At 40.7% G+C, this 72,089-nt stretch overlaps 2 protein-coding genes across 2 annotated transcripts; one reads left to right on the top strand and one right to left on the bottom strand.

The window, feature by feature from the left end:
- Nucleotides 1-29,637: 29,637 nt before the first annotated feature.
- On the top strand, nt 29,638-34,940 carry LOC148800613 (uncharacterized). The gene is made up of 6 exons (XM_088903802.1): nt 29,638-29,802; nt 29,896-30,076; nt 30,377-30,460; nt 30,946-31,890; nt 32,140-32,352; nt 33,520-34,940. The coding sequence occupies exons 1-6, from the start codon at nt 29,638-29,640 to the stop codon at nt 34,938-34,940; spliced, it is 3,009 nt and encodes a 1,002-aa protein (XP_088759928.1).
- A 5,194-nt stretch (nt 34,941-40,134) lies between these two features.
- On the bottom strand, nt 40,135-61,904 carry LOC148800612 (uncharacterized). The gene is made up of 3 exons (XM_088903801.1): nt 61,770-61,904; nt 61,134-61,349; nt 40,135-40,596 (listed from the first exon to the last, which is right to left on the bottom strand). The coding sequence occupies exons 1-3, from the start codon at nt 61,902-61,904 to the stop codon at nt 40,135-40,137; spliced, it is 813 nt and encodes a 270-aa protein (XP_088759927.1).
- Nucleotides 61,905-72,089: the final 10,185 nt, after the last annotated feature.

Genomic DNA, 72,089 nt, shown 5'->3' with positions numbered 1-72,089 from the left:
TGGTCTGTAAAATAATTTTTTTTCTAGACTGAATGTATAGGATTCATTCAAGGATGTAATTAATTAATAAATAGCCCAATTCGAATTGGACTTTAGGCCCATTAAGCTTATGTGCTCACTTAACCCTCTTAACTGCTGCCCAGTTGGGCCTCCTTGTACGGCGTGGGACCCAAGCATTGATCTACACATCAGCCACATGGGTTCGGCCCAGCCTTTGTTACAAGGCCTGGCCGAATACAGTGTTAAAAACAGTGCACCCCCTGAAACCCATCAAATGGGCTCTACGGGCCCAACACTTACCCTAAGAGGTCCCTGGGCCAAGCCACCTTGTAACACCCAGGGACTGCGGGCAGATGCAAGATTAGCCCATCAGGTATTATCCTCAATGGTCTTACAGTTAACCTCTCAGCCCATAATGATCATACACTGCCCGACAAGAGAGAACCTCTCCCTCGACTGCAAGGAACAGTGTTGCACTCTCCACTCATATGGATCCCGGGAATTAAAACCTTCTTGCAAACACTTTAGAAACCATAATATATATACTTTTATATCTTATATAAAATATATTTTGCAAAACAAATCTCAACGGTTGAAATCGACTGCCGGCAGTCTTGGTTTCCATCAGTGAGAGTGCATCCCCGATCATTACCTTTGTCCGACAAAGGGGCTAATCTTGTCACTATGATCACCCACTCAGATGAATTCTCGGACTGTCCCAACATACCCAGGTTTTGACCCTGGCTAAGGATCTCACTGATTGGTACATCATAGATAGCCCAATCCGACACCTAGTGTAGTATCATAATCGAGTCTAGGGGTCGGGTGTAACTTTCCAGTTTTGCCCATCAATCTCCAAGGTCCAGGGCAATACTGGAAATCTGGTCCAGTTCAAAAATTCAATTAATCCTACACTGTATGTGCCTAGGGTCTCACCCTGGCAGCTGAGACAAGTCCCCCCAACCGACTTGGTGGCACCACAGTGTCAGCCTTGTCAGGATAGGTCTCCCCAGACCGACCCACTGGCTGTGAACATTCTAAACTAACACGAGTCTCATTAAGTGTCCAGTTTAAGGGTATTACACAGAAATATACCAAGGGAACATGAATCAAATATGCACCTTTATTCATTTACAATAAACTCATAAAATACATCATTCTGATTGAAGCTAAGGGCATACAAAATTGTCTAACAGAATTAACTCTTGAAATGAAAATTAGTTTCAGACAATTTCGGACTAGATTGGACCAAAACCGTTTGGACCGAATCTAGGGTTCGAAGGGGACTATTTTCAGTCCAATTTTCTCACACTTGCAGTTCCAAATCTGATGTTCAATTGCTGGGATTAATTTGGCCCACCTGTAAAGCCCAGTTTTAAAGGGTTAAAACTGCAAAAGCCCACTCTTGTGAGAAAGGCTATATGGGCCGAACTGCCAACTATGATTCAGCCCATATACCTAGACGACATTAACTGTTAATGTTATGGATTTTAGTTGGGCTGATTGATGAGCTTTACAGTAGTTATTTTGAATGGATCAATTCTTCCATTACATGTGATGTGTATGATGTGCTGCGACCATGATTCATAAGCACTTGGCCCATGATGAATCGTTAGTGGCTCTTACGCACACCATGGTGTCCCCTAAGGTCATTGGATGACCTCTTCCTTGCATGGTGGGCCCCATAACCCTGAAAAGGGACGCGTGCAGAAACCCTAGCCGATTAAGGCCCACCAGAAATCTGACTTTATGAAAGTCAGTGGGAGCCACTCTGGTTTGACTTAAAATTAACTAGGGCGTAATTTTGTTCTCTCCAGCAAATATGGGTGCATGTGATAGAGAGATCCATGTGATAGACTCTCTAAAGGCCTTCCGTCATTAGCACAATGATTGGTCCTTCAGTAATGAGGAAACACACCATAAAATTGGGCTATCCATTTGCTGTTGGATCTGTCAGAGTGTTTCATAAGATGATAGGGGCGTCATAGACCGATGTGGGAGAGGATTCACCAGAAAATGGGAATTCTCTCACGGTACCTTGGCGTGACCTGAATATGATGGGTGAGCACTCACTGGATAGAAAGGTTTTCCTAAAAACAGCTCTGAGCCTTGTCTGGCAGAGGCCAAAGGGAAACTCATACGATGAGTGGATATGATCCGTCATAGAAAGGTGGTGGGGTTTTGCAGCTGAAACAGTTGGCTTCACGCACCCTATGTGATTTCTCACATTTCCAGAGACATTTCACCGTCTCCATCACTGAGATAGGTGGGAAATCTCAGAGATGAACAAATGGGAATGGAACATAGATTAAAAGCCATATCTATGTAGGTAACATGAATCAAACTAAGGTTGTGGACTAACGTTTTGCTGTTTACCAGAAAATGGCAAACGGTCAATTCACAAAGCTTCTAGACAATAACAAGCTTAAGGGCCCAAACTATAAAGACTGGTACAGAAACCTTATGCTGGTCATAACTTCTGAAAAGTTAGATAAGGTAGTGAAAAATCCTACCCCGGAGCGTCCGGGTGATAGGGCTTCTGAGGCCCGAAGGAGGGAGTACCAAGATTGGGAGGATAAGAACGCCCTAGCCCGCTACTTTGTCATTGCCTCACTAGACAACTTGTGAGCCTTTGGATTTTCTAACCGTAGAAAATCTTCCCACTTGTGAGCCTTGCCTCCAATGTAAGACGACTAAGCGGCCATTTAACGGTAAGCCTGAAAGATGTACATGCACACTTGACCTAATACATAGTGATGTATGTGGCCCCCTAAGTCTTAGGACTCGTAACCAACACGTGTATTCCGTTACATTTACCGATGATTATTCTCGGTATGGTTACATGTACCTAATGAGACATAAGTTTGAATCCTTTGAAAGGCTCAAAGAGTTCAGACAGGAAGTTGAGAAACAGTTAGGAGAGAAATTAAGGCCCTTCGATCGGATCGAGGTGGCGAGTATCTCTCTGACGAATTCAGGGACTACCTGAAGGTCAACGGGATAGTGTCACAATTATCTCCTCCTGCTACACAAACCTCAACTTAACGGTGTTTCAGAGAGGAGGAATAGGACCTTATTGGACATGGTCCGATCACTTCTCATATGTTCGAAATTACCCACATCCTTTTGGGGATATGCATTAGAGACAGCTATCTACGTGCTGAATCGGGTTCCAACCAAATCGGTTCCAAAAACTCCATATAAACTCTGGACCGGAAGGAAGCCAAGTGTTAGACATTTGAAGATTTGGGGTTGTCCTACGCACGTTAAAAGAATGATTGTGGACAAGTTGGAATTCAAGACCAGTCGTTGCCTATTTATAGGCTACCCAAAAGATTCGATGGTTATCTATTCTATGACCCAAATGAGCAGAAAGTGTTGTGCAGTCGAAACGCCCAGTTTTTAGAGACCAATTACATCCTGGACACCCATCGTTAGGAAATAGTTCTTGATGAGGAGAGCTCAGGAGCAGTGGGAGATGTCCCACAAGTTCTAGGTAGTAACCAACCTAGAAGATCCACTCGGGTATCTAGGCCACCGGTCCGATATGGTTATGACCAGGATAGTTATTTGGTGGAAGCCTTGACTAGTGAGGAGGATCCCGTGACTTATGGGGAAGCTATGTTGGACATAGATTCCCGAAAGTGGGTGGAGGCCATGAGAGCTGAGATTGACTCAATGGAGGCCGATGGAGTCTGGACTCTAGTAGATTTGCCCTCCGGGGTAAAAGCAATTGGTTGCAAGTGGATCTATAAGAGAAAGAAGGGCCACGATGGAAGAATTGAGACCTACAAAGCTCGTCTGGTGGTGAAAGGGTATACTCAGAAAGAAGGCATCGACGATGTGGAAACTTTTTCGCCCGTGGCCATGCTTAAATCCATTAGGATTCTGCTAGTTGTAGCAGCATACCATGACTACGAGATTTTGCAGATGGATGTCAAAACCGCGTTCCTGAATGGAGATCTTAGTGAAGATTTCTACATCCAACAGCCGCAAGGCTTCATTGCTACTGGTAAGGAACACATGGTATGTAAACTTAAAAGATCCATATATGGACTTAAGCAGGTTTCTAGGAGTTGGAACATCCATTTTGACTTTGAGCAGAACCCGGATGAACATTGTGTGCACAGGAAGACCAGTGGGGATAAGGTCACCTTTTTGGTGTTGTACGTGGACGATATCCTACTCATAGAGAATGATGTAGGAATGTTGACTTCGGTCAAAGTATGGCTTTCACAGCAATTCTCCATGAAAGATCTTGGAGAAGCTTCCTATATACTAGGTCTTCGACTCTATAGAGATAGATCAAAGCGGATAATTGGATTATCCTAGGCTGCTTACATTGACAAAATTGCCAAAAGATACAGCATGGAGAACTCCAAGAAAGGAAATGTTCCTTTCAGGCACGGAGACCCTCTCTCCAAGAAGATGTCTCCCAAGACGTCTGAGGAGATTGAGGGCATGAAAGACGTTCCCTATGCCTCAGTCGTAGGGTGCATCATATATGCCATGCTGTGCACTCACCCTGACATTTCTCAGGCGGTGAGTGTGGTAAGCAGATTCCAGGCCAACCCAGGGCAGGAACATTGGACTGCTGTGAAAAACATACTCAAATACCTTCGAAGGACTAAAGAGTTTTGTCTGGTATTCGATGGTAGTTCACTACAAGTTATAGGGTATACTGATGTCAATTTCCAAATGGATCCAGATGATAGAAAGTCTACACCTAGGTATGTTTTCACGATAGGATCGTGTGTTGTTTGCTGGAAAAGCAACAAACAGGGGTCCACTGCAGATTCCACAACCGAGGCCGAGTACATTGCCGCAAGTGATGAAGGGATGGGATATCCATCACATGGACGCCCAAGTCTTGCGGAATGGACTGGGCGAATTTCAAAAAAAATTCTCCTATCTTTGTAGGGAATCGAATTCCCTATTTTAGAAAAACATATTTTTCAAGGATCAATCTTGAACCATGAACCAAACCAGATCAAAACCAAAAGGAGTAGGAGGGAGGATGTACTTGATACAGAGAATTATTATCTCCCAATGGAGGTGTTCACGCCCAAGGAAGGATCCAAAGACTGCTCCCACTGAAGATGGCGCAGTGGAGGATGGAGCAGAATCATCTGGATGGCTTGTGAGTACAGCTTCAATCAATCTTTTCTCAAAAGATTGGTATCAACATCAGATCTTGATATCTCCCAAGAACTGGAGATCGAACTGAAAGTAATGGCGGCGGCAGGAAGGAGGCGGCAAGAGAAATTTTGCAGCGTTTGCTGAAATCTCTCTTCTGTGATTTCAGCTCTGAAGACAAGAGTCTTAGGTTGCATCTTTAACATATATATATATATATATATATATATATATATATATATATTTTGCAAAACAAAATCTCAACAATTGAAATTGGTTGTCGGCAGTCTTGGTTTCCATCAGAGAGAGTGCATCCCTGATCATTACCTTTGTCCGACAAAGGGGCTGATCCTGTCACTATGATCACCCACTCAGATGAATTCTCGGACTGTCCCAACATACCTAGGTTTTGACCATCGCTAAGGATCTCACTGATTAGTACATCAAAGATAGCCCAATCCGACACCTAGTGTAGTATCATAATCGAGTCTAGGGGCCGGGTGTAACTTTGCAGGTGTAGTATCATAATCAAATGTGTACTTTATTCGTTTACAATAAATTCATAATGTACATATTTCTGATTGAAGCTATGGGCATACAACTGTCTAACAGCTCCCACTTGCACTTAGGTCCAACTTGGTATAAGCCGGAGTCCCATACTTTCCACATGTTTCTCAAACACTTTCAATGTCAGTGGCTTAGTCAATGAGTCTGCTACATTCTCTGCTGATGCTACCTTCTGAATCAAGATGTCCCCTCTACCAACAATCTCCCGGAGTACGTGGTACTTCCTCTCGATGTGCTTCAATTTCGAGTGGGCTCGTGGCTCCTTAGCCTGAGAAATCGCTCCATTGTTGTCACACAACAATGGGATGGGTGATGTGCTAGACGGAACTTCTCCCAATTCGTGAACGAACTTCTTCATCCACACGGCTTCCTTGGCAGCTTCACTTGCAGCAATGTATTCGGCCTTGGTTGTGGAGTCTGCTATGGACCCTTGTTTGATGCTTTTCCCGCAAATAGCACACGATCCTATCATGAAAACATATCCAGATGTAGACTTTCTATCATCCGGATCCGACTGGAAATCCGCATCTATATACCATTGGATCTGTAGTGAACTACCATCGAACACCAGACAAAACTCTTTTGTCCTTCGAAGGTACTTAAGTATGCATTTCACAGCAGTCCAATGCTCCTGCCCTGGGTTGGCCTGGAATCTGCTTACTACACTCACTGCCAGGGCGATGTCAGGACGAGTGCACAGTATGGCATACATGATGCTCCCTACGGCTAAGGCATAGGGAATGTCCTTCATGCTCTCGATCTCTTCAGAGGTCTTTGGAGACATCTTCTTGGAGAGATTGCTATGATAGCCATACTTTTATCGTAGTTAACATTCCTACATCATTCCCAATGAGTAGAATGTCATCTATATACAGAACCAGAAATGTAACCTTGTCACCACTGGTCTTCCTGTAAACATAGGGTTCATTCGGATTCTGCTCAAAATCAAAGTTTTTGACCGTAGAGTCAAATCGGATGTTCCAACTTCTAGAAGCTTGCTTGAGTCCATATGTGGATTTATTCAATTTACAGACCATGTGTTGCTGACCTGCAGCTACAAAACCTTGCGGTTGCTGCATATAGATATCTTCAGTAAGATCTCCATTCAGGAACGCAGTTTTGACATCCATCTGCCAAATCTCATAGTCATAGTAAGCTGCTACAGCTAGCAGGATCGTAATGGATTTAAGCATGGCCATGGGCAAAAAGGTTTCCTCATAATCGATGCATTTTTTCTGAGTGTATCCTTTTGCCACAAGACGAGCTTTGTAGGTCTCAACCCTGCCATCGGGACCCTTCTTCCTCTTGTAGATCCATTTGCAACCAATTGCTTTCATCCCGGAGGGCGGATCCACTAGAGTCCAGACTCCATTGGTCTCCATTGAGTCCATCTCAGCTCTCATGGCATCTACCCATTTAAGGGAGTCTATGTCCAACATAGCTTCCGTATAAGTCACGGGATCCTCTTCACTAGTCAAAGTTTCGACCAGGTAACTATATTGATCGTAACTAAAACGGACCGGTGGACTGGACACCCGGGTAGATCTTCTAGGTTGGTCACTACCTGGAACTTGTGGGACACCTCCCACTGCATTTGAGCTCTCCTCATCAAGAACAATTTCCAGACGAAGATTGTCCAAGATGTAGTCATTTTCCAAGAATTGTGCATTCCGACTGTAGAATACCTTCTGCTCACTTGGATCATAGAATAGGTAGCCCACTGAGCCCTTTGGGTAGCCTACGAATATGCAACGGCTGGTCTTGGTTTCCAATTTGTCCAGATTCGTTCTTTTAACGTGAGCCAGACAACCCCAAATCTTCAAGTGTCGTACACTTGGTTTCTTTCCAGTCCAAAGCTCATAGGGAGTCTTAGGAACCGATTTGGTTGGAACCCGGTTCAGCACGTATATTGTAGTCTCTAATGCGTATCCCCAAAAAGATGTGGGTAACTCTGAATGGATGAGAAGTGATCGGATCATATCTAATAGGGTACTATTCCTCCTCTCTGAAACACCGTTAAGTTGTGGTGTAGTAGGAGGAGCTAACTGTGATACTATCCCGTTTACCTTTAAGTAGTCCCTGAATTCGTCAGAGAGATATTCGCCGCCTCGATCTGATCGAAGGGACTTAATTTATCTCCCTAACTGTTTCTCGACCTCTTGTCTGAACTCTTAAAACTTTTCAAAGGATTCAGACTTATGTCTCATTAGGTACATGTAACCATATCGAGAATAGTCATCGGTGAATGTAATGAAATACACGTGTTGGTTACGGGTCCTAACACTCAGGGAACCACATACATCAGTATGTATAAGGTCAAGCGTGCCTGTACATCTTTCAGGTTTACCGTTAAATGACCTCTTTGTCATCTTACCCTGAAGGCAAGGCTCACAAGTGGGAAGATCTTCTACAATTAGAAAATCCAAAGGACCATTCTTTACCAGTCTTGTGATTCGGTCAATACCGATATGGCCAAGTCGGTAATGCCACAGGCACGTGGGATTAACTGTATCACGTGCTCTTTTCTTGGGGATTTCAGCCAATGTAGTTTCGGCTATGTTAGTTTTTATAGAAGGATGTAGAACATTGAAACCGTTCTCCAATTCCCCATATGCGATGAATTTATTGTTTCTTTTAATAGTAATCATATTACTAAAAAAGACAGAATATCCTTCCGCACACAGTTTTGAGACAGAAATCAAATTTCTTCTTAGATTTTGCACAAAAAGACAATCTTTAAGTTCAATATTTCAATCTCTATTTTTTAATTCTACGGTGCCTATTGCCGTAGCTGCAACGCTTGCAGAAGTCCCCAAGTAGAGCATCACTTCTCCATCATTCAGCCTTCTGCTAACCTTGAACCCCTGCAGTGAGTTACACGCATGAGTTGAAGCCCCTGAGTCAATACACTAGGACGCAGAAGCCACCAATAAGTTGGTTTCTATGACACAAGATTCGAAAATATCTTTCTTGGATTCAAGGTATTGAGAACAGTTCCTCTTCCAGTGGCCGGTTTGTTTGCAGAAGTGGCATACATCTACTGTCCTGTCCTTCTTCTCCTTCTTGGGCTTGGTAGTCTTCTTTGAGGCTTCTTTGCCTTCCTCTTTTTCTTGCCCGTTTTGTTAGCTTCAACAAGCATCACCACAGGCTCATCCTTCTTAAGTAAATCCTCGGCCCTTTGCAACATATTGCTGAGCTCTTGGACGCTAACATTCAGTTTGTTCATATTGTACTTTAATATGAACCCATTGAAGGAAGAGGGCAAGGAGTTCAGAATAGCATCCACTTGAGTGCCAAGATCTAGCCCGGATCCAAGGGCTTCCAGCTCGTTAATGTATCCCATCATCCGAAGACAATTGTCGTGAACTTTCTGCCCCTTGGACATCTGAGCGATCATGAACATTTTCAAGACCTTCTGCCGAGTAGAACGGTTCTGCTCTTCGTACATTATTTTCAGACTGTCCAATATGTCCTTAGCGAGTTCGATCTAATCAAATTGCCTCTGTATTGAGTTGTCCAAAGAAGCAACGACATAGCAGCAAGCTAGGGAGTTTTTATCCTCCCAATCTTGGAATTCTCTCCTATGGGCTATAGAAGCCCTATCACCCAAACGCTCTGGGGCAGGAGACTTGACTACCTTGTCCAATTTTTTAGATGTTAAAACCAGCATTAGGTTATGGTACAAATCGGCATAGTTTGGGCCCTTAAGCTTGTTGTCGTCAAGAAGCTTTGAAAATTGTCCGTTTGCCATTTTCTGATAAAAAAACAAATATTAGTCCACAACCTTATTTGATTCATGTTCATATCACAGACAAGGATTTTAATCTATGTTCCATTCCCATTTGTTCATCTCTGAGTTTTCCCTCCTTCTCAGGGACAGAGACAGTGACTTGTCTCTGGAAATGTGGGAAACCACATAGGGTGCATGGAGCCAACTGTTTCAGCTACAAAACCCCCCCATCTTTCTGTGAAGGATCATATCCACTCATCATATGAGTTTTCCCTTTGGCCTCTATCAGACAAGGTTTAGAGTCATTTTCAGGTACACCTTTCTATCAAGTGAGTGCTCACCCATCATATTCGTGAATGCCATGGTACCGTGAAAGAGTTCCCATTTTCTGGTGAAGCCCCTCCCACATCGGTCTATGATGCCGCTATCATCTTATGAAACACTTGGACAAGCCCAATAGCAAATGGATAGCCCATTTTCTGGTGTGTTTCCTCATTACTGAAGGACTCATCCTCATGCTAATGATGGAAGGCCTTTAGAGAGTTCATCATATGAATCTCCCCACATGCACTCATATTTACTAGAGGGAACAAGAATTACGCCCTAGTTTATTTTAGGTCAAACCAAAGTGGCTCCCACTGACTATCATAAAGCCAGATTTTGGTGGGCCTAAATCGGCTAGGGTTCCGCACGTAACCTCTTCAGGAGGTGTGGTGCCCACAATTGAGGGAGGTCATCCAATGACCAGGAGGGACACCATGGCAATGATATGCATTCAGCCATGGTGTGCGCAAGAGCCACAATCGAATCTGCATGGGCCAAGCACTTATGGCCCATGAATGTAGCACATCACACATCCATACATCACATGCAGGGAGGAATGGATCCAATCAATTAATTATCTGTAAAAACCAATTTGAAGCCCATTTTAATCCATAATATTAACAATTAATATCATCTAGGTATATGGGCTGAATTAGGGTTACCCAGTTCGGCCCATAGAGCTTTATCCTTTGAAGTGGGCTTTTGGCAGTTTTAACAATTTAAAATTGGGCCTTACAGGTTGGGCCGAATTAAATATCCAATTAATTATCAATCCTTAGGCCCATTAAACAAAAGTTAGGGCTGATATTCAACCTTGATTGAACCCTAGATTCGGTCCAAACAATTTGAACCAATCTTGGTTCGAATGGGTCTAGGGTTTGATATTTAATTAAATCATTAATACAAGAAAATAATCTGAAATTAAAAAACTGATGAAACAAAACAAGAATCAGTCAATCCAGGGCTGTTCGTACAATCCATCCTGCAAAACAGAGGTTAGATCACAGAATGCAGTTTCACAAACTGCAAATCGCAGCTAGCGAATGTCCCATCTGCGAAATCTCCTTCCTTGCGCCGCCATCTTCGATCCAAAAAAAAAATAAATAGAAAACCTAATTTCTATTATAATTACATCTTCTCGATGAGGAGAGCTCAAGAGCAGTGGGAGATGTCCCACATGTTCCAGGTAGTGACCAACCTAGAAGGTCCACCCGAGTATCCAGAACACCAGTCCGATATGGTTATGACCAGGATAGTTACTTGGTGGAAGCCTTGACTAGTGAGGAAGATCCCGTAACTTAGGCAGAAGCTATGTTAGACATAGATTCCTAGAAGTGGGTGGAGTCCATGAGAGCTGAGATGGACTCGATGGAGACCAATGGAGTCTGGACTCTAGTAGATCCACCCTCCGGGGTAAAAAAAATTGGTTGCAAATGGATCTACAAGAGGAAGAAGGGTCCCGATGGTAGGATTGAGGCCTACAAAGCTCGTTTGGTGGCGAAATGGTATACTCAGAAAGAAGGCATCGATTATGAGGAAACTTTTTCGCCCGTGGCCATGCTCAAATCCATAAGGATCCTGCTAGCTGTAGCAACGTACCATGACTTCAAGATTTGGAAAATGGATGTCAAAACTGCGTTTCTGAATGGAGATCTTAGTGAAGATATTTACATGCAATAGCCGCAAGGCTTCACTGTTGCTGGTCAGGAACACATGGTATGTAAACATAATAGATCCATATATGGACTTAAGCAGGCTTCTAGGAGTTGGAACATCCGTTTTGATTCTGCAGTCAAAACGTTTGACTTTGAGCAGAATCCGGATGAGCCCTGTGTTTACAGGAAATCCAGTGGGGATAAGATCACCTTTTTGGTCTTGTATGTGGACGATATCCTACTCATTGGGAATGATGTAGGAATGTTGACTTCGGTCAAGGTATGGCTATCACAGCAGTTCTCCATGAAAGATCTTGGAGAAGCTTCATACATACTGGGTCTTCGACTCTATAGAGATAGATCGAAGCGGATAATTGGATTATCCCAGGCTGCTTACATTGACAAAATTGTCAAAAGATACAGCATGGAAAACTCCAAGAAAGGAAACGTTCCTTTCAGGCACGGAGTCACTCTCTCCAAGAAGATGTCTCCCAAGACTTCTGAGGAGATTGAGAGCATGAGAGACGTTCCCTATGCCTCAGCTGTGGGGAGCATCATGTATGCCATGTTGTGCACTCGCCCGGACATAGCTCAGGCGGTGAGTGTGGTAAGCAGATTCCAGGCAAACCCAGGACAGGAGCATTGGACTGCTGTGAAGAACATACTCAAATACCTTCGAAGGACGAAAGAGTTTTGTCTGGTATTCGATGGTAGTTCACTGCAAGTTCTAGGGTATACCGATGCCGATTTCCAGTCGGATCCAGATGATAGAAAGTCTACATCTGGGTATGTTTTCACGATAGGATCGTGTGCTGTTTGCTGGAAAAGCAGCAAACAGGGGTCCACTGCAGACTCCACAACCGAGGCCGAGTACATTGCCGCAAGTGAAGCTGCCAAGGAAGCCGTGTGGATGAAGAAATTCATACACGAATTGGGAGCGATTCCATCCAGCACATCACCCATCCCGTTGTTGTGTGACAACAATGGAGCGATCGCCCAGGCTAAAGAGCCTCGGGCCCACTCGAAGTCAAAGCACATCGAGAGGAAGTACCATGTACTGCGGGAGATTGTTGGTAGAGGGGACGTCCTAATTCAAAAGGTAGCATCAGCGGATAATGTGGCAGACCCATTGACTAAGCCACTGACACAGAAGGTGTTTGAGAAACACGTGGAAAGTATGGGACTCCGGCTTGTACCAGATTGGACCTAAGTGCAAGTGGGAGCTGTTAGACAGTTTTGTATGCCCTTAGCTTCAATCATTTTGATGTACTTTTGTTATTTAGTGGAAATAAATAAAGTGCATGTTTGATTCATGTTGTTTGGTTTAATTCTGTGTAAAACCCTAAAACTGGACATTTGTAGAGACTCATGTTAGTTTTAAATGTTCACAGCCGTTGGATAAGTCTGGGGAGATTTATCCTGCCAAGGCTGATACTGGTGTGCCACCAAGTGTTGGGATGGCCTGTCTCAGCCATCAGGGTAAGACCCGAGGCACATACAGCATGGGATTACTTGAATCCTTGAACCGGACCAGATTTCCAGTCTTGCCCTGGACCTTGGAGATAGATGGGCAAAACTGGAAAGTTACACCTGACCCCTAGACTCGATTATGACACTTCACTAGGTGCTGGATCAGGCTGCCTTTGATATGCCAATCAGTGAGATCCTTAGTGGGGATCAAAACCTGGGTATGTTGGGGCAGTTTGAGAATTCATCTGAGTGGGTGGTCATAGTGACAGAATCAGCCACTTTGTCGGACAAAGGGTAATGATCGGGAATGCACTCTCTCTGATGGAAACCAAACTGCCGGCAATTGATTTCAATCGTTGGAATTTTGTTTTTGCAAAATTAATATATTTACATATATATGTACGGTTTCAAAATGTTTGCAAATGGTTTTAATTCCCGGGATCCATGTGAGAGGAGAGTGCGGCACTGTTCCTTGCAGCCGAGGGAGAGGTCCTCTCTTGTCGGGCAGTGCTTGATCATTAAGGGCTGAGAGGTTAAGTGTAAGACCATTTAGGATAATACCTGATGGGCTAATCTTGCACCTGCCCACAGTCCCTGGGTTTTTATAAGATGGCTTGGCCCAGGGACCACTTAATGTAAGTGTTGGGCCCATAGGGTTCATACGATGGACTCAAGGGGTTCATTGAGATTTTCAGTGAATTTGGCTGGGCCTTGTATTAAAGGCTGGGCCGAACCCATGTGGCTGGTGTGTAGATCAATGCTTGGGTCCCACGCCATACAAAGAAGCCCAACTGGGCAGCAGATTGGAAACTAATTAAACACTGAATACTTAATGGGCCTAAAGCCCATTTCGAAGTGGGCTGATATGATCACCCATCAATGGGGCGAATTTGAGATTGAAGTTAGCAAAAAGGATTGGGCTCTTAGCCTTATCCACTCTTAGAGACCAAATTCAAATCAGATTTGAATCTGGTAACCTCCTGATAAGATCAGGAGTAAGCTAACTCTATCTGGGAAAAGGATTAAGAATATCCCCTATCCAAATACTGATTTGGATTGGGATAACTCCTAATTAGGAGATTTCTTAATCAAGAAGAAAGGAGGAGATTTCGAATGAACCAAGAGGGAGAGAAATCAGATTTCGATCCAAGGGGTTTTGGTAAGCAAGAAGGGTTCCTGCGATTTGAGATTAGATCTCATACTCTCCAGAAAAGAAAACAGTTCAGCCTTTTCGTTTCTGGAGATCTCCTCCTGCCGCCGCCATCTGCATTGTTGCAAGATTCGATCTTTGCAGAAAAGAAAGTCAAGAAACCAGTTCTTGACATCAGTCTTGCAAGAAAGACTGAAAGAATTCAGTGTTTAGTACATCCAGGGGATTCTTGTGAAGGATCCAGTGTGTAGGACGCACCCTACTGGTTCTGTTCCATCCACAGCTGTGTCATCTTCAGCGGGGACAGATCTTGGAGCATTCTTTGGGCGTGAACACCAACTTTGGGAGATACTGCTTCTCCGGATCAGGTATAATCCTCCCATTTATCTTTTGGTACAGATCTGGTTTGATTAGGGTTCAAGTAGATCCTTGAATATTGTATTCTAAATTCAGGGAATATGATTCCCAGTTGGGAGAAGGTAGGAAATTTTTGAAATTCGCCCCACCCATTCCGCAACCTTTATGGCGTCCATTAGATGGATCCTACCATTCTTTCAGATCCCCTGACTTATGCGGAAGCTATGTTGGCCATAGACTCCCTTAAGTGGGTTGATGCCATGAGAGCTGAGATGGACTCAATGGAGGCCAATAGAGTCGGAACTCTAGTAGATCCGCCTTCCGGGGTAAAAGCAATTGGTTGCAAATGGATCTACAAGAGGAAGAAGGGCCCCGATGGCAGGGTTGACACCTACAAAGCTCGTTTGGTGGCAAAAGGGTACACTCAAAAAGAGGGCATCGATTATGAGGAAACCTTTTCGGCAGTGGCCATGCTTAAATCCATTAGGATCGTGCTAGCTATAGCAGTATACCATGACTACGAGATTTGGCAAATGGATGTCAAAACTGCGTTACTGAATGGAGATCTTACTGAAGATATCTATATGCATGCGTTAGACAGTTTTGTATGCCCTTAGCTTCAATCAGAATGATGTACTTTATGAGTTTATTGTAAATGAATAAAAGTGCATATTTGATTCATGTCCATAGAGCCCATTTGATGGGTTTCAGGGGGTGCACTGTCCATAACAGCCTAGTAACAAAGGCTGGGCCGAACCCATGTGGCTGATGTGTAGATCAATGCTTGGGTCCCACGCCATACAAGGAAGCCCAACTGGGCAACAGTTAGAAGGTTAGATGAGCACATAAGCTTAATGGGCCTAAAGCCCATTTCGAACTGGGCTATTTTATTAGTTAATAATGGGGCGAATTCTGAGGTGGATTAGCATATAGGATTAGGGTCTTAACCCTATCCACTCATAGAGTCCAGATCTGAATGTGATTCAGATCTAGAAACCTCCTAATGAGATTAGGAGAAATCTAATCTAATCTGCAGATAAGATAAGGGTTTATCCCTATCACCTAAAAGAGGTCTTATCCAAATATGATTTGGATAAGCAGCTCCTAATTGGATCAGGAGCTAATCTTTTAGGTTAACAAAGGAAGGAGGGGGCGGCAGCCTTTAGGAGACACACACAATCAGATTTTCTTTAGTGCTAAAATCACAAGAAGAGAGAATTCTGCAGATAGGATAGGGTCTTAATCCTATCCCCTCAGAGAGTCCAGATCTTAATGTGATTCAGATTTAGAAATCTCTTAATGAGATTAGGAGAAAGCTAATCTAATCTACAGATAAGATTAGGGTTTATCCCTATCACCTAAAGAGAGATCTTATCCAAATATGATTTGGATAAGCAGCTCCTAATTGGATTAGGAGCTGATTTTTTAGGTTAACAAAAGAAGGGGGCGGCAGCCTAAGAAAGATACACATCTGATTCTCTTCAGAGCTGAGAAAAATCACAGAAAGAGAGATTTCTGCACCCTGCGAATTCTCTCCTGCCGCCGCTGTTGCCTTTAGTTCGATCTCCAGTTCTTGGGAGAAATCAAGATCTGATCTTGATTCCAATCTTTTAGGAAAAGATTGGTTAGAGCTGTACTCACAAGCCATCCAGTTGATTCTTGCGAAGGGTCAAGTTCTTTTGGAGGAACATTGCTGATTCTACTCTATCCTGCACTACGCCATCTTCAATGGGAGCAGATTTTGGATCCTTCATTGGGCGTGAATACCTCCATTGGGAGATATTGTTTCTCCGTATCAGGTATATCCTCCCTCCTACCCCTTTTGGTTCAGATCTTATTTGGTTCATGGTTCAAGATTGATCCTTGAAAATATATTTTCTGGCAAGGATGGGAGAAAAAATTTTGAAATTCGCCCTATCTATTCTGCAAGATTTAGGCGTCCATGTGATGGATATCACATCCCTTCACGAACAAATAAAATAAAAAAATAAAAACAAAAATAAAAATCCAAATTAACCAAGGTTAACAAGTTCTAATATTATTTTAGGATTAAATCCCCAGAAATGGCGCCAAAAACTTGATAGCTATTATTATAATCCAAGCAAATGCACTTGTTATCAAGTAGTATAAAAATATCGTTCCCATGAGGATTTAACAAAATAAGTATTAGAACTACAGCCTTCCCTAATTATTTGGACAATCGAATTTCAGATTTAAGAGTAAAAGCTACTGAAAAACAGAAAAAGAAAACAAGAACAAGAGTACCAATACTGAAGTACACAACGATTGACTGAATTCGCTAGGACCTTTGGTCCACCTAACCATTCCAATGAATAGTAATAGATGAGATTATCCAAGATAATTTGTCATTCCCATAAGCTAAAGTTTTTCTAATTTTATTTAATATTCTTTCTCAAGATATATCAAAACTACTTCTATCAGGTAACCCCTCGATCTCTCGACTAGAGTTCTCAAGATAGAAATGCATTAAGTTCAAGGAAAAACTATTAGATTCAGATGAATCATGTGTATATACCCCTATGTACCATTAAATTCACACCATGAATTATTTGGTCTGCTATATGAATTTCTCTCTCGATTCATTCACATAAACCTAATCAATTAAGAGATGGTCACTCCTAATAGCATTAAGCAAGATAACTCATAGACTATAAGAAAATCACGATCTTGGAAAAATCAGAATAAAAATATATTCATTGTTATGATTAGGCTTTCCACAGCCCTAACTACAAATAAATCAATTCATACTAGAGGAAATAAAGCAAACAATAGGAAAAAAGAACTCATGGTGTCGCCCTTGGAGCTGAGATTTCGTCTTCTCCTTGCCTTCACCTTCTTCTTGCAGTCTTCTTGCTTGATAGATTGATTGCTCCTCTGCTTCTTGATACCTCTCTAGCTACTCATGGTTGTTGACTCCTTCTTGCTCTGCTTCCCTGATGGATGGACTGATCCTCTGAATTGATTGAGTGCTGAAGTTAGCCCCCCCCCCCTTTCCCCCCTTTATATATAGCTTTAGGGGAAGGGCTGTTTTCCAACTCTCTTTAGGAGATTATCCTCAAAATTAGAATGTCCTAATTGGTTTTGAGCTAATCCTATCCTATCTCTTATCTAGTGATCTAATCTCAATCATCTTATCCTTCTAGGATTACATTTGAAATTTAAATCTAATGGGACTCTTTATTCTTGAATTCGAGTTGGGCTCTTTAATAACTTGGGCCGCTGCAAGGCTTTCCTGTGAATTTGGGATTCAGCTATGAACTGGGCTTTACTACGAATATGCTCCGACTTCAGGCCCAATTTTGACTTCGATTCAGACCGAATCTGTTAAAATTCAAAACATGAGAGTTTTGGAGTTCTCCCTTATATTTCCAGTACATCTTGAATCATCCCACTCGGAGTCCAGAGATCAGAGTTATGCCCCGATTACTAAACAGTGCTGAAACTGTGCAAAATCATTCGATTAGCCTTGTTTTCCTCCATTTGTCTTCTTGCTTGCCCTGAATCAAAATACAGGAGTAATGAGTCGAATTAAGTGTTAATTTTGTGTAAAAGAATGAATATTTGGGGACAAAAATATGTTACTTTCTATTCCTATCAATTAGTCTCTATGACACAAGTTTCGAGATTACCTTTCTTAGATTCCAGGTAGGCGGGATAGTTCCTCTTCCAGTGGCCGCCCTGCTTGCAGAAGTGACAGGCATCGGATGCCTTGTCTTTCTTTTGTTTCTTAGATTTGGTGGCCTTTTTCTTGGGCTTTCTCTTTGCCCTCCTCTTCTTGCCAGATCTGCCAGTTTCAACAAGCATAGCTATCAGCTCATCCTTCTTAATCAGTTCTTCTGCTCATTGCAACATATTGCTGAGCTCTTGCAAGCTGACGTTCAGCTTGTTCATGTTAAAATTCATGATAAATAGATTGAATGACGGAGGCAAGGAGTTAAGAATGGCACCTATCTGTGTGATCAGATCTAGCCCGGACCCAAGGGCCTTCAACTCGTTTATGTAACCCATCATCTGGAGACAATGGTCATGAACTTGCTGCCCCTTGGTCATCTGCGCGGTCATGAATTTCTTCAGGACCTTTTGGTGAATAGAACGATTCTGCTCTTCGTACATAGTCTTTAGACTATTCAATATGTCTTTGGTGAGTTTGATCTGATCGAACTGCCTCTGTATCGGATTATCTAGGGAGGCTATGATATAGCAGCGGGCTAGGGAGTTTTTCTCCTCCCATTCTTGGTAGTCCCTCTTGCGGGCTTCTGAAGCCCTGTCTCCCGGACGTTCCGGTGCAGGATTCTTTGCCACCTTATCTAACTTTTTTGAAGTCAGAACCATCATAAGGTTTCTATACCAGTTGGCATAGTTTGGGCCCTTAAGCTTATTATGTCGAGAAGCTTTGCAAATTCACCGTTTGCAAACAACAAAACGTTAGTCCACAACCTTAGTTTGATTCAAGTAGCCTACATAGATATGGCTTTTAATCTATGTTCCATTTCCATTTATTCAACTCTGAGATTTCCCTTCTATCTTAGTGATGGAGACGACGAAATGTGTCTAGAAATGTGGGAAGTCACATAGGGTGCATGGAGCCAACTGTTTCAGCTGCATAACCCCACCACCTTTCTATGAAGGATCACATCCACTCATCGTATGAGTTTTCCCTTTGGCCTCTATTAGACAAGGTTCATAGCCATTTTAGGGTAAACCTTTCTGTCCAGTGAGTGCTTGACGGGTTGTCGAAGCCCTCAAAATTAGTACTAGTCCCACAATAAAATATTTGTAGTAAAAGTGGTACTAGATCAAATCCAACAGGGAGCTAACAATAATCTCTCAGCCGAATGAGCATTATCACTGAGTGTGAAAATTAAATAACTGAAATTAAAAGAGAGTAATAGCAAACTAAACAAACAAGAGAAATCAGTCTTACCGAATTCTGGTTCAAGGGTTCGGGTTAGTCAATTGACCATCGATCATAGGTAGACTCTGGTAGTCTTGCAATTCAAGTATTTAACCTTAGATTTATTAGGATAGCCAAAACAAACATTGTGTTTTCCTAATTCAGTTTACCAAACCCAACATTCGATCAACACTTATCACTACTTAACTGGGTACAATAGCATTCCAAATTAACCAGTGATTGCATTAGCTTTGTGAAAACAGTTAAACCAAGATAACAACAATTGAGATAGCTGCAATTATCAAATCTTATTCCATTGATTCCCTTTAGGTTAAAACATGTCAATACATTGGTCAAAGGCTGTCACGAACAATTGACCCAGAAAGATATTAACCTAATTGTTACTTATACCACTATTTGTGACAATTACGGATCACCGAACCATGGATAGCAGTAGGAAAATCAACATAAATTAATTTGTTAGACTAATTATCATTAATATCCAATGAAAATATGCACAAGAACCAATGAATACTTGAATTAACAAGCAAGATCTTAAATTAAATACAGAACCTCACAATGGCACAATCGAACCTCCCCCCTTGAACCAGAAAAGAAAAGCTTAGTTGCTCATGATCTTCGAACTCTCCATGCTCTGCTTCTCAGTGGCCGAACTGCTCTCTTGGTAGTTTGAGTTGCTTGATGATCTGTTGGATCCTTGGATTGAGTGATGCTAGAGCTGGTCCACCCCCTGTTTATATAGCAGAGGGAGAGGGCTGTTTTCCAACTCCTTCTTGGAGATCATCCTAAATTCAGGGAGTCCTGATATGCTTTGAACTAATCCTATCCTATCTCTTATCTAATGATCTGATCTCAATCTTCTTATCTCTCTAGGATTACATTCAAGTCTTTAGATCTGATAAGACTCTCTCTTTGGAGATTACATTCGAAATTGAGACTCTTGGTTCTTGAATTCGAGTTGGGCTGCTTCAAGGTTCTTCTGCGAGTTGGGCTTCAACTGTGAAATGGGCCTGGCTGCGAACTTGCTCCGACTTCGAGCCTTGTTTCATATTCGATGCAGACCAAATCTGTCAAAATGCAAAACATAAAAGTTGTGGGTCCTTCTTTCATCTTTCTGATGCCTCTTGAATTGTCCCATTCGGAGTCCGTAATCGAGTGTTATTTCCAAATTACGGACTGTTGTCGAAATTGTGCAAAATCATCCGAATTGCCCTGTTTTCTTCCAATTGCCTTATTTCTTGCCCTGAATAGAAATACAAGAGTAATGAGTCCATTTATGTGCTAAATAAATGTAAAAGAGTGAATATTAGGGGGTAAAAATAGGGTTCTTTTTGGTCTCATCAAATCCCCTCACACTTAAACTTTGCCCGTCCTCGAGAAAGGCAAAACTCAAGCAAAACAAAAGAAACTACCTACTGATTTTTTTAATCTCTCTTCCTCTCAACATAAAGCCTGGTCCATTGCATGCTTCAGTCCAGACTTGGTAACCTTCCCCTTTAATCTCTTTCTCCCCTTTTTCGTGTCCAAGAGTGATCGCAAATCACCATTCCTCATGGTCCCAAGTTAAATCGACAGTCAAGGAAACAAGCCTTCCAACAGCTGAACCTTCTTGGACTGAATAAGTACCCATTGCTTTAACAAACCAATTCAGCTAGATTCAATTATCTTTCTTTGTTTCTTAGGTCAAAATAAGGTGTGTTATTGCCATAAGCTTGCTATGTATCACATCTGCACCACTTAGTATGAATTCCAAGGATCTGAAGGTGAGAATGGGGTTGGGGTTCTAGGGTGAGTGCATTTTATGCTCCATCTCACATTAGTCATGATTTTATTTTATTTTATTTTTATTTATTTATTTTTTTGCACAAGAACGAATCGATCTTGGTCTCAACATGCCTAACACAGCAAGTTCTAGAATAATCAAACCATGTTTGACAGATATTTATGTGAAATCAATCATGCCCTTATCCGGACAATTTATATGCATCTTGCCTATTGATTGATTAAAATAATGTGGTACCATATGCAGCTAAAAAAAATTCAGTTAGTCATGCTTGCATCCTATACTATCTATTCAGCCTAAGCACATGATTCCTGATAAGTCAAAATCATTCAAGGATAAGTTTCCAGGGAGCAGAAATTTCAAAAGGCAAAGTCAAGAAGTGATGATCGAAGCTTGCTAGGGTTATCCCAAATTCCACCAGATTTCCCTAATCCCCCCACACTTAAGTTATACATTGTCCCCAATGTATGTGGTTATGCATATAGTAGAAGGATTTGGAGGAACTTCCCTGTGCGCCTTGTTGGGTTACTTCAGATATAAAATCAACTGCTAAACACAGAAATCAAAACCAAACAAAATAATAAAATTAACTAAACACATTGGGTTGCCTCCCATAAGCGCAATTGTTTAACGTCGTTATGCTCGACGTCCTCTTTTGCTACCTTAACTCGATGCATAACGCGGAATGTCCAACGAGATGTCTACCGTGGAGGAGACAATTGTATGCTCATGGAACCACTTTAATCGATGCCCATTCACCTTGAAAACCTTACCTGTATTGAGACTTTTGATCTCTACTGCACCATAAGGAAACACATTAGTCACAATAAATGGACCCATCCACCTGGAACGCAACTTACTTGGCATGAGTTGGAGCCGATTATTGTACAATAAGACCTTTTGTCCAATTTTAAATTGTTTTCTTAGGAGTAAATTATCATGGAACAATTTGGTCTTCTCTTTGTAGATATTTGAATTTTCATATGCTTCTAACCTCAATTCTTCCAGTTCTTGCAGTTGGAGCTTCCTTTCCTTTCCGGCTTCTTCCATATTCATATTGCATCTTTTGATTGCCCAATACGCCCTATGTTCAATTTCGGCTAGCAAGTGACAAGATTTGCCAAAAATCAACCTGTAAGGGGGCATCCCTATTGGGGTTATGTAAGCTATTCGATATGCCCAGAGAGCGTCATCTAGACGTAGGCTCCAATCCTTCCTTCCCAGATTCACCGTCTTCTCCAAAATGGACTTGACCTCTCTATTGGAAATTTCAACTTGTCTATTAGTCTGAGGGTGATAAGCAGTGGCGATTCGGTGATGCACCCCATACTTCCTTAGGAAGACTTCGATGGCTCTATTGCAAAAGTGGGTCCCTTGATCACTTATGATGGCTCGAGGAATGCCAAACCTACTGAAAATGTTAGATTTGATAAACCCTACAACACACTTAGAATCATCAGTTTTGGTGGCCTTTGCTTCCACTCATTTTGAGACATAATCGACTGCCAAAAGTATATAAGCAAAACTGCAAGGGGGAGGAAAAGGTCCCATGAAATCAATACCCCAAACATCAAATATTTCACATATAAGAATGGGGGTTTGGGGCATCTCATTCCTGTGAGATAGTGTACCTGTTTGCTAACATCTTTCACAATTTTTACAAAACAAGTATGCATCTCTAAATAGGTTTGCCCAATACAGCCCACTATCTAAGACCTTTCGAGCAGTTCTCTTTGGCCCAAAATGTCCACTACAAGCATAATTATGACAAAAGGTTAGAATTGACATCTGCTCATCCTCAGGGACACACCTCCTAATCATTTGATCAGAACAGAATTTCCATAAATAGGGTTCGTCCCATACATAATATTTTGCCTCATACCTGATTTTGTTTTTCATGGATTTGCTAAGGTAATTAGGCAAAATTCTGGTGACCAAGTAGTTCACAATATCAGCATACCACGGAACCATACCTTTTATGTGAAACAATTGTACATCAGGAAACAACTTAGAGATGGGTGAGGAGTCCTCATCTTTCACCAAACTACTTAGATGATCCTGAAAGGATGAGAGATCCATCATATGGACGCCCAAATCTTGCGGAATAAAGGGGCGAATTTCAAAAATTTTTTCCTCCCTTTCAACTAGAAATCGCATTCCCTATTTAGAAAATCATATTTTCAATGATCAATTTTGAACCATAAACTGAACCAGATCTGAACCAAAAGTAGTAGGAGAGGATTATACTTGATATAGAGAAATAATATCTCCCAACGAAGGTGTTCACACCCAAGGAAGGATCCAAAGACTGCTCCCATTGAAGATGGCACAGTGTAGGATGGAGCAGAATCAGCAATGTTTTTCACCAAGAACTCTGTCATTCGCAAGAAACAGCAAGATGGCACGTGAGCACAACTTCCTGTCAATTCTTTCTCAAAGAACTGATGTCAAGATCGAATCATGACTTCTCCCACAACTGGAGATTGAACTAGATGTCTGGCGGCTGCAGGAAGGAGGCAGCAAGAAAAATCTTTGCAGGGATTGCAGAAATCTTTCTTCTATGATTTCAGCTCTAAAGAGGATCTGATTATGTGATTCTTCTAAAAGCTGCGGCCCTTTCTTTCTTTTGTAAAACCTAAAAGATCAGCTCCTAATCCAATTAGGAGCTGCTGATCCAAATCATATTTGGATAAGATCTCTCTTTAGGTGATAAAGATAAACCCTAATCTTATCTACAGATTAGATCAACCTTCTCCCAATCCCATTAGGAGGTTTGTAGACCTGAATTTCAGATCTAGACTCTTTGAGCGGATAGGGTTAAGACCCTATCCTATCTGCTGACCCATCTCAGAATTCGCTCATATTTAACTTATTAAATAAGTCCAGTTCGAAATGGGCTTTAGGCTCATTAAGCTTATGTGCTCACTTAAACTTCCTAACTGCTGCCCTGTTGGGCTTCCTTGTATGGCCTGGGACCCAAGCATTGATCTACACATCAGCCACATCGGTTCAGCCCAACCTTTGTTACAAGGCCTAGCCGAATACACTGTTAGGGATAGTGCACCCCCTGAAACCCATCAAATGGGCTCTGTGGGCCCAACACTTACCCTAAGTGGTCCCTGGGCCAAGCCACCTTGTAACACCCAGGGACTGTGGGTAGATGCAAGATTAGCCCATCAGGTATTATCCTCAATGGTCTTACACTTAACCTCTCAGCCCATAATGATCATACACTGCCCGACAAGAGAGGACCTCTCCCTCGGCTGCAAGGAACAGTGTTGCACTCTCTGCTTATATGGATCCCAGGAATTCAAACCTTCTTGCAACGATTTTAGAAACCATAATATATATACTTTTAGATCTCATATAAAATATACTTTGCAAAACAAATCTCAACGATTGAAATCGGGTGCCGGCAGTCTTGGTATACTGCTACAGCTAGTAGGATCCTAATGGATTTAAGCATGGCCACAGGTGAAAAGGTTTCCTCATAGTCGATGCCCTCTTTCTGAGTGTACCCTTTCGCCACCAGACGAGCTTTGAAGGTCTCAACCCTACCATCGGGGCCCTTCTTCCTCTTATAAATCCATTTGCAACCGATTGCTTTCACCCCGGAGGGCAGATCTACTAGAGTCCAGACTCCAGTGGTCTTCATTGAGTCCATCTCTGCTCTTATGGCCTCCACCCACTTATGGGAATCTATGTCCAACATAGCTTCCGCGTAAGTCACGGGATCTTCCTCACCAATCAAGGTTTCCACCAGGTAACTATCCTGGTCATAACCATAACGGACTGGTGGCCTGGATACCTGAGTGGATCTACTAGGTTGGTCACTACGTGGAACTTGTGGAACATCTCCCACTGCTCCTAAGCTCTCCTCATCAAGAACAACTTCCTGACGATGGGTGTCCAGGATGTAATCGGTTTCCAAGAATTGTGCATTTTGACTGCAGAACACTTTCTGTTCACTTGGGTCAAAGAATAGGTAACCTACAGAACCTTTTGGGTAACCTACAAATAGGCAACGGCTGGTCTTGGATTCTAAGTTGCCTGCACTCATTCTTTTAACGTGTGCTGGACAACCCCAAATTTTCAAGTGTCTGACACTTGGTTTCTTTCTGGTCCAAATTTCATATGGAGTATTCGGAACCGATTTGGTTGGAACCCGATTCAGCACGTAAATCACAGTCTCTAATGCGTAACCCCAAAAGGATGTGGGTAACTCTGAGTGTATGAGAAGCGACCGGACCATATCCAATAAGGTCCTATTTCTCCTCTCTGAAACACCGTTAAGTTGTGGTGTAGCAGGAGGAGCTAAATGTGATACTATCCCATTGTCCTTTAAGTAGTCCCTGAATTCATCAGAGAGATACTCGCCACCTCGATCTGATCGAAGGGCTTTAATTTCTCTCCCTAACTGTTTCTCGACCTCTTGTCTGAACTCTTTGAACTTTTCAAAAGATTCAGACTTGTGTCTCATTAGGTACACGTAACCATATCGTGAAAAATCATCTGTGAAGGTGATGAAATACACGTGTTGATTGCGTGTCCTAACACTCAGGGGACCACATACATTAGTATGTATTAGGTCAAGTGTGCCTATACATCTTTCAGGCTTACCCATAAATGGTCGTTTCTTCATCTTGCCTTGTAGGCAAGGCTCACAGGTGAGAAGATCTTCTATAGTTAGAAAATCCAAAGGACCATCCTTTACCAACCTTGTGATTCGGTCAACACCGATGTGGCCAAGTCGGTAATGCCACAAACACGTGGGATTAACTGTATCACGGGCTCTCTTCTTGGGGATTTCAGCCAATGTAGTTTCGGTTATGTTAGTTTCTAGAGAAGGATGTAGAACATAGAGACTGTTCTCCAGTTCCCCGTATGCGATGAATCTGTTATTTCTTTTAATAGTAATCGTATTACTAAAGAAGACAGAATAACCATCTGCACACAGTTTTGAGACAGAAATCAAATTTCTCGTTAAATTTTGTACATAAAGACAATGAATATATTTTTATCTTTATGATTTATCCAAGATTGTGATTTCCATATAGTCTATGAATTATTGTGCTTAATGCAATTAAGAGGTGGCCAAGCTCTTAATTGATTTGTGTTATGTGAATGAATCGAGAGAGGAATTCACATAATCGACTGAATAATTCATAGTGTGAATTGAATGATATATAGAGATATATATACATGATTCATCTGAATTTAATGGTTTTCCTTGGATTTAATGCACTTCCATCTTGAGAGCTCTACTCGAGAGATCGAAGGGTTACCTGATGGGCGTAGTTTTAGTATATGTCAAGAGAGAATATTAAATAGAATTGGAAAGACCTTAGCTTATGGGAATGACAAGTAATCTTGGTTAGTCGAATCCATTAATATTCATTACATTGGTTAGGTGTATCTAAAGTCCTAGCAATTTCATCCATTGCATATTCGATTAGTGATCCTTGCTTCTATTTTCTTTTTCTAGTTTTTAATTTCAGTAGTTCTTGCCCAAATCTGAATTTCTAGTTGTTAAATCCCCGTGGGAACGATATTTTATACTACTTGATAACTAGTGCACTTGCTAGGGTTATATATTTATAGCTATCAAGTTTTTGGCACCGTTGCCGAGGATTTAATCCTAAAATAATATTAAAATTTGTTAACCTTGATTAATTTGGACCTCTTAATTCTGTTTTTTATTTTCCTTTTATTTCTTTTTATTTCTATTTTTATTTTTATTTGTTTGTTCGAATTCTTGCTGGTTCAAATTTACTAGTGCATGACACGCACTAGACAGGAAGGATTAGCTGAATTCAATCCTGAGATTGAAAGGACCGTTTGCTTGTTGCAAAGGGCGAACAAAGGAAAAGCAAGAGAAGAGGTTGTTATTTGCGAACCAGCCATAGAGATTGAAGGAGAGATGGCAGAAGGAAATCGCACCCTCTTGCACTATGTTTGTCCAAACATTGATGGGGCGACTTCGAGCATTTGCAAGCCCACCATCCATGCAAACAATTTTGAAATAAAGCCTGCAATAATTCAAATGATCCAAACTAGTATTCAGTTTGGGTTACCATGTGATGACCCTAATGCACACATTGTTAACTTCCTTGAAATATGTGATACATTTAAACACAATGGAGTTAGTGATGATGCAATTAGGCTTAGATTATTTCCTTTTTCATTGCGTGATAGAGCTAATGATTGGCTCAACTCACTCCCTGTAGGAAGTATCACCACTTGGAATGATCTAACCCAGAAATTTTTGGCTAAATATTTCCCACCATCCAAAACAGCAAAGCTAATTAATGATATTACCACTTTTGCTCAATTTGAGAGGGAATCCTTGTATGAAGCATGAGAAAGATTTAAGGAGATGCTTAGGAAGTGTGATGAGAATAAAATCTATCATATTTTATCCCTTAATATTCTGTCTTTTATATTGAATTAGTACTTAATTAGACTCATATTTCTTGTATTTCGGTTCAGGGCATGAAATAAGGCATCAGGAGCAAAGAAAGACAAATCGGATGATTTTTCACAGTTTCGACATCATTCAGTAATCAGGGCCTAACTTGCGTATCCGAACTCCGATTGGGCTTATTCAAGACCCACGGGAAAGATAAGAGAAAAAAAGCCACAACTTTCATGTTTTGGGCTTTCGCAGATTCGACTTGCATCGAAGTCAAATCCGGGTCGTAGTCAGGGAAAATTCATAGGAAGGCCCAATCAGCAGCTGAAGCCCAACTTCTAGAAAAGCCTGGCTGAAGCCCAATTCGCAGAGGAGGTTTAATACGAATCCAAGAACAAGAAACTGAGAGGAGTCCTTCCAGATTTAAATTCTTGATGTAAATCTTAGAAAGATAAAAGGATCGAATTCATTAGATAAAGAGATAAGAGTAGGATTAGAATAAGACTTTCTATTCTTGTAAGATAAACTTCAAGAGGAAGTAGGAGACCACCCCCTCCCCTTTAAGCTATATAAAGGGGGGGGGGGGGTGGACTAGCTTGAGGCATCACTCAATCTTGGGGATTGAATCAAGAAGCAAGGAGCAATCAGTCAAGAAATGGTCAAGAATTCAAGAAGAAGGTGGCGGCAAGAAGAGGATATCTCAGCACCATGGGCGAATTCAAGAGTTTTTTCTTTTCCTTTGTTTGCTTTAATTCTTTTATCATGAACTGATTTGTTTCTTGCTAGGACTGTGGAAAGCCTAAACCATGTTAATGAATATATTTTTATCTCTGTGATTTATCCAAGATTGTGATTTCCATATAGTCTATGAATTATTGTGCTTAATGCAATTAAGAGCTTGGCCACCTCTTAATTGATTTGAATTATGTGAATGAATCGAGAGAGGAATCCACATAATCGACTGAATAATTCATAGTGTGAATTGAATGGTATATAGAAATATATATACATTATTCATCTGAATTTAATGGTTTTCTTGGACTTAATGCACTCCCATCTTGAGAGCTCTACTCGAGAGATCGAAGGGTTACCTGATGGGCGTAGATTTAGTATATCTCGAGAGAGAGTACTGAATAAAATTGGAAAGACCTCATCTTATGGGAATGACAAATAATCTTGGTTAATCGAACCCATCAATATTCATTACATTGGTTAGGTAGACCAAAAGTCCTAGCGATTTCATCCATTGCATATTCGGTTAGTGATCACCCTTGCTTTTATTTTCTTTTTCTAGTTTTTATTTCTAGTAGTTCTTACTCAAATCTGAATTTCGATTGTCCAGATAATTAGGGAAGGTTGTAGTTCTAGTACTTATTTTGTTAAATCCTCGTGGGTACGATATTTTTATACTACTTGATAACTAGTGCACTTGCTAGGGTTATATTTATAGCTATCAAGTTTTTGGCGCCATTGCCGGGGATTTAATCCTAAAATAATATTAGAACTTGTTAACCTTGATTAATTTGGATTGTTATTTCTGTTTTTATTATTTTATTTTGTTTGTTTTTTTTCTTATTTTTGTTCGAATTCTTTCTTTATTTAAAGATATGATTGGGATGTATCCTCACCATGTAATACCAGTTTGGCATCAAATTCAAACTTTTTATAATGGTATTACTCTATCCTATCACTCCATTATTGATGCAGCAGCAGGTGGCACAATTATGAGGAAAACTCCAGAGGAAGCCTATGATCTAGTGGAAGAAACGGTATCAAATAGCTTCCAATGGAGTAATGACTGAACCCATCAAAAGGGAGTACACCATATCAATCCCCTTGCAGCCATATCGGCTCAACTTGCTAATCTGAATAAGAAACTTGACACTTTTAAAGTTGCAGCTATTAATGCATCATCTAGCATCTCATGTAATTTATGTGGTCAAATAGGACATACTAATTCTGATTGTCAATTAAATAGTCCTTTTATTTCCCATGAGAATGCTAATTTTATCTCTCATGCTAGCAGGTCAAACTTCAACCCATATTCAAATACATACAACCCAGGGTGGAGGAATCATCCAAGCTTTTCATGGAGCAACAATCAATCAATGGCACCCATGGGATTCCAACAACAGTTGCCTCCACAAGAAAAAAAGAGTAATCTGGAAGAAATGATCTCTAAGTTCATTAATGCTACTGAAGCAAGGTTCCAAGAACATGATAAGAGGTTCTTAAGTCATGAAGCATCAATCAAGAACTTAGAAGTTCAAGTGGGGCAGATTGTAAATCTGTTGTCGGAAAGAAGAGAGGGACAATTGCCTAGCAATATAGAGAATAACCCAAGGGAGTAAGTGAATGCCATTCATGAGACCCAGAATGATGACAAGGAAGTTGAGGCAGCCGATTCTCAAATGGAGATCGAATGGAGTACACCTAAACTGAGTTTAGATGCTATTAAATTTCCTTTCCCTTACCCTGAAAGAGTTTTGAAAGATAACTTGGATGAGGAAGTTAAGAAGGTTCTGAACTATTTGGAGGACGGTCAAGAAGGACAAGGTAATGCTCAGTATATTATGTTGCCGATTTCTAATAAGAGACCGTTACCCTCTGTTTTGTAGGCCCCTGTTCCATATTTAAACCCACCCATGATGGATGGAAGGGGAGAACACCGAAATCTGAAACCACAAGAGTTAGAGGATCTGATTCATGATAGGGAAGTTTGTTTTTTTCCTTTTTATTTTTTACATTTCTAGTTTAGTTTTGCTGCCCTTTCTTTGCATTTAACCTCACATTGGGGACAAATACAGACTTTTTATAATGGTATTACCCCCTCTAATAGATCCATTATTGATGCAGCTACAAGTGGTACAATCATGAGGAAAACTCCAGAGGAAGCATATGACCTAGTGGAGGAGATGGTATCAAACAACTACCAATGGAGTAATGATCGAACCAATCAGAGGGGAATACACCACATTGATTCCTTTGCATCCCTATCTGCACAAATTGCCAACCTAAATAAGAGACTAGATAATTTTAGTATTGCAGCCATGAATACACCATCTAGCATCTCATGTGATTTATGTGGTCAATTAGGACATGCCAATTCTAATTGTCAATTAAATAGTCCTTTTGTTTCCCATGAGAATGCAAACTTTATCTCTCATGCTGGCAGGTCAAATTACAACCCATATTCAAATACATACAACCCAGGGTGGAGGAGTCATCCATATTTTTCTTGAAGCAACAATCAGCAAAAGACACCCATGGGATTCCAACAACAACCGCCCCACAAGAGAAAATGAGCAATCTGGAGGAGATGATTTCTAAGTTCATCAACACTGCTGAAGCAAAATTCCAAAACCATGAAACATCAATTAAGAACTTATAAGTTTAAGTGGGGCAAATTGTGAGCATGTTATCAGAGAGGAAAGAGGGAAGGCTGCCTAGCAACACAGAAAAGAATCCCAGAGAGCATGTGAACGCCATAGCCTTAAGAAGTGAGAAGACAATTAGCGAAACCCAAGAAGACGACAAGGAAGCTGAATCGGCCAATCCGCAAAAGGAGAATGAGGGAAGTACCCCTAAACTGAATTTACATGAAATTAAACTCCCTATTCCCTATGCAAGAAGAGTTTTGAAGGCTAAATTAGATCAACAATTTGAAAAATTTCTGGAAGTGTTTAAAGAGATTCATATTAACCTTCATCTTCTTGATGTGTTATCACAAATGCCCAAGTATGCAAAATTCCTTAAGGAGGTGATGTCCAACAAAAGAAAATGGGAGGATTGCGAGATGGTAAAACTAAACGAAGAATGTTTGGCCATTCTTCAAAATAAGCTACCACCAAAACTGAAGGATCTAGGGAATTTCTCTATACCTTGCACCATAGGAAATGCTGAATTCGATAAAGCCTTATGTGATCTTGGTCCTAGTATAAATTTAATGCCTTACTCTATTTTTAAGAGACTTGGATTACATGAACTAACATCTACCACCATTACCCTACAACTAGCTGATCAAAGCATTAAATACCCTAAGGGAATAGTGGAAGATGTCTTAGTTAATGTAGGGAATTTCATCATCCCTGCTGATTTCATTGTGTTGGATATGGAGGAGGACAGATCGATGCCATTAATTCTAGGGAGACCCTTCCTTGCTACTGGTAATGCCTTAATCGATGTACAAAAGGATCAACTTACTCTTAGGATTAATGAAGAAGAAATGATATTTAATGTTTTTCAAACCCTGAAGTATCCCAACACTAAAGAGCATGAAATTTATGTAATCGACTCCATTGATGGGGTGGCAGCAGAAATTAATAAATCAAAATTAGATGACCCCCTTGCAAACTGTCTCATTAATTCTGGTAATAACATGTAGGTAGTGGAGGACGAAGTAGAGGAGGTAATAAATTATTTAAAGGGCGGCCAAGAAAAATGCAAGCCCGTACAAGGGAGATTTCTATCATTAGAGAGGCCGACCTCAACCAAACAATTACTACCTTCCATCAAAGCACCTTCAGATTTGGAACTTAAACCCTTACCTTTTCATTTAAAATATATATTTTTGGGAGATAGTTCCACTTTACCTATAATTATCTCTTCTGAATTGACAGGTCTCCAAGAGGAAAAGCTTGTGAGGGTACTCAAGCAACACATATTGGCCATAGGATGGAGCATTGCAGACATAAAAGGAATCAGCCCGTTGGTTTGTAGACACAAAATTCTGATGGAGGAAGGCTGCAGCCCCAAGGCACAACCACAAAGGAGGCTGAATCCTAAAATGCAACAGGTAGTAAAAGCAGAAATTCTGAAATGGCTCAAAGCAGGTATTATTTATCCAATTTCAGATTCATCATGGGTAAGCCCCGTTCAAGTCGTACCAAAGAAAGGTGGGATTACTGTAATTATAAATGAAAATAATGAATCAACTCCCACAAGAACAATAACTGGCTGGAGGGTGTGTATAAACTATCAAAAATTAAATGAGGCCACTAGGAAAGATCACTTCCCTCTACCATTTATTGACCAAATGATAGAGAGACTTGCAGGGCACGAATACTATTGCTTCCTAGACGGCTACTCCGGATACCTTCAAGTACCCATTGCATTGGTAGATCAGGAAAAAACTACTTTTACTTGCCCAAATGGAACCTTTGCATTTAGGAGAGTGCCATTTGGACTGTGCAATGTACCTGCCACGTTCCAGCGGTGTATGATGTCATTATTTGGTGACTTCATCGATGACTTCATGGAAGTCTTCATGGACGATTTCTCTATTTATGGATCATCATTCGATGAATGCTTGTTTAATCTGGAAAAGGTACTTCAAAGGTATGAGGAATCTAACCTTGTTTTAAACTGGGAAAAATGTCATTTCATGGTTAGAGAAGGAATCGTTCTAGGGCATAAGGTGTCCTCCTGGGGCATCGAGGTTGATAAAGCTAAAATAGAACTGATTGAAAAACTACCTCCACCGTAGTCATTAAAAGATGTTTGGGGCTTTCTTGGGCATGCCGGTTTTTATAGGCAATTTATCAAAGATTTCTCAAAAATCGCCAGGCCCCTAACAAATCTTCTAGTTAAGGATGTGCCTTTTGATTTCAATGATGATTGTTTGCATGCATTCAACATTCTTAAAGAGAAATTGGTTCAAGCGCCGATTGTATCAGATCCAGAGTGGGAACTACCCTTCGAAATAATGTGTGATGCAAGCAATGATACCTTAGGCGCAGTTTTAGGGCAAAGTAAAGATAAGAAATTCCATACCATTTACTATGCAAGTAGGACCATGAATGAAGCACAAAAAAATTATTCCACTACCGAAAAGGAACTACTTGCAGTAGTATTTGCTATTGAAAAATTCAGATCCTATCTGCTCTTATCTAAAGTTATCATATTCACAGACCATGCTGCCTTGAGATATTTGCTTGCTAAGAAAGATGCAAAACCTAGGCTGCTATGATGGATCTTGTTGTTGCAAGAATTTGATTTAGAAATTAAGGACAAGAAGGGTAGTGAAAACACAGTAGTTGAACATTTATCAAGGCTGGATGAAAAGTATGTTGAAAATATTGATAATTCAGCCTTACATGATGAATTCTCAGATGAGCAACTCTATGCGATTAATGGTAATAATGAACCTTGGTTTGTTGATTTGGCTAACTTTTTGGCAATGAAGGTGGTGCCACTTCACTTGACATATCAGCAGAGAAAGAAATTCTTCTCTGATGTCAAGCATTATTTATGGGATGAACCTTACCTGTACCGGATCTACGGGGACGGACTGATAAGAAGATGTATTCCCGAGGAGGAAGTGTTGAGTGTTATAAAATTCTGTCATGACAGAGAAGCAGGAGGTCACCAAGGAACATCAAGAACTGCTTCAAAGATTATCCAAAGCGGGTTCTATTGGCCATCACTCTTCAAGGATGTCTACACATATGTAAGTGCTTGCGATCATTGCCAGAGGACAGGTAATATCTCCCAACGTTACGAGATGCCCTTAAATAACATCCTTGTTTGCAAAATATTTGATGTATGGGGCATCGACTTCATGGGACCCTTCCCAAAATCTGTTAATAATTCTTATATACTTGTGGCTGTAGACTATGTGAGCAAATGGGTGGAGGCATGTGCGTACCCCACTAATGATGCTCGGGTTGTCATTAAAATCATGAAAATGTTCATATTCACTCATTTTGGGACACCTCGAGCTATGATAAGTGATGGGGGGAAGCACTTCTGCAACAAGCAATTCGAACAATTATTAAACAAATATGGTGTTACGCACAGAATTGCCACCCCCCATCACCCCCAGACTAGCGGCCAGGTAGAAATCTCTAATAGAGAACTAAAACAGATCTTGGAAAAGACAGTTACCACATCTAGGAGGGATTGGTCCTTAAGGCTAGACGATGCACTTTGGACTTATCGTACGGCATTCAAAACTCCGATTGGTATGTCCCCTTATCAATTAGTCTTCGGCAAAGCATGTCATCTGCCCGTTGAGCTGGAACATAGAGCTTACTGGGCAACCAAATTTCTGAATTTTGATTTAAGAAATGTAGGTGATCAAAGAAAGCTCCAAATCAATGAATTAGAGGAATGGAGAAATGAAGCATATGAGAATGCTCGGACTTGCAAAGAAAAAACCAAAGCATGGCATGACTTCCGTATTGTAAGAAAGGAATTTAAAGAAGGAGACAAAGTGCTGATCTTTAATTCTCGTCTCAAGCTATTCCCTGGGAAGCTGAAAACTAGGTGGAGTGGACCCTTTGTAGTGGCTAGAGTATTCCCTCATGGAGCGATTGAATTGCATAATGTTAAGGGCAACACATTCAAGGTAAATGGGCAGCGGTTGAAGCATTATATTGAAGGAGAGCAACCATCCACCATAGGTCCATTCTCTCCTTGAAACCACCATGAAAGAAAGGAGAAAGTCAAGCTCACGACTTTAAAAGAGCACTTGTGGGAGGCAACCCATTAAGTTATTTGTTTGTTTTATTTAGTATTTTTTATGAGTGTGTTTTTTTATTTTCTCTCTCTCTTCGTATCTCACATTTGCAGGATCTCAATGAGACATTCAGGGAAGTCCTCTTCAATCTCTCTCTCCTTGTTATGCATATTCCATACATTGAGGACAATGTTTATCTTAAGTGTGGGGGAGGATCAAGGGGTTGATAAAATTATAAAATTTTTTCGAACTCTACTATGCTTTGATCATACTTTTTAACCTTTCCTTTTGAAATTTCCACTCCTTAGAGACTTGTTTTTGAATAATTGCAAACCACCCTGAATCATGTGCTTAGGCAGGATAGATAAGAAAGGATGCAGGCAAATCTAGCTGAAATTTCTGGCTATGGATGGCATCTCAGTACTTTTTAGTCTCATCAAATCCCCCCACACTTAAACTTTGCCCTTCCTCGGGCAAGGCAAAACTTAAGCAACTACCTACTGATAAGGCCTGATCAATTGCATGCTTCAGTCCTGACTTGGTAATCTTCCCAGTTCCATTTCTTTTTCCCTTTTAACTTGTCCAAGAGTGATCTCAAATCACCATTCCTCATGGTCCCAAGTTAAATCGACAGTAAAGGAAACCTACCTTCCACCGGCAGAACATTCTTGGACTGAACAAGCACCCATTGTTTTAACATACCAATGCAGCCAGATTCAATTACCTTTCTTTGTATCTTAGGTCAAAACAAGGTATGTTATTACCATAAGCTTGCTATGTATCACATCTCCACCACTTAGCATGAATTCCAAAGATCTGAGGGTGAGAATGGGGTTGGGGTTTTAGGGTGAGTGCATTTTATGCTCCATCTCACCCTTGCTTTCATTTCTGGATGTGAGTGCATTTTATGGTCTATCTCACATTAGTCACGAATTTTTTTTTTTTTGCACAAGAATCACAAGGGCATCACCATTCTGATCCATGAACTCATTAACGTGGTCTCAACATGTCTAACATAGCAAGTTCTACAATAATCAGACCGTGTTTGACAGACATTTAGGTGAAAATTAAGCACACACTCGTGCGGGTTAAATTTGTATGCATCTTGCCTATTGATCGATTAAAATAATGAGGTACCTTATGCAGCCAAAAATTCAGTTAGTCATGCTTGCATCCTATCCTATCTATTCAGCCTAAGCACATATTTCTTGATAGTTTGAAATCATTCAAGGATAAGTTTCCAGGGGGCAGAAATTTCAAAAGGCAAGGTTAAGAAGTGATGATCGAAGCATGCTAGGGTTACCCCAAATTCTATCAGATTTCCCTAATCCCCCCACACTTAAGGTATAAATTGTCCCCAATGTATGTGATTATGCAAATAGTAGAAGGATTTGAGGGAACTTCCCTGTATGCCTTGTTGGGTTCCTTCAGATATAAAATCAGCTACTAAACACAGAAATCGAAACCAACCAAAATAACAAAATTAACTAAACACAATGGGTTGCCTCCCACAAGCGCAACTGTTTAACGTCGTTATGCTCGATTTCCTCCTTTGCTTCCTTAACTCGATGAATAATGAGGAAGGTCCAACGAGATGTCTACCATAGATGAGACATTTGCATTCTCATGGAACAACTTCAATCGATGCCCATTCACTTTGAAAACCTTGTTTTTATTGAGATCTCTACTGCACCATAAGGAAACACATTAGTAACAACAAATGGACCCATCCACCTGGAACGCAACTTACCTGGCATGAGTTGGAGTCGAGAGTTGTATAATAAAACCTTTTGTCCAATTATAAATTGTTTTCTTAAAAGCAAATTATCATGGAATAATTTGGTCTTCTCTTTGTAGATTCTCGAATTCTCATATGCTTCTAACCGCAACTCTTCCAATTCTTGCAATTAAAGCTTTCTTGCCTTGCCAGCTTCTTCCATGTTCATATTGCAACGTTTGATTGCCCAATAGGCCCTATCCTCAGTTTCAACTGGCAAGTGACAAGATTTGCCAAAAATTAACCTGTAAGGAGACATCCCTATTGGTGTTTTATATGTTGTTCGATATGCCCACAGTGCATCATCTAGACGTAGGCTCTAGTCCTTTCTTCCTGGATTCACCATCTTCTCTAAAATGGACTTGACTTCTCTATTGGAAATTTCAGCTTGGCCGTTTGTCTGGGGGTGATAAGCAGTGGTGATTCGGTGATGCACCCCATACTTTTTCAGTAAAACTTCGACGGCTCTATTGCAGAAGTGGGTCCCTTGATCACTTATGATGGCTCGAGGAATGCCAAACCTACTGAAGATGTTAGATTTGATAAACCCTACAACACACTTAGAATCATTAGTCCCAGTGGCCTTTGCTTCCACCCATTTTGAGACATAGTCAACTGCCAAAAGTATGTAAACAAAACCACAAGAGAGAGAAAAGGGTCCCATAAAATCAATACCCCAAACATCAAAGATTTCACAGATAAGAATGGGGGTTTGGGGCATCTCATTCCTGTGAGATAATGCACCTGTTTGTTGGCATGTTTCACAATTTTTGCAAAACAGGTATGCATCTCTAAATAGGGTTGCCCAATACAGCCCACTATCTAAGACTTTTCGAGTAGTTCTTTTTGGCCCAAAATGACCACCACAAGCATAATTATGGCAGAAACTTAAAATTGACATATGCTCATTCTCAGGGACAAACCTCCTAATCACTTGATCAGAGCAGAATTTCCATAGATAGGGTTCGTCCCAAACATAATATTTTGCCTCATACCTGATTTTATTCTTCATGGATGTGCTAAGGTAATTAGGCAAAATTCCGGTAACCAAGTAGTTCACAATATCAGCATACCAAGGGACCATACCTTTTATGTGAAATTGTTGCTCATTAGGAAACAGCTCAGAGATGGGTGAGGAGTCCTCATCTCTTACCAACCTACTTAGATGATCCGCCACCAAGTTTTCAGCTCCCCTTCGATCCTTAATCTCTAAATCAAACTCTTGGAGCAAGAGTTTTGACTCCTTTTTCGCTAGCAAGTATTTCAAAGCTGCATGATCAGAAAATACAATCACTTTAGAGCCAAGCAAATATGATCAAAATTTATCTAAAGCAAACACAATTGCTAATAACTCTTTTTCGGTGGTTGTGTAGTTGCATTGTGCAGCATTCAACGTTCTTGAAGCATAGTAGATGACGTGGCTCCTCCCCTCAATTCGTTGACCTAAAACAGCCCCTACCGCATAGTTGCTTGCATCGCTCATGATCTCAAAGGGCAAGTTCCAGTTAGGTGGTTGAATAATGGGTGCAATTGTCAATAGATTCTTGAGCTTGTCAATTGCTTCCTTGCACTCATCCCCAAAGTTGAAAGGCACATCCTTCTGAAGCAATTTGGACAATGGCAGGGCGATTTTTGAAAAGTCTTTGATAAACCGGCGATAGAAACCTGCATGTCCAAGAAAGGCACGTACTTCCCTAACATTTGTAGGGTAAGGTAAGCCCACAATTAAATCAACTTTGGCCTTATCGACCTCTATTCCTCTAGCCGAGATAACATGTCCCAACACAATGCCTTCCTTTACCATAAAGTGGCATTTTTCATAATTCAAAACAAGATTAGTCTCGACACATCGATTCAGAATTTTTCTTAAATTATTTAAGCAATCATCAAACGAATTGCCAAAAACGAATTGCTTAAATTATTTAAGCAATCATCAAGCAATCATCGATTCAGAAAATATACTTATCATGCATCTTTGAAAAGTGCCTGGAGCGTTGCACAAACCAAAAGGCATTCATCTGTAAGCAAAAGTACCGAATGGGCAAGTGAAAGTTGTTTTCTCTTGGTCCTTCTGGGCAATAACAATCTAATAATAACCTGAAAACCCATCGAGAAAACAAAAGAAGGCCTTACCTGCTAATCTTTCTAACATCTGATCTATGAAGGGTAAGGGAAAGTGGTCCTTTCGAGTGGCCAAATTAAGTTTTCAAAAATCAATTACCATACACCAGCCACTTTGTACCCTCATTGGGACTAGTTCATTATTTTGATTTCTTACCACAATTATCCCAGTTTTCTTGGGTACAACATGTATAGGACTTACCCATTTACTATCCGAATTGGGTAGATTATCCCTTCATCCAACAACTTAAGTATTTTTTTCATCACCACTTCTTTCATTACCGGGTTGAGCTTTCTTTGCGATTCTCTAACTGGTTTGGCGCCATCTTCCAAAAGAATCCTATGCATGCAAATTGTGGGGCTCACCCCTTTTATGTCAGCTAAGGTTCAACCAATCGCCACCTTATGTTCTTTCAGAACTTTGATGAGCTGTTCCTCTTGTTCTTTAGTCGACCCTTTCGCAATGATCACGGGCAATGTTTCTTTGTCGCCCAAGTATGCATACTTAAGGTGAGCTGGTAAAGTCTTTAATTCCAACTTCGGAGCCTGCAAAACAAAAGGCAACAATTTCTTGTGAGAAAATGACAATGAAATATTAGAATTGATTACCTTTTGTTCCGATATCGATTCCGGAGTTTCGCAGGATGTATCAAACTCCTCCTCCCTGTCCAACTGTGCACTTAATTCAAGTTCTTCATTCATGTCCTCTTCTCCAAAAATTTCTTGCACAATTGAATCAATAGTGTCAATAGAGCAGATCGAATGGCATTCATTTGGATATTTCATAGCTTCAAAGATATTAAATTTAACAATCTCTCTGTCGAACTTGACAGAGAGGGTACCCTCATCCACATCTATTTTGGTCTTGGCCGTTTTCATGAATGGCCTGCCTAATAGAAGTGGGGTTGAACTTGTGACCGTGTCCTACTCCATCTTCAGAATGTAAAAGTTGGCTGGAAAGATTAGATCATTAACCTACACCAACACATCCTCAACAATCCCTTCCGGGTAGGTGTTAGAACGATTAGCTAGCTGAATGACTACCCTAGTTTCCTTTAAGGGACCTAATCTCAAAGCACAATAAATCAAGTATGGCATGACATTGATGGATGCACCTAGATCTATCATGGCATGCTCGATTCTTTTATTGCCAATCACACAAGGTAAGGTGAACATACCTGGATCAGCACGCTTTTCCGGCAAGGTCCTCTTAGTGACAGCTGAAACGTTTTCTCCAACCCTTACCTTCTCATCGATTCACAGCCTCCTCATGTTAGTGCACAACTCCTTCAGAAATTTTGCATATTTTGGGATCTGTTTGATGGCATCTAACAAGGGAATGTTTATTTCCACCTTCCTGAAGGTCTCTAATACTTCTTTCTCATATTCTTCCTTCTTGGATTTTTCCAACCTACTAGGAAAAGGTGGTACAATGGCATTAGTAATCTTGGGGACAGGGGGGTCGGGTAGTACCTTAATGGGGCTCTCGTTTGAATCTTGTTTCTCCTCTTCCTTCTGTCCCTTATCTGCCTTCCTTGGTGAGGTAGGTTGTGGATGCAATTCCTTCCCGCTTCTCAACACCACTGCACTAGCATTTTCCATGGGATTAACTACCATCTGCGATGGTAGCTTTCCAGAGTTCTGTGCCTCCAACTTGCTAATGGAAGTAGCAAACTGACTAATTTGGTTCCCTAAGTTCTGGACGTTGGCCCTTGTTTCCTACTGAAATTGTTGAGTGTTAGTAGCAAGAGCCTTAATGATTTCATCTAATGACATACCTAAACTTGAGGGTTGACTTTGCACTGAGATAGGTGTTGAAATTGGGGGCTGTCTGTTGAAAGCTTGGGGCTGATATCTCTGTTGTCCTCTTTGATTTCCGTAGCTCGGATTGGGATGATCCCTCCACCACGGATTGTAGTAATTGGAATAAGGATCATACTTGCGTTGGGGTTGGCCCAGAAATCCTCCTACGGCACTAACTTGCTGCATCGAACCATCCTGTAGTGATGGACATATATATCTGTAGGATGCCCAGGAATCGAACAGACACCACATACCCTTGCTGTTTGCAATTGCCCTGCAACCAGTTGTCGAACCAAGGCAGTTAGATCAGAAATTTGATTTTCTAAATTAGAATGACTTACCTCATTAACACACCTGATAGTACCATCTGTTCTTGCTCCGAATTGTTGTGAATTTTTGGCAATGTTGGAAATCAATTCCCTAGCCGCTTCGGGTGTTTTATTGACCAAGGCTCCTCCACTAGCTGCGTCTTCCATACCTCTATCCATAGGTTGTAGTCCTTCATAGAAGTATTGGATCAAGAGCTGTTCGGGTATTTGGTGGTGGGGACAACTAGCACAAAGCTGTTTAAATCTTTCCCAATATTCGTATAGCTCGGGATGTAGGAAAATATTTATCTAAAAACATTCTATTCATCTCATCCCATGTACATATCGAACCGAGAGGAAGAATGTATAATCAATCCTTTGCTTTATCTTGTAAAGTAAAAGGAAAAGATATAAGTTTTACCTGATCCTCAGTCATACCCTGCGGTTTCATGCTTGAACAAACAACATGGAATTCCTTGAGATGCTTATGAGGGTCCTAACCTGGAAAGCCATGAAAAACAGGAAGCAGTTGAATCAATCCAGATTTTAGTTCGAAGGCTACCTCGAGGGTGGGATATATTATGCATAGGGGCTATTGGTTCATGATTGGTGCAGCCAACTCCCTTAGCGTTCTCTCTCTATCAGCCATCCTTTCTTCTTCTTCGAAAATAGGTGGATCACAAGTTGGCAAGTCAAATTCAGAATTCACCCATGGAGGTGAACGGTCCTTCCTTTGCTTCGCCTCCTTCCTTACACGACGGGTAGTCTTCTCAATTTCAGGGTTGTACTCTAGTTCACCTCTTTGAGAAGCACGAATCATAAAACAAAGAAAGTTAACACAAGTAGAAAGTAACAAGCTAAGAAATTAAAGTAGCTCCCTGGCAGCGCCAAAATTTTGATGGGTTGTCGAAGCCCTCAAAATTAATGCTAGTGCCACAATAAAATTTTTGTAGTAATAGTGGTACTAGGTTGAATACCACAGGGAGCTAGGGAATAATTTCTTAGTCGAATGCGCAATATAATAGAGTGGGAAAATTAAATAATTAAAATTTTTACAAGAACAAGAAAGCAATAGCAATACCAAATAAGAGAAATCAGTCTTACCAAATTCTAATTCAAGGGTTCGGGTTGGTCATTTGGTCATCGATCATAGGTAGACTTCGACAGTCTTGCAATTCAAGCATTTAACCTTAGATTTATTAGGATAGCCATAATAAACCTTGTGTTTTCCTAAATCAGCTGACCAAACCCAGCATTCGATCAACACTTATCACTAATCGACTGGGTACGATAGCGTTCCATATTAACTAGTGATACCATTAAGCTTTGTGAAAATAGTTAAACCAAAATAACAATAATTGAGATAGCTGGAATTATCGAATCTTGTCCCATTGATTCCCTTTAAATTAAAACATGTCAATACATTGGTCAAAGGTTGTCACCAACAATTGACCCAGAAAGATATTAACCTAATTGCTACTTGTACCACTATTCGTGACAATTACGGATCACCGAACCATGGATAGCAGTAAGAAAATCAACATTAATTAATTTGTCAGACTAATTAACATTAACATCCATTGAGAATATGCACAAGAACCAACAAATACTTGAATTAAAAAGCAAGAACTTGAGTTAAATACAGAACCTCACGATGACACAATCAAACCTCCCCTTTGAACCAGAAAAGAAAAGGGCTTAGCTGCTCATGATTTACGAACCCTCCAGGCTTTGCTTCTCAGTAGGCCGAACTGATCTTCTTGGTAGCTTGAGTTGCTTGATGCTTGATTGATGGATTGTTGGATTGATGCTTAAAGCTGGTCCACCCCCCTCTTTATATAGCTAAGGGAGATGGCTGTTTTCCAACTGCTTCTAGGAGATTAACCTCAAGTTAGAAAGCCCTGATCTGTTTTGAACTAATCCTATCCTATCTCTTATCTAGTGATCTAATCCAATATTCTAATCTTTATACGATTACCTTCAAAATTTAAATCTAATAAGACTCTCTTTCTGGAGGTTACATTCGAAATTGAGACTCTAGGCTCTTGAATTCGAGTTGGGTTGCTTTAATATTTTGGGCTGCTACAAGGCTCTTCTGTGAATTGGGCTTCGGCTGTGAAATGGGCTTTGCTGGGAACTTGCCCGACTTCGGGCCTGGTTTTGTCTTCGATGCGGACCGAATCTGTCAAAACCCAACACATAAAAGTTGTGGGCCTTTCTTCCTTCTTTCTGATTCCTCTTGATTTATCCAAATCGGAGCCCGGAATTGAGAGTTATGCCCAGATTACTGAATGGTGCCAAAACAGTAAAAAATCATTTGATTTGCCTTGTTTTCTTCCAATTGCCTTCTTGCTTACCCTGAATCGAAATACAAGAGTAATGAGTCCAATTAAGTGCTAAATTAATGAAAAAGATTGAATATTTGGGGATAAAAATAGGGTACCTTTTAGTCTAATCAGTGTATCACTCAATCTAATTCCGCCGCCAACCAAGTGCAATTCGAGCTACAAGTTTCGGGTCTGGCAGTTGGCAGTGTAGAAGAGAGAGGAATTTAACTGAGATAAAGACTAAGAGACCTAATTTGTGTTGAATTAGGAGTCTGCATTGAGAAGCAATTGAGGGGAGGTTTCACTATAAAAAGTACCATAGACTCAAGGCAAGGGGACACATCCTTAGAGAGAATTCAGCAGGGAAGAGAAGAGGAAGCAGTCATAGCACATCAGAAGAGAAGACAAAGCAATTTCCGCACGCCAGAGAATGAGAGGAAGAATCCGAATTCAAGAGGGAGAAAGGCTTAGTTGCTGCACTTGTCTTCTACCTTCAAAGGCTAAAGTTTTCTTGTTATTTTATTCATTCTTTGATGTGTTCTTGTTGTGTTTCCCCTTTAATTTTCTTGAGTATATTGAATTTAATGATGTCTAGATAAATTCTCTTATCTAGGGTTTAGATGGATTCTGATTTAAAGATTATATAGTTATTTGTTTAATTCGATTCAAGACCTTTATTATTTGCATGAAGAATTTTTATTGCTATGCTTAATGCTTTAAAAGAATTGGCCAATCTTTTAATGATTTGATGATTCATGCATGACTGACCAAAGGATTGTTATGAATTAGATCCCTAGACAATAAAAATTGCATGATAGACTTTGATATCGAAAGATGATTAGCTAATGTGTGGGAATCAAGAAAGCTTAATGAGGCAAATCCCCTTCAACGATTAGAGGTTTCCAAAGAAACTAATGCTTATTTTTCCTTTTGACAACCATTTAAAAATTTGATAGTAGAATTGGATTAATAAAGTATTTATATGACTTGATAAAGCTTATTAATTAATTTAGGGAAATCCACCATCACATGCAAATAACTTTAATATACCTTAGGGTAATTTTGGTCTTGAGTTGGATTAAATAGGTAATTATATAACCTCGATTTAACGAAATCTAAACCCTAGCTGCATTCATCCATTAATTCAGTTTTTATTAAGTTGGATTTGTATTAATTTTTTAGTTTTTATTCATTCAATTGATTCACGAGTTCAACTTAGGTTAGTTTAAAATTGATTTGGTATTGTGATCTACTCTTTGTGGGATCGACACTTTTCTCATCATTATACGCACATTTGACTAAGGTACACTTGCCTAAATTATCTGTGCATAAATTACACAACAGAGTTGCAGAAATATAAAATTAATTAATTAAAAATGAAATTCATTAAAATTAAATTCGAACAGTACTAAAAATAACAAGTGCATAAAAATAAATAAATAATAGAGACAAATAAAAAAAAGAACGAAATAAAAAGGTCTGGGAATCCGATCAAAGGTAGCAGTCTCTGGATCTCTCCTTCGACCCTCGAACTTCTCGAGGTAGGCCTTCCATCTTACCTACCCGAATTTTAGATCTGTAGAAAAGAAATACAATACAAATTAAATCTAATAAAAGTAAAATTTGCAGGAAGGAAAAATAAATTAGAAATTAAAGAACTGAAAGTAATTCTAAAACTAAAGAAAAAATGGTTGGGATTCAAATCCAGAGGTGGCAGTAGTGATGTTGGCGAACTGGAAGTAGGAACCCCTCTTCTTGCTTGGGCAACCTCCTCTTCCTCTACCCTTGAACTTCTCAAGATCAGCCTTCCTTCTTACCTGGGTGAATTAACCAACCCCTTCTACAAGGCCCCTGGGACCCTTTTTATAGAGAAGGGTGGACACAACTAGAAATAAGGAGAAAGATGGGGGGCGGCAGCTAGGGTTTAGCAAAGTTAGGGATGCCCTAGGGTTTCCAATGGATGGCTAAGATGGTTTTGGCATGATCCTATGGCTGAAAATGGAAGGAGAGGGCACTCAATATTATGTAGGGCTGAGATTTGGGTTCATAGAAATGGAGGGTGTAGATTAGAACATCTAGCGTTGAAGGATTAAGACTAAAAGAATATGTTGTGCCCTAGATTGAATAGTTGGGATATAAGATGGAAGGAGTGGCTGAGATTTAATGGTGGGGAGCTGAATGGTGAGGATTAGCAGAATAGGTGGTGCCCTAGGGTTTAAAAGTTAGAAAGGAGGGCCCTAAAATGAGTGGTTTAAAAGTTAGAAAGGAGGGTGTAGATTAGAACATCTAGGGTTGAAGGATTAAGATTAAAAGAATATGTGGTGCCCTAGATTGAATGGTTGGGATATAAGATAGAGGGAGTGGCTGAGATTTAATGGTGGGGAGCTGAATGGTGAGGATTAGCAGAATAGGTGGTGCCCTAGGGTTTAAAAGTTAGAAAGGAGGGCCCTAAAATGAGTGGTTGAGATTAAAAGAGGTAGAGGGTGGAGATTAAACACCTAGGGGCGGCTAGGGTTTGCTAAGAGTGAAATGAATGGGTTAAAAAGGCTCCCTAGGGTTTGCTAAGGAGAGGGGAGCATGGTAATATAGTAGGATGGGCGCCAACTAGGTTTTGTAGATAGGAGGCGCCCTCCTGCTTTCAGTTCTTTACAAAAACACCCCCTTTTTCAGTTGGTTTTCACAACAACTTCCCAAAAACTGCACTTCAGCATAGAAAACTTTCTAGTTTTCTACATAATTTGCACAGAGACCCTTAGAAGTCACAGAATTGATTTTAACTGGGAAAATGGTACACTTTAACTAATCTAAGTCCGAAAATACCCCTGAGTTGATGCCCTTATGGCATCAAAATGTAGGGTTATCACATCCCCAACTTAAACATTGCTAGTCCCTTGGCAATGCAGCGTTAAAATTACATTGAGTATAAAGGTCTTTCCCATTACAAGGTCATCCCTAACAGAATTAATCAAGCATCCTGATTCCTACATTCTCAAACTCTATATAGATCGGTATTAGGCTTTAGTGGTAAAACTGTTTTGTTTTGAATATTATAGAAACTTGGCTTAGAAAATATTATTTACCTTCCATTTGCAGATTGTCTTGATAAAATGAGATTGATTTAAAATCAGATAGGTATTCTTATCATTTTTGACAACGGATTTCTACCCCTGAATTTGTTATGCATACTTATTTTTATTGCTACCTTTCACCGTTTTACGTGAATCTCGACACTTGCCTTAGGTGAAGAGACCCGGTTACTTAGTGTAAGGTAAGTGTCTTTGGCATTTCCTTTTTCATTTGACGTGAATCTCGACACTTGACTTAGGTGAAGAGATCCAGTTTCTATGTCTAGGGTGTCCATTGACCTTTTATTCCTTTTATTTTACTAAACTGTTCAGGGTAATCCACAGTCTCTTAACAATTTGAAGAATTTGTTTGTCTAATTTCTCAATCTTTTCTTCTTATTTTCATAGGGGAAAACTTGGGAGTATTTTCCAATTTCTAAACGGTTTCGACAATACTCAAATAACGTCAATTTTCACTCCTATCACTTGCTACCAATTTATACAGAATTCAATATTCTTTTATCAGTTTCCTTAACTTTTTCTGCTTGGGAATCTCTTTTAATGGAAAATTTTAAAGATTTCAGTGAAATTTTATTTCTACATATTTAAAGGCTCAGCTTCACAATTTTTTTTTTCAATTTTTTCTCTCTTTCCTCACCCCCCAACTTAAATGCCATTGTCCTCAATGGCATGACTAGAATGACGCAAATGGGACTTGGGCCAAGGGAAAAATCAATAGGGTTTTCCTAAGGGGTTCAAGGTATGCCACCTGGTCTTGAATCAAGAACAGAAAAAACTCTATTCCTACAAGCAAAAACATTAAAAACTATGTTGGGTTGCCTTCCAACCAGTGCTAAGTTAACGTCTTCAACCGGACACATTCAAGCACTTTTTCCATCTATACTCTCTAAATCACTTTAATCTTCTAATAGATAGGGCTTAAACTGGGCTAACCAAGGGGTAAACTGAAGGGATGAGATATTCACCGTATGGACGCCCGTATCTTGCAGAATAGAATGGGCAAATTTCAAAAAATTTCTCTCCATCCTACTGGGAATCGTATTCCCTATTTTAGAAAAAATCATATTTTTCAATGATCAATCTTGAACCAAGTGTTAGACAGTTTTGTATGCCCTTAGCTTCAATCCAATTTGATGTACTTTTGTTATTTAGTGGAAATAAATAAAGTGCATGTTTGATTCATGTTGTTTGGTTTAATTCTGTGTTAGACCCTAAAACTGGACACTTATAGAGAATCGTGTTAGTTTTAAATGTTCACAGCCATTGGATAAGTCTGGGGAGATTTATCCTGCCAAGGCTGATACTGGTGTGCCACCAAGTGTTGGGATGGCCTGTCTCGGCCACCAGGGTAAGACCCAAGGCATATGCGATATGGGATTACTCGAATCCTTGAACCGGACCAGATTTCCAGTATTGCCCTAGACCTTGGAGACAGATGGGCAAAACTGGAAAGTTACACCTGATCCCTAGACTCGATTATGATACTTCACTAGGTGTCGGATTAGGCTGTCTTTGATATGCCAATCAGTGAGATCCTTGGTGGGGATCAAAACCTGGGTATGTTGGGATAGTCTGAGAATTCATCTGAGTGGGTGATCATAGTGACAGGATCAACCACTTTGTCGGACAAAGGGTAATGATCGGAAATGCACTCTCTTTGATGGAAACCAAATTGCCGGCAGTTGATTTCAATCGTTGGAATTTTGTTTTGCAAAATTAATATATATATATATATATATATGTACGGTTTCGAAATGTTTGCAAATGGTTTTAATTCCCGGGATCCATGTGAGTGGAGAGTGCGGCACTGTTCCTTGTAGCCGAGGGAGAGGTTCTCTCTTGTCGGGCAGTGCTTGATCATTAAGGGCTGAGAGGTTAAGTGTAAGACCATTTAGGATAATACCTGATGGGATAATCTTGCACCTGCCCACAGTCCCTGGGTTTTTATAAGATGGCTTGGCACATGGACCACTTAATGTAAGTGTTGGGCCCATAGGGTCCATGTGATGGGCTCAGGGGTTCACTGAGCTTAATGGGCCAAAAGCCCATTTCGAGCTGGGCTGATATGATCACCCATCTATGGGGCTTCTTTTATTGCCAATCACACAGGGTAGGGTAAACATACCTGGATCAGCACGCTTTTCTGGCAGGGTGCTCTTGATCATGGCTGAAACGTTCTCTCCCACTCTTACCTTTTCATCAATTCGCAGCCTCCTCTTGTTAGTGCATAACTCTTTCAAAAATTTTGCATATTTAGGGATTTGTTTTATTGCATCTAGCAAGGGAATGTTGATCTCCACCTTCCTAAAGGTTTCTAACACTTCTTGTTCATATTCCTCTTTCTTTGAACTTGCCAACCTGCTAGGAAAAGGTGGTACAACATTAGTAACCTTAGGGAGAGGGGGGTCCGATTTTACCTCAATGGGGCTGTTGTTTGACCCTTGTCCTTCCTTTTCCTTGGCTGCCTTCGATGGTGAACTTGGTTGGGACTGCAACTCTCTTCCACTCCTCAATACCACCGCATTTGCATTCTCTTTCGAATTAACTACCATTTGTGAGGGTAGTTTCCCGAAGTTCTGTGCAAGCTAGCTAATTTGGTTCCCCAAATTCTGAATGCTAGCTCTCGTTTCTTGCTGAAATTGCTAAGTATTAGTAGCGAGAGCCTTAACTATATCATCTAAGGACATACCTGAATTCAGGGGTTGGCCTTGCGCTGTGATGGGTGTTAAAAACTGGGGCTATCGACTAAAAACTGGAAGTAGGAACCCCTCTTCTTGCTTGGGCAACCTCCTCTTCCTCTACCCTTGAACTTCTCAAGATCAGCCTTCCTTCTTACCTGGGTGAATTAACCAACCCCTTCTACAAGGCCCCTGGGACCCTTTTTATAGAGAAGGGTGGACACAACTAGAAATAAGGAGAAAGATGGGGGGCGGCAGCTAGGGTTTAGCAAAGTTAGGGATGCCCTAGGGTTTCCAATGGATGGCTAAGATGGTTTTGGCATGATCCTATGGCTGAAAATGGAAGGAGAGGGCACTCAATATTATGTAGGGCTGAGATTTGGGTTCATAGAAATGGAGGGTGTAGATTAGAACATCTAGCGTTGAAGGATTAAGACTAAAAGAATATGTTGTGCCCTAGATTGAATAGTTGGGATATAAGATGGAAGGAGTGGCTGAGATTTAATGGTGGGGAGCTGAATGGTGAGGATTAGCAGAATAGGTGGTGCCCTAGGGTTTAAAAGTTAGAAAGGAGGGCCCTAAAATGAGTGGTTTAAAAGTTAGAAAGGAGGGTGTAGATTAGAACATCTAGGGTTGAAGGATTAAGATTAAAAGAATATGTGGTGCCCTAGATTGAATGGTTGGGATATAAGATAGAGGGAGTGGCTGAGATTTAATGGTGGGGAGCTGAATGGTGAGGATTAGCAGAATAGGTGGTGCCCTAGGGTTTAAAAGTTAGAAAGGAGGGCCCTAAAATGAGTGGTTGAGATTAAAAGAGGTAGAGGGTGGAGATTAAACACCTAGGGGCGGCTAGGGTTTGCTAAGAGTGAAATGAATGGGTTAAAAAGGCTCCCTAGGGTTTGCTAAGGAGAGGGGAGCATGGTAATATAGTAGGATGGGCGCCAACTAGGTTTTGTAGATAGGAGGCGCCCTCCTGCTTTCAGTTCTTTACAAAAACACCCCCTTTTTCAGTTGGTTTTCACAACAACTTCCCAAAAACTGCACTTCAGCATAGAAAACTTTCTAGTTTTCTACATAATTTGCACAGAGACCCTTAGAAGTCACAGAATTGATTTTAACTGGGAAAATGGTACACTTTAACTAATCTAAGTCCGAAAATACCCCTGAGTTGATGCCCTTATGGCATCAAAATGTAGGGTTATCACATCCCCAACTTAAACATTGCTAGTCCCTTGGCAATGCAGCGTTAAAATTACATTGAGTATAAAGGTCTTTCCCATTACAAGGTCATCCCTAACAGAATTAATCAAGCATCCTGATTCCTACATTCTCAAACTCTATATAGATCGGTATTAGGCTTTAGTGGTAAAACTGTTTTGTTTTGAATATTATAGAAACTTGGCTTAGAAAATATTATTTACCTTCCATTTGCAGATTGTCTTGATAAAATGAGATTGATTTAAAATCAGATAGGTATTCTTATCATTTTTGACAACGGATTTCTACCCCTGAATTTGTTATGCATACTTATTTTTATTGCTACCTTTCACCGTTTTACGTGAATCTCGACACTTGCCTTAGGTGAAGAGACCCGGTTACTTAGTGTAAGGTAAGTGTCTTTGGCATTTCCTTTTTCATTTGACGTGAATCTCGACACTTGACTTAGGTGAAGAGATCCAGTTTCTATGTCTAGGGTGTCCATTGACCTTTTATTCCTTTTATTTTACTAAACTGTTCAGGGTAATCCACAGTCTCTTAACAATTTGAAGAATTTGTTTGTCTAATTTCTCAATCTTTTCTTCTTATTTTCATAGGGGAAAACTTGGGAGTATTTTCCAATTTCTAAACGGTTTCGACAATACTCAAATAACGTCAATTTTCACTCCTATCACTTGCTACCAATTTATACAGAATTCAATATTCTTTTATCAGTTTCCTTAACTTTTTCTGCTTGGGAATCTCTTTTAATGGAAAATTTTAAAGATTTCAGTGAAATTTTATTTCTACATATTTAAAGGCTCAGCTTCACAATTTTTTTTTTCAATTTTTTCTCTCTTTCCTCACCCCCCAACTTAAATGCCATTGTCCTCAATGGCATGACTAGAATGACGCAAATGGGACTTGGGCCAAGGGAAAAATCAATAGGGTTTTCCTAAGGGGTTCAAGGTATGCCACCTGGTCTTGAATCAAGAACAGAAAAAACTCTATTCCTACAAGCAAAAACATTAAAAACTATGTTGGGTTGCCTTCCAACCAGTGCTAAGTTAACGTCTTCAACCGGACACATTCAAGCACTTTTTCCATCTATACTCTCTAAATCACTTTAATCTTCTAATAGATAGGGCTTAAACTGGGCTAACCAAGGGGTAAACTGAAGGGATGAGATATTCACCGTATGGACGCCCGTATCTTGCAGAATAGAATGGGCAAATTTCAAAAAATTTCTCTCCATCCTACTGGGAATCGTATTCCCTATTTTAGAAAAAATCATATTTTTCAATGATCAATCTTGAACCAAGTGTTAGACAGTTTTGTATGCCCTTAGCTTCAATCCAATTTGATGTACTTTTGTTATTTAGTGGAAATAAATAAAGTGCATGTTTGATTCATGTTGTTTGGTTTAATTCTGTGTTAGACCCTAAAACTGGACACTTATAGAGAATCGTGTTAGTTTTAAATGTTCACAGCCATTGGATAAGTCTGGGGAGATTTATCCTGCCAAGGCTGATACTGGTGTGCCACCAAGTGTTGGGATGGCCTGTCTCGGCCACCAGGGTAAGACCCAAGGCATATGCGATATGGGATTACTCGAATCCTTGAACCGGACCAGATTTCCAGTATTGCCCTAGACCTTGGAGACAGATGGGCAAAACTGGAAAGTTACACCTGATCCCTAGACTCGATTATGATACTTCACTAGGTGTCGGATTAGGCTGTCTTTGATATGCCAATCAGTGAGATCCTTGGTGGGGATCAAAACCTGGGTATGTTGGGATAGTCTGAGAATTCATCTGAGTGGGTGATCATAGTGACAGGATCAACCACTTTGTCGGACAAAGGGTAATGATCGGAAATGCACTCTCTTTGATGGAAACCAAATTGCCGGCAGTTGATTTCAATCGTTGGAATTTTGTTTTGCAAAATTAATATATATATATATATATATATGTACGGTTTCGAAATGTTTGCAAATGGTTTTAATTCCCGGGATCCATGTGAGTGGAGAGTGCGGCACTGTTCCTTGTAGCCGAGGGAGAGGTTCTCTCTTGTCGGGCAGTGCTTGATCATTAAGGGCTGAGAGGTTAAGTGTAAGACCATTTAGGATAATACCTGATGGGATAATCTTGCACCTGCCCACAGTCCCTGGGTTTTTATAAGATGGCTTGGCACATGGACCACTTAATGTAAGTGTTGGGCCCATAGGGTCCATGTGATGGGCTCAGGGGTTCACTGAGCTTAATGGGCCAAAAGCCCATTTCGAGCTGGGCTGATATGATCACCCATCTATGGGGCTTCTTTTATTGCCAATCACACAGGGTAGGGTAAACATACCTGGATCAGCACGCTTTTCTGGCAGGGTGCTCTTGATCATGGCTGAAACGTTCTCTCCCACTCTTACCTTTTCATCAATTCGCAGCCTCCTCTTGTTAGTGCATAACTCTTTCAAAAATTTTGCATATTTAGGGATTTGTTTTATTGCATCTAGCAAGGGAATGTTGATCTCCACCTTCCTAAAGGTTTCTAACACTTCTTGTTCATATTCCTCTTTCTTTGAACTTGCCAACCTGCTAGGAAAAGGTGGTACAACATTAGTAACCTTAGGGAGAGGGGGGTCCGATTTTACCTCAATGGGGCTGTTGTTTGACCCTTGTCCTTCCTTTTCCTTGGCTGCCTTCGATGGTGAACTTGGTTGGGACTGCAACTCTCTTCCACTCCTCAATACCACCGCATTTGCATTCTCTTTCGAATTAACTACCATTTGTGAGGGTAGTTTCCCGAAGTTCTGTGCAAGCTAGCTAATTTGGTTCCCCAAATTCTGAATGCTAGCTCTCGTTTCTTGCTGAAATTGCTAAGTATTAGTAGCGAGAGCCTTAACTATATCATCTAAGGACATACCTGAATTCAGGGGTTGGCCTTGCGCTGTGATGGGTGTTAAAAACTGGGGCTATCGACTAAAAACTGGAAGTAGGAACCCCTCTTCTTGCTTGGGCAACCTCCTCTTCCTCTACCCTTGAACTTCTCAAGATCAGCCTTCCTTCTTACCTGGGTGAATTAACCAACCCCTTCTACAAGGCCCCTGGGACCCTTTTTATAGAGAAGGGTGGACACAACTAGAAATAAGGAGAAAGATGGGGGGCGGCAGCTAGGGTTTAGCAAAGTTAGGGATGCCCTAGGGTTTCCAATGGATGGCTAAGATGGTTTTGGCATGATCCTATGGCTGAAAATGGAAGGAGAGGGCACTCAATATTATGTAGGGCTGAGATTTGGGTTCATAGAAATGGAGGGTGTAGATTAGAACATCTAGCGTTGAAGGATTAAGACTAAAAGAATATGTTGTGCCCTAGATTGAATAGTTGGGATATAAGATGGAAGGAGTGGCTGAGATTTAATGGTGGGGAGCTGAATGGTGAGGATTAGCAGAATAGGTGGTGCCCTAGGGTTTAAAAGTTAGAAAGGAGGGCCCTAAAATGAGTGGTTTAAAAGTTAGAAAGGAGGGTGTAGATTAGAACATCTAGGGTTGAAGGATTAAGATTAAAAGAATATGTGGTGCCCTAGATTGAATGGTTGGGATATAAGATAGAGGGAGTGGCTGAGATTTAATGGTGGGGAGCTGAATGGTGAGGATTAGCAGAATAGGTGGTGCCCTAGGGTTTAAAAGTTAGAAAGGAGGGCCCTAAAATGAGTGGTTGAGATTAAAAGAGGTAGAGGGTGGAGATTAAACACCTAGGGGCGGCTAGGGTTTGCTAAGAGTGAAATGAATGGGTTAAAAAGGCTCCCTAGGGTTTGCTAAGGAGAGGGGAGCATGGTAATATAGTAGGATGGGCGCCAACTAGGTTTTGTAGATAGGAGGCGCCCTCCTGCTTTCAGTTCTTTACAAAAACACCCCCTTTTTCAGTTGGTTTTCACAACAACTTCCCAAAAACTGCACTTCAGCATAGAAAACTTTCTAGTTTTCTACATAATTTGCACAGAGACCCTTAGAAGTCACAGAATTGATTTTAACTGGGAAAATGGTACACTTTAACTAATCTAAGTCCGAAAATACCCCTGAGTTGATGCCCTTATGGCATCAAAATGTAGGGTTATCACATCCCCAACTTAAACATTGCTAGTCCCTTGGCAATGCAGCGTTAAAATTACATTGAGTATAAAGGTCTTTCCCATTACAAGGTCATCCCTAACAGAATTAATCAAGCATCCTGATTCCTACATTCTCAAACTCTATATAGATCGGTATTAGGCTTTAGTGGTAAAACTGTTTTGTTTTGAATATTATAGAAACTTGGCTTAGAAAATATTATTTACCTTCCATTTGCAGATTGTCTTGATAAAATGAGATTGATTTAAAATCAGATAGGTATTCTTATCATTTTTGACAACGGATTTCTACCCCTGAATTTGTTATGCATACTTATTTTTATTGCTACCTTTCACCGTTTTACGTGAATCTCGACACTTGCCTTAGGTGAAGAGACCCGGTTACTTAGTGTAAGGTAAGTGTCTTTGGCATTTCCTTTTTCATTTGACGTGAATCTCGACACTTGACTTAGGTGAAGAGATCCAGTTTCTATGTCTAGGGTGTCCATTGACCTTTTATTCCTTTTATTTTACTAAACTGTTCAGGGTAATCCACAGTCTCTTAACAATTTGAAGAATTTGTTTGTCTAATTTCTCAATCTTTTCTTCTTATTTTCATAGGGGAAAACTTGGGAGTATTTTCCAATTTCTAAACGGTTTCGACAATACTCAAATAACGTCAATTTTCACTCCTATCACTTGCTACCAATTTATACAGAATTCAATATTCTTTTATCAGTTTCCTTAACTTTTTCTGCTTGGGAATCTCTTTTAATGGAAAATTTTAAAGATTTCAGTGAAATTTTATTTCTACATATTTAAAGGCTCAGCTTCACAATTTTTTTTTTCAATTTTTTCTCTCTTTCCTCACCCCCCAACTTAAATGCCATTGTCCTCAATGGCATGACTAGAATGACGCAAATGGGACTTGGGCCAAGGGAAAAATCAATAGGGTTTTCCTAAGGGGTTCAAGGTATGCCACCTGGTCTTGAATCAAGAACAGAAAAAACTCTATTCCTACAAGCAAAAACATTAAAAACTATGTTGGGTTGCCTTCCAACCAGTGCTAAGTTAACGTCTTCAACCGGACACATTCAAGCACTTTTTCCATCTATACTCTCTAAATCACTTTAATCTTCTAATAGATAGGGCTTAAACTGGGCTAACCAAGGGGTAAACTGAAGGGATGAGATATTCACCGTATGGACGCCCGTATCTTGCAGAATAGAATGGGCAAATTTCAAAAAATTTCTCTCCATCCTACTGGGAATCGTATTCCCTATTTTAGAAAAAATCATATTTTTCAATGATCAATCTTGAACCAAGTGTTAGACAGTTTTGTATGCCCTTAGCTTCAATCCAATTTGATGTACTTTTGTTATTTAGTGGAAATAAATAAAGTGCATGTTTGATTCATGTTGTTTGGTTTAATTCTGTGTTAGACCCTAAAACTGGACACTTATAGAGAATCGTGTTAGTTTTAAATGTTCACAGCCATTGGATAAGTCTGGGGAGATTTATCCTGCCAAGGCTGATACTGGTGTGCCACCAAGTGTTGGGATGGCCTGTCTCGGCCACCAGGGTAAGACCCAAGGCATATGCGATATGGGATTACTCGAATCCTTGAACCGGACCAGATTTCCAGTATTGCCCTAGACCTTGGAGACAGATGGGCAAAACTGGAAAGTTACACCTGATCCCTAGACTCGATTATGATACTTCACTAGGTGTCGGATTAGGCTGTCTTTGATATGCCAATCAGTGAGATCCTTGGTGGGGATCAAAACCTGGGTATGTTGGGATAGTCTGAGAATTCATCTGAGTGGGTGATCATAGTGACAGGATCAACCACTTTGTCGGACAAAGGGTAATGATCGGAAATGCACTCTCTTTGATGGAAACCAAATTGCCGGCAGTTGATTTCAATCGTTGGAATTTTGTTTTGCAAAATTAATATATATATATATATATATATGTACGGTTTCGAAATGTTTGCAAATGGTTTTAATTCCCGGGATCCATGTGAGTGGAGAGTGCGGCACTGTTCCTTGTAGCCGAGGGAGAGGTTCTCTCTTGTCGGGCAGTGCTTGATCATTAAGGGCTGAGAGGTTAAGTGTAAGACCATTTAGGATAATACCTGATGGGATAATCTTGCACCTGCCCACAGTCCCTGGGTTTTTATAAGATGGCTTGGCACATGGACCACTTAATGTAAGTGTTGGGCCCATAGGGTCCATGTGATGGGCTCAGGGGTTCACTGAGCTTAATGGGCCAAAAGCCCATTTCGAGCTGGGCTGATATGATCACCCATCTATGGGGCTTCTTTTATTGCCAATCACACAGGGTAGGGTAAACATACCTGGATCAGCACGCTTTTCTGGCAGGGTGCTCTTGATCATGGCTGAAACGTTCTCTCCCACTCTTACCTTTTCATCAATTCGCAGCCTCCTCTTGTTAGTGCATAACTCTTTCAAAAATTTTGCATATTTAGGGATTTGTTTTATTGCATCTAGCAAGGGAATGTTGATCTCCACCTTCCTAAAGGTTTCTAACACTTCTTGTTCATATTCCTCTTTCTTTGAACTTGCCAACCTGCTAGGAAAAGGTGGTACAACATTAGTAACCTTAGGGAGAGGGGGGTCCGATTTTACCTCAATGGGGCTGTTGTTTGACCCTTGTCCTTCCTTTTCCTTGGCTGCCTTCGATGGTGAACTTGGTTGGGACTGCAACTCTCTTCCACTCCTCAATACCACCGCATTTGCATTCTCTTTCGAATTAACTACCATTTGTGAGGGTAGTTTCCCGAAGTTCTGTGCAAGCTGGCTAATTTGGTTCCCCAAATTCTGAATGCTAGCTCTCGTTTCTTGCTGAAATTGCTAAGTATTAGTAGCGAGAGCCTTAACTATATCATCTAAGGACATACCTGAATTCAGGGGTTGGCCTTGCGCTGTGATGGGTGTTAAAAACTGGGGCTATCGACTAAAAACTGGAAGTAGGAACCCCTCTTCTTGCTTGGGCAACCTCCTCTTCCTCTACCCTTGAACTTCTCAAGATCAGCCTTCCTTCTTACCTGGGTGAATTAACCAACCCCTTCTACAAGGCCCCTGGGACCCTTTTTATAGAGAAGGGTGGACACAACTAGAAATAAGGAGAAAGATGGGGGGCGGCAGCTAGGGTTTAGCAAAGTTAGGGATGCCCTAGGGTTTCCAATGGATGGCTAAGATGGTTTTGGCATGATCCTATGGCTGAAAATGGAAGGAGAGGGCACTCAATATTATGTAGGGCTGAGATTTGGGTTCATAGAAATGGAGGGTGTAGATTAGAACATCTAGCGTTGAAGGATTAAGACTAAAAGAATATGTTGTGCCCTAGATTGAATAGTTGGGATATAAGATGGAAGGAGTGGCTGAGATTTAATGGTGGGGAGCTGAATGGTGAGGATTAGCAGAATAGGTGGTGCCCTAGGGTTTAAAAGTTAGAAAGGAGGGCCCTAAAATGAGTGGTTTAAAAGTTAGAAAGGAGGGTGTAGATTAGAACATCTAGGGTTGAAGGATTAAGATTAAAAGAATATGTGGTGCCCTAGATTGAATGGTTGGGATATAAGATAGAGGGAGTGGCTGAGATTTAATGGTGGGGAGCTGAATGGTGAGGATTAGCAGAATAGGTGGTGCCCTAGGGTTTAAAAGTTAGAAAGGAGGGCCCTAAAATGAGTGGTTGAGATTAAAAGAGGTAGAGGGTGGAGATTAAACACCTAGGGGCGGCTAGGGTTTGCTAAGAGTGAAATGAATGGGTTAAAAAGGCTCCCTAGGGTTTGCTAAGGAGAGGGGAGCATGGTAATATAGTAGGATGGGCGCCAACTAGGTTTTGTAGATAGGAGGCGCCCTCCTGCTTTCAGTTCTTTACAAAAACACCCCCTTTTTCAGTTGGTTTTCACAACAACTTCCCAAAAACTGCACTTCAGCATAGAAAACTTTCTAGTTTTCTACATAATTTGCACAGAGACCCTTAGAAGTCACAGAATTGATTTTAACTGGGAAAATGGTACACTTTAACTAATCTAAGTCCGAAAATACCCCTGAGTTGATGCCCTTATGGCATCAAAATGTAGGGTTATCACATCCCCAACTTAAACATTGCTAGTCCCTTGGCAATGCAGCGTTAAAATTACATTGAGTATAAAGGTCTTTCCCATTACAAGGTCATCCCTAACAGAATTAATCAAGCATCCTGATTCCTACATTCTCAAACTCTATATAGATCGGTATTAGGCTTTAGTGGTAAAACTGTTTTGTTTTGAATATTATAGAAACTTGGCTTAGAAAATATTATTTACCTTCCATTTGCAGATTGTCTTGATAAAATGAGATTGATTTAAAATCAGATAGGTATTCTTATCATTTTTGACAACGGATTTCTACCCCTGAATTTGTTATGCATACTTATTTTTATTGCTACCTTTCACCGTTTTACGTGAATCTCGACACTTGCCTTAGGTGAAGAGACCCGGTTACTTAGTGTAAGGTAAGTGTCTTTGGCATTTCCTTTTTCATTTGACGTGAATCTCGACACTTGACTTAGGTGAAGAGATCCAGTTTCTATGTCTAGGGTGTCCATTGACCTTTTATTCCTTTTATTTTACTAAACTGTTCAGGGTAATCCACAGTCTCTTAACAATTTGAAGAATTTGTTTGTCTAATTTCTCAATCTTTTCTTCTTATTTTCATAGGGGAAAACTTGGGAGTATTTTCCAATTTCTAAACGGTTTCGACAATACTCAAATAACGTCAATTTTCACTCCTATCACTTGCTACCAATTTATACAGAATTCAATATTCTTTTATCAGTTTCCTTAACTTTTTCTGCTTGGGAATCTCTTTTAATGGAAAATTTTAAAGATTTCAGTGAAATTTTATTTCTACATATTTAAAGGCTCAGCTTCACAATTTTTTTTTTCAATTTTTTCTCTCTTTCCTCACCCCCCAACTTAAATGCCATTGTCCTCAATGGCATGACTAGAATGACGCAAATGGGACTTGGGCCAAGGGAAAAATCAATAGGGTTTTCCTAAGGGGTTCAAGGTATGCCACCTGGTCTTGAATCAAGAACAGAAAAAACTCTATTCCTACAAGCAAAAACATTAAAAACTATGTTGGGTTGCCTTCCAACCAGTGCTAAGTTAACGTCTTCAACCGGACACATTCAAGCACTTTTTCCATCTATACTCTCTAAATCACTTTAATCTTCTAATAGATAGGGCTTAAACTGGGCTAACCAAGGGGTAAACTGAAGGGATGAGATATTCACCGTATGGACGCCCGTATCTTGCAGAATAGAATGGGCAAATTTCAAAAAATTTCTCTCCATCCTACTGGGAATCGTATTCCCTATTTTAGAAAAAATCATATTTTTCAATGATCAATCTTGAACCAAGTGTTAGACAGTTTTGTATGCCCTTAGCTTCAATCCAATTTGATGTACTTTTGTTATTTAGTGGAAATAAATAAAGTGCATGTTTGATTCATGTTGTTTGGTTTAATTCTGTGTTAGACCCTAAAACTGGACACTTATAGAGAATCGTGTTAGTTTTAAATGTTCACAGCCATTGGATAAGTCTGGGGAGATTTATCCTGCCAAGGCTGATACTGGTGTGCCACCAAGTGTTGGGATGGCCTGTCTCGGCCACCAGGGTAAGACCCAAGGCATATGCGATATGGGATTACTCGAATCCTTGAACCGGACCAGATTTCCAGTATTGCCCTAGACCTTGGAGACAGATGGGCAAAACTGGAAAGTTACACCTGATCCCTAGACTCGATTATGATACTTCACTAGGTGTCGGATTAGGCTGTCTTTGATATGCCAATCAGTGAGATCCTTGGTGGGGATCAAAACCTGGGTATGTTGGGATAGTCTGAGAATTCATCTGAGTGGGTGATCATAGTGACAGGATCAACCACTTTGTCGGACAAAGGGTAATGATCGGAAATGCACTCTCTTTGATGGAAACCAAATTGCCGGCAGTTGATTTCAATCGTTGGAATTTTGTTTTGCAAAATTAATATATATATATATATATATATGTACGGTTTCGAAATGTTTGCAAATGGTTTTAATTCCCGGGATCCATGTGAGTGGAGAGTGCGGCACTGTTCCTTGTAGCCGAGGGAGAGGTTCTCTCTTGTCGGGCAGTGCTTGATCATTAAGGGCTGAGAGGTTAAGTGTAAGACCATTTAGGATAATACCTGATGGGATAATCTTGCACCTGCCCACAGTCCCTGGGTTTTTATAAGATGGCTTGGCACATGGACCACTTAATGTAAGTGTTGGGCCCATAGGGTCCATGTGATGGGCTCAGGGGTTCACTGAGCTTAATGGGCCAAAAGCCCATTTCGAGCTGGGCTGATATGATCACCCATCTATGGGGCTTCTTTTATTGCCAATCACACAGGGTAGGGTAAACATACCTGGATCAGCACGCTTTTCTGGCAGGGTGCTCTTGATCATGGCTGAAACGTTCTCTCCCACTCTTACCTTTTCATCAATTCGCAGCCTCCTCTTGTTAGTGCATAACTCTTTCAAAAATTTTGCATATTTAGGGATTTGTTTTATTGCATCTAGCAAGGGAATGTTGATCTCCACCTTCCTAAAGGTTTCTAACACTTCTTGTTCATATTCCTCTTTCTTTGAACTTGCCAACCTGCTAGGAAAAGGTGGTACAACATTAGTAACCTTAGGGAGAGGGGGGTCCGATTTTACCTCAATGGGGCTGTTGTTTGACCCTTGTCCTTCCTTTTCCTTGGCTGCCTTCGATGGTGAACTTGGTTGGGACTGCAACTCTCTTCCACTCCTCAATACCACCGCATTTGCATTCTCTTTCGAATTAACTACCATTTGTGAGGGTAGTTTCCCGAAGTTCTGTGCAAGCTGGCTAATTTGGTTCCCCAAATTCTGAATGCTAGCTCTCGTTTCTTGCTGAAATTGCTAAGTATTAGTAGCGAGAGCCTTAACTATATCATCTAAGGACATACCTGAATTCAGGGGTTGGCCTTGCGCTGTGATGGGTGTTAAAAACTGGGGCTATCGACTGAAAATTTGGGGCTGATATTTCTGCTGTCCTCCTTGGGTTCCATAGCTTAAGTTTGGATGATCTCTCCACCCCGGATTGTAATGATTGGAGTAAGGATCATACTTTCGTTGGGGCTGGCTCGGGAATCCTCCCACGGCATTGACTTGCTACATCGGGCCATCTTGTAGTGATGGATACATGTCCGTAGGATGTCCAGGGATTGAACAGAGACCACACACCCTGGCAGTTTGTAACTATCCTGATGCGAGCTGCTTAACCAAAGCAGTTAAATCAGAAATCTGGTTTTCTAAATTTGCATAGCTTACCTCATTAACCCTTCTAATGGTACCTTCTGTCCTTGTACCAAATTGCTGAGAATTTTCGGCCATATTGGAGATTAATTCCCTGGCCGCTTCAGGTGTCTTGTTCACTAGAGCTCCTCCACTGGCTGCATCGACCATACTTCTATCCATGGGCTGAAGCCCTTCATAGAAGTATTGGATTAACAATTGTTCAGGAATTTGGTGGTGGGGACAACTAGCAACAAGTTGCTTAAACCTTTCCCAATATTCATATAATGTCTCACCACCAAACTGCCGAACTCCACATATTTATTTTCTTATATTTGCAGCCCGGGATGCAGGAAAATATTTATCTAAAAATATCCTATTCATTTCATCCCATGTGCGTATTGAACCGGGAGGGAGAATATACAACCAATCCTTTGCTTTATCTCTTAAGGTAAATGGAAAGGCTATGAGTTTTACCTGGTCCTCAGTCATACCGTGGGGCTTAATGCATGAACAGACGACATGAGATTCCTTTAAATGTTTGTGAGGGTCCTCACCTGGGAAACCATGAAACAGAGGCAATAATTGAATCAAACCAGATTTGAGTTCAAAGGCTACCTCAAGAGTGGGGTACGTGATGCATAAGGGCTGTTGGTTCATAATTGGTGCAGCCAACTCTCTTAATGTCCTCTCTCTGTCAGCCATTCTTTCTACTTATTCGAAGATGAGAAAATCACAAGTGGGTAGATCGAAATCCGAGTCCAACCTTTTAGGTGAACGATCCTTCCTTTGCTTCGCCTCCTTCCTTAGACAACGGATGGTCCCCTCAATTTCGGGGTTGTATTGAAGTTCACCTCATTGAGAAGCATGAGTCATAAACAAGAAGGTTAACAAAAGAAGGTAATAGCTAAGAAATTAACATTGCTCCCCGGCAACGACGCCAAAATTTTGACGGGTTTGTCGAAGCCCTCAAAATTAATACTAGTCCCACAATAAAATATTTGTAATAAAAGTGGTACTAGGTCGAATCCCATAGGGAGCTAAACAATAATCTCTTAGCCGAATGGATAATATAATTGAGAGAGAAAATTTAATAACTAAAATTAAAAGAATAAGAAAGCAATAACAAACTAAACAAACAAGAGAAAATCAGTCTTACCGAATTCTGGTTCAAGGGTTCGGGTTGAATCGATTGGCCATCGATCCTAGGTAAATTTCAGCATTCTTGCTATTCAAGCATTTAACCTTAGATTTATTAGGATAGCCATAATAAACCTTGTGTTTTCCAAATTCAGTTGACCAAACCTAGCATTCGATCAACACTTATCACCACTTAACTGGGTACGATAGCGTCCATATTAAACAGTGATAGCATTAAGATTTGTGAAAACAGTTAAACCAAAATAACAATAATTGAGATAGCTGCAATTACTGAATCTTGTTCCATCGATTCAGATCTTAACTCTATCCACTCAGAGAGATTCAGATCTGGAAACCTCCTAATGAGATTAGGAGAAGGCTAATCCAATCTGCAGAGAAGATAAAGGGTTTATCCTTATCACCTAAAGGGATGCCTGATCCAAATATGATTTGAATCAGCAACTTCTAATGGGATTAGGAGCTTATCCTTCAAGGTTACAAAAGAAGGAAGGGGCAGCAGCCTTAAGATGATCACAAGATCATCAGATCACTACAAGTCTTTTGAGCTGAAATCACATAAGAGAGAATTCAGCATACCTGCGAAAATACACTCTTGCCGCCTCCTTCTTGTCGCCGCCTCACCTGCCAGTTCGACCTCCTCTTCAGTGGGAGGAATCAAGATCCGATCTTGATATCAGCTCCTTGTGAAGGGATTGATAGGAAGCTGTGCTCACATGCCATCCTGCTATTTCTTGTGAAGGAACAGGTTCTTGGAGAAGAACAATGTTGATTCTGCTCCATCCTACACTGCGCCATCTTCAGTGGTAGCAGTCTTTGGATCCTTCATTGGGAAATACTATTTCTCCGTATCAGGTATAATCCTCTCCTACTACTTTTGTTCAGATCTGGTTCAGTTTATGGTTCAAGATTGATCATTGAAAATATGATTTTCTAAATAAGGAATGCGATTCCTAGTTGAAGGGAGAGAAAAATTTTTGAAATTCATCCACCTAATTCCGCAAGATTTGGGCATCCATACGATGGATCTCTCATCCCTTCAGTGGTATCAGAGCCATGGTTCAAATCTTGAACCAATTCTTTTCAGATCTGTACCTGCGCAAATGGGCAGAAGGCGTTCTACCCAATTTGCGCAGATAATGGTTTTTGGGAAATTGTTCCCAAATTTATGGGCGAATAGTCTGAAATTAAATTTTATATAAATCTGATTATTGTTTAGATTTGTTGTTTATGTTTTTCTTGATTTATGGTTTATTCGTACAAAAGGAGATCAAAATCTTGATTTGCGCAGGGAACTTGCGATTTTGCAGTTTTTGGATTATTTTATCACATTTGGTCTGTAAAATAATTTTTTTTTTTTTATTTTTTACACAGAATGTATAGGTATTCGATCTGATGTAACTATTAATAGAAATTAGGTTTTCTATTTATTTTATTTTAGGATCGAAGATGGCCGCGCAGAGAAGGAAAGTTCACAGATGGGAGAATCGCAATATGCGATTTGTAGTTTATGAAACAGCAAACTGAATGGGAACAACCTAAGCCTCATCGCATCATCACTAACCCCATTATGCTTGAATGTATCACAAATTTCCAAGAAGTTGGCGATGTGAGTGTTCAGATCTTCATGAGCCATGCCGCAGAACTGAATCGTGTTTTGTATCATCTGAATGAAGGCTGGTTTGATCTCAAAGTTCTTGGCAGCTATATCTGGTCTCACAATGCTTGAAGCAGCCCCGGTGAGAGTTGGTTTGGCATAGTCCATCATGGTTCTTGGTTTGGCCATCTCTTCAATTTCAGCTCTCACTTGCCTAGATGCTCTAAGGTGGCTGTGGAGAGTTCTTTCAAAGTCGGGATCATAGGTAATGCTCTCAATTTCACTTCTGTGTGTCATAAACTGTACAAGTCAAAGTCATAAAGAGGCTACTATACACATATTAGAAAAGCAATCTACCAAACCAAGAAAACTGAATACTACCGAGAAAAAAAAAGAAAAGCAAACAAAGACAATGAGCAAGAAGAAAGGAAACTACTTATCAGCAGTGGAGGCTAATATACACATATTTGAAACATAATATACAGAATTAAACTCAGATTAACAATGGCTAATGGTTCCTAATATTGCTATAATAAATCCCCGGCAACGGCGCCAAAAACTTGATGTGTATTGCTTACACTAGCAAGTGCACTAGCCGATCAAGTAATAAAGTGATGAGTAGAGTATCGTTCCCACAAGGATTATCCAACAACTATTAGTAATAGATCAGTCAATTGTTATCTGATAAACCGAATTCTTAACCTAATCAAAATCTGAATTCCTAACTAGCAAACTATCCTAATCAATTCAGATCAAGCCACCTTCATATAGAGAGAAGCAAGGTTGTATAAGAACACTAACAGATTCGGTCCAACAATTAATTCATGAAGCTATTCAGTTGAATTGGGATTCAACCATGGTTTGGTGAAACCCTAATGGCATGAGCAGCATCTCTTGAGCACAACTCATCCTATCCATGGGTGACAATTCTTATATCTCTATCAAGAATTTAATCCCCATGGATGCATTAAGAGCAAGCAATTCGAAGGGCATCAATTCAGATTTGAATGAACACCAACCGAATCACACAAATTATCTCTAAGATGTGTTACACTCGGTTCTTGATTAGCATATCTGATTACCTAAATTCTTTCTCAAGCAATTCAGACAATCCAAGAATCAAGAACAATTCGGCCAAGACTGTTCTAACAATTAAAACCCTAACCAAGAAACATCAAGAATGAATCCAATCAATCGAATAACCCTAGAGAACTAATTACAGATCTGAAACATCATCAATCATGGTTCGAATTCTAGCAAGAAAGATATATTAATTGACAAAATTTCATGAAACCCTAGCTGAATTTGGTTACCAATTGCGTAGAACCAAAGAAGAAGACAACCTAGAATTCTGCTTTAATCTTCAATTTCTTGGATGTGATTCTCCAATTCGCATTCAGCAACCTTCTTCCTCTAGATCTTCTCCTTTCTCCTTTCTTGCGCCTCTATTCTCTCCTTTCTCCTTTTGGGGGTTCGAACCCTTTTCTCCCCTTTCTCTTCTCCTTTTATACTTTTCTAAAAGGTAGCCGCCTTTAGGACCCCTTGGGCTTGCAACTTGGGCTGAACTTGGGCTGCACTTGGGCCCCCCACTTGGTGGGCCGAAAGGTCTCCCTTGGAGAGTCTCGGTTGGGCTCTCTTCTTCGTGTCCCCCATGGGGCTTTGCTTCTTTATGGGTCGAAAGTGCCCTCCTTATGACTCTCGGCTGGGCCTGTCTTCTAGATGGGCCGAATTGCTTCCACATTTGCCCTCTCAACATGGTTTTATGCTATCTTCCTCCTAAGCTGGTCCACACTCTTGAATTCCTGAAATCATTCTCAATTAGGGTGAGAAATCATGCAAATTATCATTAAAACCATGCATAAAACAATAGAAATGTTGTGTAGCTTGCGCACACATCAATATAGTTTTGCTCTTTATTTTTGTGGTTTTCAACGATTTTTTTTAGGTTCTATATGCCATGAGCAAGATTCAATTAAGCTTAAAAAACTCATAACATGATTGGATAAGTAATCTTCCAACTTAGAATTAATTAGTCTAGTTATTTTCCTTGAGAATGGTAGTGACTAAATTTAGTAGACAAAAGCTGGTGAGATTTTGAGCCTTTAGACTACACATCCATATTAGTCTCACTATTTTCTTTCATGTGAGATATTCTTCCATGAATTTGTTTCTCTAGAACTTGCCTCGATTCTCTTTAAGATCATATTGACACAAGCATGCATGAACATGATTAAGGCCTTTTTTGTTATAAGCCACATAAGCCAAATAGCCTACCTTGTGATAAGTTATCCCCTTTGTTGAACCCCTTTGAGTTTTATTGACCATTGTCATTCATTGCAACCCCATGTTACAAACATTAAACCTGAAAAAAAAAATAATACCCTTACCCAAGCCGTAGACTTAGTGGAGCATTACTCATCATTATGATATGCATGGATGTGCAAGTTTCAAGTGTGGGGGTGTTTGGATTCATGGTATGGTTATGAATGGTGAAATGGAACATGTTTTCATTCTCAATTCGTGAGTTCCAATGATTGATATGCTTTGAAAAAAAAGAAGAAAAAGTAAAGATGAAAGGAAGGAATGGTGGAAATTTCTTTTGATGTTACAAACTATCCATGCCCCTCCTTAAATTCCAAGAAAAAGGGGCTGCTTATACATACAAAAGTGGAAGTTGTTGTGAAGGATTGTTCCCTGCTGCAAACAAAAAGTGATCCTTTGAACAATCTCTTTTCTAATGCAGGAGTTTTACATGGTTTAAATGCATTAAAGCAGTTGTTGAATGGAGTGATTGGTTTGACAGGTCTTATGCATTCGGGCTTCAAATGATTCAGTTTTGCTCTACTAGTTTCGATGGCTTTTGAGCTACATTCCCAAATATTCCCCACCTTGATCCTAAGCCCCATTACAACCCTTGAAAAGTCCTTTTGATTTGTGTTATGCATGTGATCCCAATGGTGGAGAATGAGAAGATATGCAAGCCTATGGTAGATAATTTCCATTGAAATGAATTTGAGCGAAACACATGAAGGGATGAGAGATCCATCCCATGGACGCCTAAAGATTGCGGAATAAGTGGCGAATTTCAAAAATTTTTCTCTCCCTTCAACTGGGAATCGCATTCCCTATTTAGAAAATCATATTTTCAAGGATCATTCTTGAACCTTAAACTGAATCAGATCTGAACCAAAAGGAGTAGGGGAGAATTATACCTGATACGGAGAAGTAGTATCTCCCAACGGAGGTGTTCACGCCCAAGGAAGGATCCAAAAACTGCTCCCACTAAAGATGGCGCAGTGCAGGATGGAGCAGAATCAGCAGTGTTCTTCTCAAAGAACTCTGTCCTTCGCAAGAATCACAAGTTAAATGTGCAAAAACATATATAAATACAGAAATATATAAATGAAAGAAATGAAATAAAAATCTGTAATCCGATCAGAGGTAGCAGTATCTAGATCTCTCCTTTGACCCTCAAACTTCTCGAGCTAGGCCTTTCGACTTTCTTGGCCAAATTACAGATCTGCAAAAAAGAAAACAAAGATCAAACGGAATGAAAATAAATTGTAGAAAGGAAATAATGAAACTAGAATTGAAAGAACAAAAATTAAATCTAAAATAAAGTAAAAGTGGTTGGGATCTGATTCTAGAGGTGGCAATAGTGGTGTTGGGGAACTACAAGTAGAAACCCCTCCTCTTGCTTGGGCATGCTCCTCTTCCTCTACCCTTGAACTTCTCATCAGTCTTCCGTCTTACTTGGGGGCAGAATCCAACCCTTTCTCAGGAGCTCTTGGGTCCTTTTTATAGAGAAGGGTGGACACAACTGGGATTAGAGAGAAAGAGGGGAGCGGCAGCTTGGTTTTAGCAAAGATATGGGCGCCCTAGGGTTTCTAAAGGAAGGTTAGGATGGTTTTGAGGTGATCCTAAGGCTGCAAATAGAAGGAGAGGGTGCCCAATATTATGTAGGGCTAAGATTTGGGCGCCCAAAAATAGATGGTAGAGATTGAGGCGCCTAGGACTGAAAGGTGGAGATTAAAAGAGGTGGGTGGTGCCCTAGAGTGGATGGCTAAGATATAAGATGGAATGGAGGGCTGAGATCTAGTGGTTAGGGGCTGAATGGTGAGGATTAGCAGTTAGGTGGTGCCATAGGGTTTAAAAGCTACAAAAAGAGTGCCCTAGAATGAGGGTGGAGATTAATCAACTAGGGGCGGCTAGGGTTTTCTAAGAATGAAAAGAATGGGTTAAGAGGCGCCCTAGGATTTGCTAAGGAGAGGGGAGCATGCTAATACAGTAGGAGGGGTGCCATTCTAGGTTTAGCAGATAGGAGGCGCCCTCTTGTTTGCAGTTTTTCACAAAAACACCCCCTCTCTCAGCTGGACTTCACACCAGTTTCCCAAAAACTGCATTTCAACCATGTAACTTCCCCAGTTTTCCACTGAATTTGCACAGAGACCCTCAGAGGTCACAACATTGAATTAAATTGGGAAAAGGGCATACTTTAACTATTCTAAGGCCGAAAATACCCCTGAAACGATGCCCTTAAGGCATCAAAATACAGAGTTATTATGCTCTCCGGTTTACATTTGAAGCATTGAACAACGAAGCGGAGTATGAGGCACTGATAGCCAGGCTAACATTGGCGAAGGAGGTCAATGCAAAGCATGTCATGGTGTGTAGATATTCTTATCTGGTTGTGAACCAGGTGAATGGTGAGTATGAGGCTTGAGAACCTACCATGATGGCTTATCTAGCCAAAGTGAGGGAGCTCCTACACGACTTCCACTCTTGGTTCATCCAACAAGTACCAAGATCAGAAAACGCAGAGGCCAATGTGCTTTTGAAGCTATCCAGCACAAGCAACATCATAATGAAAATGGTGTACATCGAAGACCAACCATGACCTAGCATTGTGAGGGCAACAGAAGAGGTCGCTCCTATGTTGACAACAGAACCGAGCTGGATTGATCTACTTGTTGATTATCTGCTCCACAAGACCCTACCAGCAGATCATAATGCAACTCAGAGGGTAGAGTGTCAGTCAGCTCAATATGTCTTTATTGGTGAGCGGCTGTATAGGAGATCCTTTACGCTCCCCTACTTGTGCTGCTTGCGACCATCATAGGCAAGCCAGGTGCTATACGAGATCCATGAAGGTCTTTGTAGAGGACAACTGGGGGGGCAGGGCACTCGCCCAAAGTCTTGCGGAATGGACTGGGCGAATTTCAAAAAATTTCTCCCATCTTGTAGAGAATCGAATTCCCTATTTTAGAAAAACATATTTTTCAAGGATCAATCTTGAACCTTGAACCAAACCATGTGTTCCCTATTTTAGAAAAACATATTTTTCAACTTTTAGAAGCTTGCTTGAGTCCATATATGGATCTATTCAACTTACAGACCATGTGTTCCTGACCCGTAGCTACAAAACCTTGCGGTTGCTGCATATAGATATCTTTAGTAAGATCTCCATTCAGGAACGCAGTTTTGACATCCATCTGCCAAATCTCATAGTCATAGTAAGCTGCTATAGTTAGCAGGATCCTAATGGATTTAAGCATGGCCACGGGCGAAAATGTTTCCTCAAATCGATGCCTTCTTTCTGAGTGTATCTTTTTGCCACTAGACGAGCTTTGTAGGTCTCAACCCTGCCATCGGGGCCCTTCTTCCTCTTGTAGATCCATTTGCAACCAATTGCTTTTACCCCGGAGGGCAGATCCACTAGAGTCCAAACTCCATTGGTCTCCATTGACTCCATCTCAGATCTCATGGCATCTACCCATTTAAGGGAGTCTATGTCCAACATAGCTTCCGTATAAGTCACGGGATCCTCTTCACTAGTCAAGTTTTCGATCAGGTAACTATCCTGATCGTAACCAAAACGGACCAGTGGCCTGGACACACGGGTAGATCTTCTAGGTTGATCACTACCTGGAACTTGTGAGACACCTCCAACTGCATCTGAGCTCTCCTCATCAAGAACAATTTCCTGACGAAGATTGTCCAGGATGTAGTCATTTTCCAAGAATTGTGCATTCCGACTGTAGAACACCTTCTGCTCACTTGGATCATAGAATAGGTAGCCCACTGAGCCCTTTTGGTAGCCTATGAATAGGCAACGGCTGGTCTTGGATTCCAATTTGTCCGGATTCGTTCTTTTAACGTGAGCCGGACAACCCCAAATATTCAAGTGTCGTACACTTGGTTTCTTTCCGGTCCAAAGCTCATAGGGAGTCTTAGGAACCGATTTGGTTGGAACCCAGTTCAGCACGTATATCGCAGTCTCTAATGCGTATCCCCAAAAAGATGTGGATAATTCTGAATGGATGAGAAGTGACCAGACTATATCTAATAGGGTCCTATTCCTCCTCTCTGGAACACCGTTAAGTTGTAGTGTAGCAGGAGGAGCTAACTGTGATACTATCCCGTTTACCTTTATGTAGTCCTTGAATTTGTCAGAGAGATATTCGCCGCCTCGATTTGATCGAAGGGACTTAATTCTCTCCCTAACTGTTTCTCGACCTCTTGTTTGAACTCTTTGAACTTTTCAAAGGACTCAGACTTATGTCTCATTAGGTACACATAACCATACTGAGAATAGTCATCGGTGAATGTAATGAAATACACATTTGGTTATGGGTCCTAACACTTAGGGGACCACATACATCAGTATGTATAAGGTCAAGCGTGCCTGTACATCTTCCAGGCTTACCGTTAAATGGCCTCTTTGTCATCTTACCCTGAAGGCAAGGCTCACAAGTGGGAAGATCTTCTACAGTTTGAAAATCCAAAGGACCATCCTTTACCAGTCTTGCGATTGTTAGTTTCTAGAGAAGGCTCACAAGGCAAGGCAAGCCTCTTTTCTTGGGGTTTTCAGCCGGCGTAGTTTCGGCTATGTTAGTTTCTAGAGAATGATGTAGAACATAGAGACTGTTCTCCAGTTCCCCATATGCGATGAATTTATTGTTTCTTTTAATAGTAATCGTATTACTGAAAAAGACAGAATATCCATCCGCACACAGTTTTGAGACAGAAATCAAATTTCTTCTTAGATTTTGCACAAAAAGACAATCTTCAAGTTCAATATTTCCTTCTCTAAACTTTAATTCTACGGTGCCTATTGTCGTAGTTGCATCGCTTGCAGAAGTCCCCAAGTAGAGAATCAGTTCTCCATCATTCAGCCTTCTGCTTACCTTGAACCCCTGCAGTGAGTTACACGCATGAGTTGAAGCCCCAGAGTCAATACCCCAGGATGCAGAAGCCACCAATAAGTTGGTTTCTATGACACAATATTCGAAATTACCTTTCTTGGATTCCAGGTGCTGAGGACAGTTCCTCTTCCAGTGGCCGGTTTGTTTGCAGAAGTGACATGCATCTGCTGTCCTGTCCTTCTTTTGCTTCTTGGGCTTGGTAGTCTTCTTCTGAAGCTTCTTTGCCTTCCTCTTTTTCTTGCCCGTTTTGTTAGTTTCAACAAGCATCACCACAGGATCATCCTTCTTAAGTAAGTCCTCGGCCCTTTGCAACATATTGCTGAGCTCTTGGACGCTGACATTCAGCTTGTTCATATTGTAGTTTAATATGAACCCATTGAAGGAAGAGGGCAAGGA

The sequence above is a fragment of the Nelumbo nucifera genome, chromosome 4, assembly GCF_055504915.1.
Source record: "Nelumbo nucifera cultivar China Antique chromosome 4, China Antique-T2T, whole genome shotgun sequence".
NCBI classification, from domain to species: Eukaryota; Viridiplantae; Streptophyta; class Magnoliopsida; order Proteales; family Nelumbonaceae; genus Nelumbo; species Nelumbo nucifera.
Note: the sequence above shows the minus strand (reverse complement) of the source record. Positions and strands in the feature narration are given on the sequence as shown.

Excerpts from the sequence above, each read along its gene's own strand:
- LOC148800612 (XM_088903801.1), bottom strand. The coding sequence starts at position 61,904 with ATGGTCGATGCAGCCAGTGGAGGAGCTCTAGTGAACAAGACACCTGAA. Across the intron at positions 61,350-61,769 it reads CCATTAGAAGGGTTAATGAG|CAAGAAACGAGAGCTAGCAT; the intron begins GTAAGCTATGCA and ends TAGCAATTTCAG. Across the intron at positions 40,597-61,133 it reads CAAACAACAGCCCCATTGAG|GAAACAAGGGCCAACGTCCA; the intron begins GTAAAATCGGAC and ends CAATTTCAGTAG.
- LOC148800613 (XM_088903802.1), top strand. The coding sequence starts at position 29,638 with ATGGGATTCCAACAACAGTTGCCTCCACAAGAAAAAAAGAGTAATCTG. Across the intron at positions 31,891-32,139 it reads AAACTGTCTCATTAATTCTG|GTCTCCAAGAGGAAAAGCTT; the intron begins GTAATAACATGT and ends CTGAATTGACAG. Across the intron at positions 32,353-33,519 it reads TCTGAAATGGCTCAAAGCAG|AAATTAAGGACAAGAAGGGT; the intron begins GTATTATTTATC and ends AATTTGATTTAG.